Genomic DNA, 63,289 nt, shown 5'->3' with positions numbered 1-63,289 from the left:
AGGAACCCAGTGGCTTCAGGAGAGAGAGGGGAGCTCCTGAGGTGAACCCGTCACACAAAGTACACGTGTCTAGTAACCACACCCAGGGGCCCCTCCTAAAGGTGCCCTGGGGAAAGAGGTTCCCACAGAAATGCAGGGCCATGGGACAAGACCTGGCTGGGGACGGATACGCCGAGGTCTAGTGTGCCGTTCTGGCCCTCCGTGAAAGTGGGGGCGTGAGGGGCTGGGGGATAAACGAGTGCTGGCCCGTCCGGGTTTCTGTGGGTCCACCAGATGCTCGAGGCCCCACCCCGCACAGTGTGATCAGATGGGCTTACTTGGTAGTCATCGCAAGTCCTCCATGGACTCCTCGGCCTGCAGTGTAAGAGCTTTTACAGTGGGACCAGCAAAAAGGAACCTCTGACACTGCCTTCTGTGCCCTTCCAAAATAGGAAATAAAAAAACAATATAGCATCCTGGGGCAAGGGGTTGTGTGGAGGGTGGTGGCAGATACTGGAGCTACCTCCTAAAACCTAAAGGTTCCACGGGTAGTGGTCCTCACCACAGCTCCACTGAACTGATGGTTTAGCTCCTGTAAAGACAGGACAGACCCTGGAGGCCAACAGGGAGCCCCTGCAAACCCAGCCACGCAGCAGTCAGACCACAGCTGCTGTGCCCACGTGCTGCCCTTGCCAGTGTGAAGTGCTGTGACCTCAGTGCACAGTGTTTGCCCATTGACCTGGCAAACATATTACTTTGCATCTCTATCAAAAGGTGATCAAACACAGTTTGCAGCCCTGGCTGGTGCGGCTCAGTGGATTGAGTGCCAGCCTGCAAACCAAAGGGTCACTAGTTTGATTCCCAGTCAGGGCACATGCCTGTGTTGCGGGCCAGGTCCCCATATGGAAGTGCTCAAGAGGCCACCACACATTGGTGTTTCTCTCCCTTTCTTTCTCCTTCCATTCCCCTCTCTAAAAGTAAATAAATAAAATCTTAAACAAAATAAATAAAACAAATTGCAGCCTTGGCTGGGTAGCTCAGTTGGTTAGAGCATCGTTGTGATATGCCAAGGTTTTGGGTTCAGTCCCTAGTCAGGGTACATACAAGAACCAACCAATAAGCCCTGGCTGGTATAGCTAGTGGATTGAGTGCAGGCTGTGAAACAAAGTGTCGCAGGTTCGATTTCCAATCAGGGCACATGCCTGGGTTGCAGGCCATGACCCCCAGCAACTGCACATTGATGTTTCTCTCTCTCTCTCTCTCTCTATCTCCCTCCCTTCCCTCTCTAAAAATAAAAAGAATAAATAAAATCTTTAAACAAAAAAGAACCAACCAATAAATGCATAAATAAGTGGAACAACAAACCAGTGTTTCTCTCTCTCCCTTCCTCCATTTCCCTAAAAATAATCAATCAATAAAAAATTTTTAAAAAGTTTTAAAACCACTTTGCAGTCGGTTGGAATGGAATGCAGTTTGCATTCAGAATTAAATGTCAGTGTATACATTTATATAGCCCTGCCCCAGAAATATGTTACCTCTCCAGTGCTCTGTCCAAAGAAGACCTGGATTGGCTGGATATCCTGTGGAATGTCATACTGGTCATACATCAACATCCTCACACTCATCAGGAAGGAATGAGCAAGAAGTGGCCCGTACGCTGCTGGTGCTGGGTCTTCCAAGACCCACGCCCTGCAGAGGGTGGGAGGACAAGCCCCGAGGAGTTTCGGGAGCCTGTCATGTCAGGAAAACTTTTGGGGGCTGCAGGGGGTGGGGCAGGCCAGGACAACCAAAGTCAAGGGCAAACCATGCCATCCCACACCTCCCACCTCAAAGAAGGAAGCGCCGTGTCTGGCAGGCCCCTTTGGGTTCTAGAGACACAGTCCCTGTGGAGGAATTCTCCAGACCACATACCAGGTGACATGAAAAGCTTCCAGCCTGGAGTCGTCCAGCCCGGGAGGGAGAGGGCTCTGCAGCAGCTGCAGGCTGGGGTGCTGGAGGTGTGGACCTGGGCTGTGCGCCCCAGGGGACCCTATGGTGCTGGAGGTGCCAGTGTTGGGAAAAGACGCCTGCCAACTTTCTGGGAAGCTCCCAGAAGAGAATTACAGTGCAGACTTTTAAGGCTCCGTCACCAGGCCCTACCACGTGGAGAATTACACATCTTTTGAAAAGCAGACCCTGGCGCGCTGTGAGCCCCGGCATGGACAGTGTGCCTGGCCACGAGCACAGGACACCAAGGGGAAGTGCGGCCGTAACTGCCTGTCCTCATCCGTCCTGGCTGCTCTAACCAAATACCGTGAACTGAGTAGTTTATTAACCACAGATACTTACTGTGGACTTCCCACAGCTTCCGATAAGAGCGTGGCGCCAGCACAGGTGGGGAGGCTGCCTTCCTGACTCACAGCCTGCGCCTCCTTGCTACGCCCTCGCAGGAAGGAGGCAGCTAGCGGTCCCTCTGGGCCCCTTTTATAAGGCGCCCTGTCCCACTCATATGGGGCTCCCCCTTAATGACCTAAGCAGCTCTCAAAGGCCCACTTACTAACATCACTACCCTAGGGGGCAGCATGTCCACCTATAAACTGGTGGTGGGGGGATGCAAACGCAGATCAGGGCACCACGCATCTGAGCCTGGTCCTGTCAGTCAGACCTGCCGTGTCAGAGGGACCAGCGGGCCCAGAAGCACCTCCCACAGGACGGAATTGTCCATCCAGGACCCCGTGCGAGCAGCAGGACAGACCACAAACCAGATGTGAGAGCAGGTGACCCAGACCCCCTTGCTGCTCACCGCTGCTGCACCGAGTCCTCCCCCTGACTCCCGGGCCCCGCGGTGGGCGGTATGACAGGCCGATGAAAGGAGAAGAAGCCAGGGCTGGGGTCACAGGAGTGTTGCTTGGAACACGGGATCAAGTAAAACTGGTGGTGTCTGCGCTGCAGCCCACTCAGAGCGGCCTGGAGAGAGGTGACTCGGTTGGCTGGGCATTGTCCCGCAGAAGGGTGGCCAGTTCAGTCAGGGCGTGTGCCTGGGCTGCAGGTTCAGTCCCCGGTCGGGGCACGTGTGAGAGGCCACCGATCAACGTTTCTCTCTCACATCAGTGTTTCTCTCCCTCTCTTTTCCCTCCCTCTCCCTGTCTCTAAAAATAAATATAATCTCTTTTTAAAAAATTCTCCAAGGGGGTAGAGCTCTGGTAACATACCTGCTTGTCCACGTTGGTGGAAAGTGGTCGGGGTCAGAAGATAGGATGAGGCTGCAGGGCCGCCGTGCGGGTGGGTCGGAGCCGGGCGTGAAGCTCGCTGCCTCCCACCTTACCACCCACTGGGGACGCCCATCACGGAACACACACGGAACCACCAGGCCATCAGGATGGCGTGCTCAAGTGTCATCGACCAGCTTCTGTCACTAGTCTCTCTACCGCTGGTGCGAAGAGTATGGGAAAGGACGGACCAGTGTGGCCAGTGGGTCGGGTGTCATTCCGAAAAGTGAAAGGCCACGGGTCAGGGCACATGCCTGGGGTCCGGGTTCAGTTCCCAGATGAGGCAACCAATCAGTGTTTCTCTTTCACATCAGTGTTTCTCTCTCTCTCTCAGTGTCTCCCTCCCTCCTCTCTGTGAAAGCAAACACGTGAAGAGAAGAGCGCGGGGAAGGAGTAGCCGCAGAGGCAGGGACAGGAGCCGCGAAGAGGTCCCGTGGCGTGGCCGCTCACCCGCCGAGGCTAACCCGGCTGCTGCTGCTGCTGCTGCTGCTGCTGAGTGTCCCATCTGCTAGCAATGGAGCCCAGTGACACGTCCCAGACACGGTGCCATTCCTCGAGGACGCCAACCAGTTACCTAGCGGCACGTTGATTACCTTGCGTCCCTTATGTCCTGGAAGGAGCAGTGATTGATTTTGCCAGGAATAAACACATATTCTGAGTACAGGTTTACTTTTCCTGCCCAGCCTGCCCTAGATCACTATCCAAGGATTTAACAGAGTATCTGATGCTCCGCCTTCACGTAACATTGTATTAGATGAAGAGAGCCACTTTGCAGCAAAGGAGGTGGGGGGTGGCACATGACCCTAGATGCATTGTTCGTATCCAGGAATCTGCCCATCCGATAAATCAGTGGAAGAGCCTGATAGAAGCATGGCTAAAGTGCCAGCTCAGAGATGGCATTTTGCAAAGAGAGGGTACCATTCTCCGGAGCAAAATGTACACTTCAAATCAACGTAGACTGACACAGGTCTAGTCATGTGTGGCAGGCAACATAAGACCCCTTCTTCCCAAAATGTCCTGATTCCAAGAACCTGTGAGCACATTCCTTTGCAGTGCAAAGGGACTCTGCAAATGCTTTTAAGTTAAGGATCCTGACAAGGAGAGATTATGCCGGATAACCTGGGTGGGCCCAACCTAAGTGAAAGGGCAAGGCAGGGCGTCAGAGTGCTGCAGCTGAGAGACAGGCAGCCACTGCTGGCCTTGAGGGTGGGAGGAAACCAGGAGACACGGAATGTGGCCCCTTCCTAGGAGCGGAAAGGTGAGGAAAGGGCTTCTCCTCTAGGTCCTCTAGAAGGGACCCAGCCCTGCCTACACCCTGCTTTGAGGCCAGCGAGACCTATTTTAGACTTCTGGCCTCCTGAACTGTAAGATAATACATTTATATTGCACGACATTATCACCAAACTGGGGTCACCGGGTACAGCAGCAATAGGAAACCAAAACACTATGTCACAGGGAAAATGGGTCTGGGAACCAAGGGGTGGAAGAAAAAGCACCTGCTTCCCGCCTCTCCCAGCCACCCACTAGGGAATTTGCGCTTCCGTGGGCACTAGGGGTTTAGAGATTCCAACAAGGAGTGCTTCTGCCCAGGAACACGGCAAGACTTTCACGAACTACACGCTAGGATGCTGCCGGGGCACTTGCGGCTCATGGTGCCGAGGTACCAGCAAACAAGACAGCCACCATCTTGGCAGAGATAATGGACCCTGATCATCAGAGAGAAGTGACATTTTTCTTATAGAATGGGGGAGGGACAAATACATCTGATGCCTGGTTAATCTACTTGGTTGCTTCTTGGTGCCCCTTGCCCAACTCTTAAAATATGTTTATTGATTTGGTTTTAGAGAGAGAGGAAGGACAGAGAGAGAGAGAGAGAAACATCAATGTGAGAGAGAAACATCTATTGGTTGCCTCTCATATGCGAGATCAAACCCGAAACCTAGGCATGCGCCCCGACCAGGAATCGAACCGGCAACCTTCTGGTGTACAGGACGATGTGAGCCACCCGGGCAGGGCCCCCCTGCCCAATTCTGACAGTCATGGACAAGTGTAGTGGCTCTGCCCTGAGAAGGTCATGCCAGCCAGTGCCCCAGAACCCTCAAACATGAGGGTGTGGCTATCCCCCAGGTAAGCCCCTGAGGCCAGGACAGTTGTTAGCTGAGGGTGAGGGGAATTCAGAATAGACAACCAGGTGAGAGAAGATGAACATCGGTTGTAACTGCAGCAGTGGGGGCTGTGGTTACTCCCAGTAACCTTCCTCTTCCAGGGTCCCCCAGGGCACACCAGCATCCCGAGGGGCTGCTCTCTGGACGTGTGTGAAGAAGCGGGTCCTGGCCGTGCAGAGGACGGTGCACCGCCCAGGCCCCCTTCGGTAGTGAGAACGTACTCCTCCAGCTTCCAGAAGGGCTCTCTGCACAGAGCCTTCAGCCATTGTCCCTCCCCAGAGACCGCCTCAGGTGAAGAGCGACGTCTCGCCCAAGGTCACACCCCACATCCAGCAACACCCCCAGCCACCCGTATGGCCACGTAGAGGCCTGACGTGTGTGTCTGCAACGGGGGACCACTCTGCATCCCTTGGGTCAGTGGCACCCCTGTTGAGACTGCACGAGAGCTCGACTTCTCCCTCTGCCTGCTCCTCCCTTCCACACTGTTGATGCAGAAAAACACTCTGCAAAGAGAGCTCCTGCAATAGCCTGCACCTCAGTCAGCTTCCCAGGGAGCCCAGCCTGCCATGGGCTGGGCCTGTGAGGGGTGTGTCGAGTGTGGTAGGAACTAGGTGGGCCCGTCCGCATGCACCATGTGAGGTAGTGTTTTACTGTAGAGCAAGGGAAGCCTCGGCAAGGCTTTAGGCAAGTAGTTGCATCATCTTTTGAAAAGATGCCTCTGGCTGCTGTGGGGAAAACAGATTGTAAGGGCAGGGCCCACAGCAGTGAGACCAGGAGGCGGCAGCGGCGCCTGGGCCGGAGCGCGGTGGTGACAGGGAAGCGAGGCTGGGTCTGAGGGGCAATGGGGCAGATCTCGGGGATGGAGTGGAGATGGGAAAAGGAGAAGAGGGTCTGGAAGGAGGCGGTTGCTGGATGACTCCCAGGTTCCTGCCCGCACACCGGGGTGGCGGGGTGAGATGGGAATGCTGGGAGGGGGCCGGGTTTGGAGGGGGCACGTTCATGAGTCTGAGTCAGGACATGTTGAGTCTGAGGAACCTCTGAGACACCCGAGGGGAGGCATCAAGTGGGAGGCGGAAGGAAGGGCGAATCTGTGAGTCATTGGCGCTGCAGCAGATTAGGTTGGAGAAGGTGTGAGAAGAGGGGAGCAGGGAGCCTGGGCATGGTCAGGGAGAGCAGGGATGAGCCAGCCAGCGGACACAGCCGGGAGCATGGGCTGAGGAGGAAGGGAAAGAAAGGGTGCGAGCACTGCTATGGAGATGTCAGGTGCTACAGCCAGTGCAGGCGAGGTTATGCTGCAGAAACTGATATTCTTGGAATAGCAAGTCCTGGAAAGACGACAGTTAACTTCACCCTCCATGCACAGGTCCAGCGTGGGTCCCTGCTCACCGTGGTCCCCCGGCAGCCTGCTTGGTGGAGGCTGCATCTCAAAGCCGGCTTCTACGGCTGCCTAGGCTGGGTAGGGGCTGTAGGGACAGCACGCTGGCTTCTCGAGTTTCTGTCTCACCTTGTGCTGGCAAAGTAAGTTGCATGGCCGGGCCTAACTCCGAAGGAGGCAGAGAAGGCCGATGCTGCTGCGGAGCCCGCGGAGGAGCAGAGCTGGGAGCTCTCGGGCAGCACTGGCCTCCAGCACGTGGAGGACAGAGGCGAGCCGGCTGAGCCAGCTGCTGCTGAGTGGCCCCGTTAACCTGAGGACTGAGAAATGGCTCTGAATGAGGTGACGTGGGTCCGTGCTGACCCGAGAAGGAGGCGTTTGGGGACCTTAAGGGACTAATGGCGGAAAGTGACAAGTTGGTTAGGAAGGAACAGAGGCGGGTAGGAGATGAGAAGTGTGGACCGCTGTTCCCACTGTGTCCGCTGGGATGGGTGGGGGCGGCAGAGGAGGGGCTGTAAGGGCACGCCCTCAACAGCTGGAGTTCTGTCTGTGTTTTAAGGGGAGGTAACTCGAATGTGCATAAAGACCAAGGGAAAGGACCCATGGGGTGGGAGAGATTAACTACAAGAGGAAGCCAGGACAAGCCATAGAGGACTTACAGGCCTACCTGGACTGACACACCTCGGGCCCTGGAACTTCCTGTCCAAACAGCCCTAAGCTCATGACCAGGGCCTACACGGACCTCTGCCTCCGGCCCATCATCCAGAGGGTGGACAGCAGCCACCAGTGGATGTACCCCAAAGTCTGAGGGGTAGCCAAGGAGTGGCCACTTGTGGGGCGTGTGGATAGAGCCTGGCAGTGCAGGCACCCTGGCCAGTGGAGGATGGAACCAGGAAGGTGAGTGAAGGGGGCTCCTCCCCTGCACCAGGTCCAGCCACTCACTTCCAGGAACCTGCGAATTCCAGCTGACCCTGGCCTTGCAGATCATTATGAAGGCATATCTGCCAAGTTTAGAGGATAAAATGAGTTTTATCTAACAGTTGTTAGCTTAATTTATACCTTTTAAATATTTAGGCATATGGCCCTGGCTGGTGTGGCTCAGTGGATTGAGCGTGGACCTGCAAACCAAAGGGTTGCTGGTTTGATTCCCAGTCAGGGCATATGCCTGGGTTGCGGGCCAGGTCCCTGGTGGGGGGCGTGCAAGAGGTGACCACACATTGATGTTCTCTCTGTCTCTTTCTCCTTCACTTCCCCTCTGTAAAAAATAAATAAAATTTTTAAAAAACGAAAATAAAATAAATATTTAGGCATATGATATATAGGTCTCCATTTTTCCTCTTGTTCTGAGCCTTTCAAATGTTAGGGGTGGAGCAAGGTGTGTAACAAATAAAAAAATACACACAATTTGATATAACATCTACATATTGTGTAATTATAAGGCCACAGAATAAAATGTTTCACATAATCTCAACCTAACTTGTGTGGGAATGTATACACACAGACACGAGAATCGTTCGTATCAGCCTGCTTTTGCTATGTGACAAGCACACAATTTCAGTGGCTTAAACATTAGGCATTTATTTCTCCTTACATCTGGGTGGCTGGTGCAGCCCACCCCACATGTCTCCTTCTGAGGCTCAGACGGCTTTCTTCCTGCCAGAAGGGCAGGAGCCCACAACTGGAGCTCAGCCACCACCGGGCTGTCCTCCAGGACTGCTTGTGCCCCATCTACTCACTTCCCCTCTGTGAAGGCCAGAATCAGGGAGGGGACAAGTACATTCTGCCAAGCATGAAGCTGTGGCAGGGTATACTGCCCAAAGCTGCTATGGGGTAGGGAAAAATTGGAATTAATAATTTAATCTGTCACATACCAAACTGAGTGTCCCTAGGAGGAAGAAAGCGAGATTACCAGTGTGTGTATGGTGTGTGTGTGTGGTAGTGGTGGGGGGGGGCTAATTTGTAATTAATTCTAATTACTAAAAGAATAGATGTTTTAATTTTTACAACTTATGTGCATTTCCATACTTCTTCTGCAGTAAAGCAAAATAAGAAGACCTCAATTTTCTTCAATTCTAGTCAAAATCCTAATATAAAATTTTTACTGGCCGATTCACTGGAGGACTGGCCAGCCATCTTTAAAAAAAATCTTTTTTAAGATCCTGAACTCAAACCATAAGCAAAACTTAATTCTGAAAGGATAAGAAGCCTGCATGTAAAAATAGAACCATAAAAAACTGCAGGGAGACGTATTTTGAAATACACCAAGATGTCTTTTCTTTCTGTACTTCCTTGGGTGACCTTCCAGCTCTTTCAGCCAGAGGCTTGCATGCCTGGAGGCGGAGGGGATGGAGGGAGTCAGAGGAGGAGGGAGGGGGGAGGAGGAGACGGTGGAGGGAGAGGGAGGAGAGAGAGGAGGGGGCGAGGAGGGGAGAGGAGGAAGGGAGAATGAGAGAGGGTGGGAGGAGGGAGGGAAGAGGGGAAGGGTGGCCATCACCCCCCACCAACACCTGCCAGACAACGTCCTCTTCCCCCACAAAGCAGCGGGGGGCGGGAGGCGGGGGCGGCGGGAGGTGGGAGGTGAAGCCTCTCCCTCCCTCTGACACCACCTTGGTCAGAAACCAGTTTTCAGCAAATGCATGGAAGACCCAACTCCACCACGAGAGGCCCTTTGGGGAGCTTGGCCTCCGACACGCAGAAGAGCAGAGGGGCCAGGGCAGGCGTGGGAGGCCCAGTGTGGACCAAAGGGGTGACGAGGGAGGGTGCCACCAGGTCCAGTGATGCGAGAAGAGCAAGTGGCAAAAACAAAATGCAAGAAAGAGGATACATGAGCTGGATACCATTTCTGTAAAAGTTTAAAACAGCACAGATGTTATCATTGTTTATAAATACATTCATATGTTGCAAAGAGTATAAAAATGTGCTGAGCAATGTTGCAACTTCTGGGGTTTAAACTGATCTGTATCATTTCATGTGATTTTTAAAGAAGGATCTGAAGCAAATATTCAAAATGTTAATATTTGGTATATCCTGGGTGGTGGGTATAGGGTTGTCTTAGGTTATTTTCTATATTTTGAAATACACGGGAAGGGGAAGACAGCCTGTGGATTAGTGTGAACAGTGTATACTATGTGCACATGTGCATGTCTGCATGTCTGTGCTCAGGCACAGCTCAGGATACACAGCACGTGTATCTCTGTGCTGTGTGACTCTGTGCGTGCACTGCGGGCCTGCTGCTTGTGCAGAAGCGTGTGCATCTGTACAGAGTGCATGCATCTGTGCAAATCTGTGTGCGTCTGTGCGACTGTGTCTGAGAGTCTTCGAGTGTGTGTGTGTGTGTGTGTGTGTGCGCGCGCACCTGCATGACTCTGCAGCTGTGCATCCATGTGTGCCCGTGTGCCCGTGAGCAGGAAGAAGGCTGGCTGGACGAACACGCAATCATCGTCCCGTGTCCCTCTGCCAAGGGGAGACAGGAGTTCTGTTTCCTCTTTTTACATTTTGCCGTGGGTGTATCTTTGACAATGAGCATGTATCCCTTATTAGAAATTTAAAGTATTTTTTAAAACATAGTGAAGAATTTCACAGTTCAAAAAAAATGAAAAGAATTTACCAGCAAACCCTCGATGCCCTCCGGGGCCCCAACCTGCGATCCCACCCGCCACCCCCCCCAAGTGCCCCGAGGACAGAGGAGCCTGCAGACACTTCCTGGCCCAGCCCAGGGCACGCACCAGGGCAAGCATGCAATTTTTCTGAAGTCTTGTGTTTATCTTTAAATGTTAGGCAACATTTACATTCTCCCCTGTAATGTACAGGTACATGTTTATCTTGATTTTATGCCTTAAATCTTGGCGTCAAGGGGGCCCCTCTAGGGCTCCCCCTCTCCCTCACTTCCCCAGCTCCAGTTTGCCTTCTGTGGGCCGGTGCTGGGCCAGCAGGGCCTGCAACAGGGCTGAGCGTGCACCCCCAGCCCCACGGAGGCTCCTGGAAGCAGCGTGGACGCTGGACTGGGCCGAGTTCTCTGCATGGGCTATCACACTGGGTCCTCCCAGCAGCCCTATCAGCTTGATGCCACTGCTGTTCTCACCTCTCAGGGAGGGTGCTGAGACTTGGAGAGATTAAGCCCAAGGTCACCCAGTAGGACTGACTTCCAAGTTCATGATGTCCATGGACTGTCTCCCTACAGCACAGGCCCAAGGAGAAGGGACTGCCTGTGAGGAGGAGGGTTGGCAAACTGAGACTTGGCCCCAGGAAGCAACCCTGGGTGGGGTTTCTGACTGACCAAGGGCTGCGTTCCTCACTGTCTCAACTCCCTCCTCCCTCAGACTTGTGCAAATGCTTCTGCTAGGCTCCTTGTCCTGTGACCCCAGGGCCAATTTGACGGTCACTTCGAGGCAGAACGGCAGCCACACATAGTCACACATAGCCACACACTTGGGGGGGGGGGGGAACTTGGTAATGTTTCCCAGGGACGCAGTGAGGCTGACATCGACTGAGAGACCTGGAGGACCCCAGAGCAGGCTCACTGGCCCCAAGCGACAGCAACTGCTTCATCTTTCCAGAAATCTTTTCTATGTGTTGTGGTGCGATACTCCTGGGGTGGCTTTGTGCTTCTCCCTCAGGTGGGGCACCAGCACCCCAGGTGCTATTGGCAGGAAGCAGCCTCTCTCCCAAGCCCTGAGGGGCTTCTGGGAGGACTGCAGCTGGAGAGGAGAAGGAACCCTGAGAGGAACCCAGTTTCCCAAGGGGTGTCCAACCTGCAGCCGCCGGCCACATGCATCCCAGGATGGCTGTGAATGTGGCCCAGGACAAAATCATACATTTACATAAAACATGAGTTCTTTTATTGTGATTACATGTCGCAGTGTATTTGATGTGTGGCCCAAGACTACTCTTCTTCTTCCAATGTGGTGCAGAGATGCCAAAAGGCTGAACACTCCTGGTTTAGGGGGTCAGAGGGCCTGTGGGCAGTGGCCCAGCTTACTAGCCTGGAAGTAGCCATGCTCTGTCAGGCCACCCCCGTGTTTGGGTCTTGTGTCTCCTGGCACCCTGGGAGGACCTGGAGCAGCATCACAGACTGTCTCAAGCTTTTTCGGAGGTGCCCTTTGGGGTTTGGGGTCTCTCTTCACTGCTTAGCTTCTACCTTCCTTCCAGCTCGGGGTTCTGGTCAATAGCTCTTCATCTCTGGAGGACAATAGCCCCCAACACAAAGTCCACCCTTTCCTTCCCCCAGGAAGAGCCGACTGTGCCCAGGGTCCACCTTCTGCCCCAGGGATCAGGGCAGCAACTCCAGCTCCATGCAGACCAGGGGCTAAACCTGACTGGCCCAGGCTAATCCCCTTCCAGGGGTCGGCTTACAAGCTGGTCAATGGGATGTGACAGGGTGCCAGGGTGCTGGGGGGCAGGAAATCCTCTCCTTGTCCTCCACGCCTATCCAGGACAGTGTGGAGTTTGAGCTGCATTCACCTTGAGATCAGTGAGGGGCCAGCTGAGGCCAGGCCACTGTGAGGGGGACGGCATAGAAAAGTGGAGAAAGCCTTGAATACTCCCACTTGTCATTAAGTGAGAATCAACTTTCTTCATCGTGAAGCCATCTGAGGTAGTCTTTTTTTTTATTTGCACCCAAATTCACACAGACCCTTTGAGAACCTGGTCAAAATACTGACTTCTCTTGGGAAAAAGGCTCAAGTACAGAGTAGTGAGTATTGTAGGGGCTTCCTGGTCCCCCAGGGGCCACCCGCAGGTCACAGCACATTGGGATTCCTGGTCAGATCTCCTTGTCTCGTCTCTGTCACTGCAGGGCTGGCTCCTGGGGAGGGCAGGTTGGTTTGCTTATGAGCAGCATGCCCACCTGCAGGCAAAAGGCAGGAGAGGAGGGGTGGTCTGTAGCACCCAGAGACAGCCCCCGCTTTCTTTCCCACCAGAAACCATAGATGCCCACTAAGCATAGCACAGACTGAGCAGAGCTCAGTGAGAGCTGGCTGGTCTTCTTTATTTTCTTCAAGGACAGGCAGGGGTGATCCGCTCTCACCCCCATCCCTCAGGCAGGCTTGGGCCACTGCTGGGCAGAAAGCGGGTCTGCTGGCTGATGGACAAGAGGCCTGGTTCGGGGCATGTGGTGGGGCCACCTGGAAGCCCTAACAGTCCCACGTTTGTCTCTCCCTCTGCTCTCCAGGTTCTCTGGACTTCCTAACTGGGAAACAACACTGAGGGGATTCCTGAGGCGAAGGCAGATGCCAAGTGCATGTCCAACTGTGATGTCTGGGCCAGGCTGGCTCTATCTGAGCCTGGTCAGAAGCCACCTCTGAGCCTTGAGGTGGACACAGTCTTAGCAGGGTCTGGCTGTCACCCCAGGAGGCCTGGGGATGAGAGAGGAGATAGTCCTGTCTTAAAACCTCAGGCCCCAAACCCCACCGCCAGTGGCCCGTGGGTGCCAACTGTGTCTCAGCCGGTTCATCGGCTATCTGGTCACAGCCTTGCTGAGGAGGTTGAGTTTGGCAGACTCTGGGATCTCATTTTTAGTTTCCTTATTTAAGTCCTCATTTTTAAACACAGTCCACAAGCAGCAATAACAACAGTCACTGTGGAGACCACTTTGGAACATCTGGAGATGGACGGCTTGTCTGCGGCACCTGGATGCAGGGCCTGACCTGCATGTGCTTCACACGAGCACTTACAGAGGCACCTCAAAGCAAGGCAGGTGTGACCCTGCTTTGTAAACCATGGACAGTGATGGCTTAATTGCTAGTCACATCTACTGATAAAGCAAGTTACATTCTGACTAGACTCACATCAAATTTCATCTCTTGGATCAAGATGTATTTCACAAGATGTTTCCATGTTTTCAGTCCTAATGATACATCTTCAATTAAAAAAAAAAGTCTCGCCATTGCATCATAAACCACAGATCATTAAATGCCTATCACAGTCCATGTTCAAGGCTGAAGTGTAAAAGACGGTTGACATTTCGCTGGGAACTTTTAAAACACTGAGACTAAATTATGACCCAAACTTACTCTTCTTAATGACACATAAAAAGTTCAACTCGGAATATGAAAACAAAGTTCCCAGCAATATTAAGGAAATAGAGGTCCTTTAAAATGGTCAGTTCTTGTTTTGATTAAATTGTGCATTTTTAATATAGTTGGTATAAAGTGAAACTCTTAAAAAAACACCTAGGAATTTTAAAATAAAATGGAGCATCCTATTTTCAGGGTCACCAGTATCACAGCAAGATTTGTCTCTTAAACAATGACACTTAGTGTCTGTGTAGCTCCATGAATACTTTTGAAGTGTCATATTAAAACCAATCTTGTGGCCTTGAGGCAAAGAGAAGCAATTAGTCTTGGAGTTGTGAATAAATAAAAATCCATTTATACACCCGTCCTTGACATGTACCTTGCAAATCTTAGAAACTTCATCTAGTGGGAAAAGAAATGTTAAATCGTGAATACCAATACTAGTCACATTGCCATGTGGCTTCCCAAAATACTTTGGTTCATACCAATGTTTTAAGTATTAATTTATATGTATGTATTCATCCATATTGAACACAACACAGAGAAGCTTTAGCAGGCACATAGAAAGGAGGGAGAGACGAGGGAGGGACGCTGGGGCCACAAGGGCCACCGCTAGCAGGTTTTCAATGTGTGTGCCTCAAGCATAAGCATGGCGCCTCCGTCCGCATGCGCCTTCCTCCCCCGCAAGCACACACAGGCCTGGGAAGGGGCCAGGTTCTGTCCCTGAAGGAGTCTGGGACACCCACAGTGCCCTCCTCCTGCATTTGTGATCCCAACCACCACATAAGGGAGGATCAGGAGGTCAAGGAATGTGGATCCTTGCTTCACTTCTTATATGGATCCGTTTCTTTAGTGCCGGGTGGGGTGTGTATAAATGGGGGCTTTGCTGTCCCTTGGCCTTGTGTGGCTCTGAAGAGATCCGGGCTGTCAGCCACGGAGCAGAACCGAGCTGACCTCCGGGCCTGGCAGGGGTGCAGAGAGAAGGGTGCTGCGGTGCGGCAGGGGCTGGAGGCCCAAAGTCCGTGGCGCCAGGACAAGGGGAGCAGTGGGCACGCCGTCCGTGGGGCCGGCTGGAGCCGCTGGGCAGATCCCTGACCTACTTCCACGGCCCCTTTCGGTTCTAGGAGCAGCTAAAAATCCATAAATTAAGGATATTAACTGATGGGGCCTGCGGCATCCTTATAAGCTATTTAAATCTATAAATTTACAACATCTTCTGCATATATCAAGTAATTGAACTAACCTCAGGGATGTAACTTTAATGAGAAAATTTCCCCCTTCTCCTGTAGTTCAAGCTCTAAAATAAATAAATAAATAAATAAATAAATAAATAAATAAATAACATCTTCCCTTAGGAGAAAAGTTTCTGCTTGCTCCCGCGTGAAGAAGTTACAGAAGCGCGAACCTTTTTCCACGCGCGAGGTCCCCTAGTCAAGGGAAGCTGGACTCCCACTTAGCCCACCTCCTACCAGAGTCCCCCGCCCAAGGCCGACCACCAGTGCCCCCAGCGAGTGAGACCGCTAGAGGGCGCCGAGGTCTGGCTGGAGCTCCGGGTGGGGGCCCCGGCGCAACTCCCGGCCCGAGAGCACCCACCCTTCAGCCCTAGCCCAGATCTGGCCCCGGTGTCCCTGGAGCCGGACAGCGGACGCACTGCAGGCCCAGCGCACAGGCGTCTCCTAGCTTCGTTTCCTAGGAGCCGGGAAATGGTCCGGGGGTGTGGGCGGACGGACCGGGCTCCAGGGAAAGCGGAGGAAGGGGAGGAGGAGGAGGAAGGGGCAGCCAACGCGGGGACCTGGGAGGGTCGCCCGGGACACTGGCCTCGGCGCCGTCGGGAGTTTTTGCCGTAGACGTCTCCAACGCGCGCGGAGAGGAAATGGCGCGTCTGGCCCCGGGCGGCTTGCCGGGCGACCCCCTCCCCCGCGGTGGCCGACCGCGTGTCCGCAGACGTCACGGGCGGCGCTGCTCCACGGAGAGGGGCAGTCAGGGCAGAGACCGGGGGAGGGGGAGGGGCGGGCTTGGCCCCCGGCTCCGCTCCAGCCTTGGCAGACTCGCAGCCCAGTTTCTTCCCAAGTCCCGCCCCTGGCCCGGGGCGCCGCGGCGGCGGCTGCTCCCCTCTTTGTAACCGAGGAGTCAAGAAATGTGAGAAACGTGCCCTGTGTTACTTATTTGAGAGCCGAAAATTTATGCCCAGCTGAAAGTGCCCGGGGAAATATTACATCAGATGAAATGACAATGATTAAAATCAGCTTCTCCCCCGCCCCCTTCTGAGCCCGGAGGAGGCCCGGGCGCCGCGTGGCCGGCCGGCGGGGGGCTGGGCGGCAGAGGGCACCGGGCCTGGGCGCACCGCTCCCGGGAGCGTCCTGGCGGAGGCCCGGCGGGAAGGCACCGGCTCCGGGAGAGGCGGGTGGGAATCACCCAAGGAAAGGACCGAAAACAGTGCATTTCTGTCGCCGAGCGCGGCAGGCGCGGACGCGCAAAGCTAATTGCGACTCTAATCCTCTGCCCCGCGGCGCAGCCAAGCCCGGAGCCAGGAGTCGCCGCGCGCTCCCGCTCGCGCTCGCCGCGCTGGGTGATTTGGAGCCGAATCGTTGCCCTTTGCGTCCGGGTTCGGCCGCCACGGGGCGCGGGCCACGGGCTCCGGCGGGGGGCTGGTTTCCTCGCCAGCAATCCGGGAAGGCCGCTGGAGAGAGAGGAGGGAGGAGAGGAGGTGGGAGCGGCGGGAGGGCAGCCGGAGAGCGGCGCGAAGAGGAGGAGGTGGCAGCGGCGGCGGCGGCCGCGAGGAGGGGAGGAGGCGAAGGGAGGGCGGGGAAGGGAGGCCCCGGCGCGCCGCGCCGCGAGGGGCCGCGCGAAGCGGGGGCCGGGGCGGGAGGGGTGGGTGGGGGGGAGGGTTGGGGGCGAGAGAGAAAGTAACTCCAGGACGAGACCGGAGCGACCCGCGGAGCGAGCACAGCCGGCGAGGCTGCACCAGGCTCCGGAGACCGGCGGCTGCGGGGGGCGGGGGCTGTGCCCGAGCCCGATCCCCCCGCTCCTGCTCCGAGGTAAGCTCTGCGCAGGCGGCCACCGCTTAGCGCCGCGCGGCCCTGTCCCCGAAGTGGCTGCGATACCGAGAAAGTCTCCCGGCTGGGGTTCGGACCTGAGCGGGGGAGGCTGCTTTGTCCGGGTGCCGGGCGGCAGGGGCAACCAGCACAAAGGCCTGGCGCAGGAGGGGGAATTGCCCACGTGAGCTGGTCCTGGCTTGGGGTAGACCCTCCCCACGCGGGCGGGCTCGGTGCTTCCTGCTGCGCGGGGTGGGAGGGGGGGCGGGTTCAGGCCCCAGACTGGAGCCTAAGTGCAGGGCCGGCGAGTTTCTGGGGTCAGAACTGGGCTCACGCAGTTGGGGCTTCGGGGGCGATCGGGGTCCGGCATGGCGCTCAAATCAGAGAGAGAAAAAGTCTCTAACGGGACAGATGTACGTCCTCTGACGCCCACCCTGCTGCATGTGCCAAACGGGACAGGAGGGGTTGGCGCGCTCCTGGTCGTCCCAGGTGCGCCGAGGTTTGGGGCTCCCGATCCCGCAGCGCCGATGCGCGATCGCCGCCCCCGGGTCCCTGCTGCCCGCCGGTACTCACTGCTTGGACCGCGCGCACGGGACACACAGTCCCAAACATCTCTCCTGCCGTAGCCGAAGCGCCTTTAGGTCTTCCCTCGACCCCCCACCCCGACTGCAGAAAGATACGCCTCAAGTTTTCACTCCGTCTCTCCAATGTGCATGAAGGAATTTAACTGCATCGAATAACAGCATTAGTTTCCATTTTTTTTAATCCCGCCAACAATAAACTTTAAGGACAAAAGCGCTTTTACGTCCTTAATTAGGCAAGCTTCCCATCTGTGGTCTCTATCTGCTTCTTGATTTAACTTTGCCCTCCGCCCGAAGCGCACACCCCTCCCCACCCCCCCAGGCTCTTCGGGTTCCGCGGCCACCCCGGCCCCGCGGCGCCGCCCGCCTCGGCCCGGCCCGCTCCAGGCGCCCTGAAGTTCACAGCGGCCGGCAGGGCTGGCGCGCACCAGGTGGCCCGCGGACCTCGCTTCCGGCCTAACCCCGGGGCTATTCTGCAGGCCCCTGGCAGTTTCGCCCGGGGCTGGCACCCGGGGTGCAGAGCTGAAGAGAGCTCGAGAGGCGCCTTCTGTTTACCTTTTATGGTTAAAATAACAGCTTAGCAAAGAAGCGACTTCACGAAGAAGCGATTTAGTGAAATCGTCTCAAGCTGCCGCAGCTCAGCCAGTTTAATCACCCCCAGAGAGCTGAACAACTGCGAGCACAATGGGACACAAAATCATTTTGTGTGTAAATGAGCGTGGCATTCTGCTCGCTTCCCTCTGCTCCGGCGGGCGGGGCTTGGCAGTGGCGGGCGGGCGCGGGTCCCGGAGCTCCCGCCGCAGCTCTGAGAAGCGGGTCAATACCCAGCCGGTTAGGAAACCCGCGGGCCCTGCAACAGGCTGTTTGGCCGATCCTCGGGTGGACCGTGGTGCCAGGCTGGGTCGTGGGTTTGACGCTGGTGTTCGTGGAATGAACTTGTGTCTCTTACTGCACCCCCTTTTGTGGCCTCAGCAGTGGTCTCGGGGAAAGGGTCGTTGTCCAGCACGGATGCGTTGGTCGCAGAGAGCACTGGAGGTTCTGGTCAAGGCGTAAAGCCTGGGGCTTCCAACGGTGAGTTTCCGGTTTGCGGTGAGCATCAGGTTGTGCTTGCTAAGGAAAAGAGGCTGGAAGAGAGCGAGCTTGAGCAGCTTGCTGCTGGGTCCTTGGTGTTAAGGGTCACTTTAGAATAGTGCCCTGGTGGCGACAGGGGAAACACTGCAGTTTGGTTTGACAGAATTTCCATCAGAATGCCTTCCAGCAGTTGATCGTCAGTGTGGCGGTCCTTCTGACTCCTCACCCGGCAGAGCCTCCCACCACCACCTAACCACCTATTCTTGAGATCTGTTTTGATTTCTCAGAACTTCTTGAGATAAGTGACCTGCTTTTAAAAAAGCCAACTGGTACTCAGGAACGTCAAAAGCAGCAGACCCTGAGCAGCCCCCAGTGAGGGTTTAAATTAAACATCTGTCGCTAATAGCACCCCCACCCAGTTTCGTGTCAGGGGCCTTTCCCGGACACTGAGGACAGAACAAATCTTAGGGGAGTAACCTTACTTCAGCATGCATGATTTGATGCTTATTGAACCTTGGTCCGTGTTTCAAAATTGGATGTTAAATTTCAAGGCACAAAGTCAACCCTTAAGGAAAATCGCTCCCTCGAGGCTTAAACCTGTGAGAGACAAGACTTGGTTAGGCTTATGGAAGCCAGTGAGGAGGGTGGTACTCACTGGGCATGTCCCCTCGACTGCCTATGAGATTGGAAAGGGCTGCATAGTCCTGCTCTTACGTAGGGCCTATAGAGTGCCCTGGGGTGGCTTCTAAAGACCGAGGAGCCATCTATTTTCAGGTGGCTGTGGAGCAGAGGGAAGGTGCTGAGCGACTGGGGAGGAGCAGGAGATAGGGTTCATGTGCTAAGCCGCTGTGGGTTCCCTTCTGGCCAGCTCTCTGATGCCTCGGGGGTGTGATCCCAAGGGGGCTGGGATAGTGAGGCACAGACAAGACCATTCTGGGGGTCTAAGAGGTCCTGGGCTCCCCAGCCCATTTAGGATGGGGGATCCTCCATGCACCGTCGTCCCCACGGTTCTCTGTTGGTGCAAGAGGAGACACGCTTGGTAACATGGCTCTAAACCCAAAATACCAGGAAAATCAGATTTGTTCTGAAATATTTTCGGCAATTATGGTGAGCATATGTTTCAGTATTGTCATTAGCTAAATTAGCAGACATGGAGCTGCCCAGAAAACGTGTGTGTGTGTGTGTGTAAGTAATTTACTGTGGCCCGGATGCATGCTTTGGGGTATGGGGACAGGATGGTGGTGGGTGGAATCGAGAATGCTGTGTAGTAGTAGGCATGGGGTCTACGACAGCATGTGCAGAGAGGACGATGTTAAGTGTCTCACCCCAGGGGAGACACGGCGCCCGTGACTGCTGAGGAGTAAGCCCTCTGGTTTGTCGGTGCTTCCCGCAGATACTCTGGGCAGCGATGGAAGCCTAGATGCCTCACCGCAAGGAGCGGCCGAGCGGGTCCTCGCTTCACGCCCAAGGCAGCGCCGGCACTGAGGTGAGTGCCAGAGGACGGGCTGGTCAGCGCCAGTGGCCGCCTCTTTACCCTCTTTATGAATGCCTGCTCGCTGCTGTGCTGGCCGCCCTTCCTCGCAGCTGCGGCATTCAGGAGATGGCTGTTGACTTCCTGTACGATTATGTATTTTTTTGAAGCAAAAATGCTCTTAATTTGATGTGAAATTTACTACATGTATAAAACCCATCGCCTTAGGTGCTGAAGAAGTCACTAATTTAGAGGTGTCTCGTTACTGAGACAAACTTGCAAAAACCCCTGAATCCCAATTCACAAATTGGTGATTCGTTTGTCAGGGGATATTTCACATCTAACACATAAGCCTGCGACCTTTAATTAGAATTTTGCAGTTTGTTTTATTCCCCTGGAGGCTGACACCTTGAAATTTTTTTTTCTTGATTTCTTATTGCTAATAAGCATCTTTCTTTTTCCCTCTGGTACTTTGAAGAGAATGATGCAAATACACTTAATTATAGTGGTGGCCACAATTTGTCAGCTGAATATGTGATCAGGCACGGGCACAAGTGATCTGATTAGATCTGTGATCACATTGGCAATAAAGGGAGTACACAGCTCCGTGGTGAAGAAACTCTCGTTTCCACCTCGTTTCCATCTCCAGGAGGGAGGAAGCATGTCCCGGTTGTCTCTCACCCGGTCGCCTGTGTCTCCCCTGGCCGCCCAGGGGATCCCACTGCCAGCCCAGCTCACCAAGTCCAATGCGCCTGTGCACATCGATGTGGGTGGCCACATGTACACCAGCAGCTTGGCCACGCTCACCAAGTACCCCGACTCCAGGTAAGAGCCGAGCCCCTTGTAGTGATAGGCATGAGGTGGTGACTGGCAGCATCTGCAGCCTGCTGCCAGTGGGGCCCGTCCCCTGTGCCAACAAACATGCAGGGCTTTGCAGGCCCACCCGGGAACTAGGGTTTGGGAGGCCGAGTCTCCCTGTTGAAGGCTGCTCTGCACAGGGACTTGTGATCCTGGCTGCAATGGTAGTGCCAGGTGGAGCTTCTGACCCACCCGCAGAAGCCACTTATTCGGAGCCAGTCCCACCTGAAGCTAGCCAGCAGCTGGCTGGGGAATCTGACATGCCTTCAGGCTCCTCTCGAGTGGGACTCAGGCCTGGCCTTTCACGGGATCCTTTGTGAGCAATGCTGTGTGCTTCCTGGGGTCCTGTTCCAATTCTAACCCTTGAGAAATCACATGCAGGGAGGGAGGAGGGGAAGCTACAGTTTGCCATCTTTGTCGGTTTGGACAAAGCCTGGACCTTGAGGGCTAGCAGCAGTCTCCCTGGGGTGTATGTGGGGAATGCAGTGACTGCTCGCGAGAAGCATAAGCCTCCCACTTCATCAGCACGTAGTGTCTCGGAGTAGGGCCCTGCCAACCTGACATCTCACACTCTGCAGAGCTCCCTGGCCCCCTGCCTTGTGGGCCTATCTGTGGGAGATGCTAGGTGCTGCTGACTCCTGCTCTTGCCTCTGGGGCATTTGCCTCCCAGGGCAGACCCGGTTTCCCATTGGCATGGCAGCAGGGCTGACCCATGCTGGGGTGGGTCTCCATGAGCCTGTCTCAGAGATGACGTGGCATACTGCCTGCTGAGCCCACCACTTCTTGTGCCTGGTATGTGAGGCAGCCACTGCTGGGCGCTGAGCAGCCGGAGGGCTAATGCTGTGGGTATCACCCATTTTTATACATGTAAAATAGCAAGAGGAGTTCATGAATCCCCCTGACACTGAGGGATCCTCTCTGGAAAGCTTTCTTGTCAGGCTGCCTGGTCGTCAGCGTGGTTGCTCAGAGCACAAGGGGTCCCTAGTGTGCAGAGGTGGCTGTAGGTGCAGCAGGGGCTAAGGTGGAACCCGCCATGGAGCGGCGCTGCTCACTTGAGGAGGAAACATTGAGATGGACACAGTGTCCAGTCCGAATCTGGGGGTTCTGGGGAGCAGATGGCAACTGAAGCTTCATTTTCTTGGCCCCACAGAGGCTGGGCCTGGGGCACTTGTGAACTTGGGTCTTGGGGGTGGAGGGGAGGCCGCAGCACTGTTGGCCCGTGCACTGGCTTGCAGAGCCGCCTAGGATAGGAGATGTTCAGCTTATTTAATTTCAACTTTTCCCTCTGTGGCAATCCCAGGTTGTTTGAGATAGATCACCCCTTCATCGATTGACGATAATTATGAGTGAAATTTATAAAACCCTTGCCCACAGCTTCTCTGAAGAGAGTTTCCTGAAATCAGACACTTAACCTTCTGGAATAATCACAGCCCAGGCCCACAGGGAATGGCCTCCTCATTCCTGTGTCCAGGCTGCTACTCGGGAACAGTGAGGGTAGGGGCTGTCCTCCCCAAACCCACAGTGCAGCTTGTCCTGGCCCGTGGTCCTGCTCTGTGGCAGGCTGGGCACTCTGATGGGAGCTGAGGCCCCTGCGGTCCCTTGTCTGCAGGATGAGACCAGACTGGGTGGCAGTTAGCAATCTTTTCTGAGGCTGGGGCTCCAGAAGAATCTGCTGTTCTGCATGGATGGCTTTTGGCTCATAGGGGGCCTGCTGCTTTGGCCTGGAGCTGTGGCCTAGAGGCCAAGGGATGGCGTGACATGTAGGACAGCCAGGGCACAGGGTGTCAAGCCAGGCCTGAAAAGTGGGCTGGGCAGCTGTGCTGGCAAAGTCCCCTCCAATCTCTCTTGTTCCTCTTTGAGCAAATCATTAAAATGAAAAAGAACTATTTGTCACCAATTCTGGAAACCAAGATCAATCCTCTGCCCAGTCTCACTCTGTGAGTCACTTGGAAATAGAGTTAAAAGTGCTGAGGCCCTGGGGATTTCTGTGTAGAAGTGCTGAAGTCCCTGCTGGACACTGGTGAGAGACCAGGGGCTCATGCCCCCAGGCCCTTGGGCCTCTGTGCCCACAGAACTGTGCCTGGGCTTCTGGATTGTGGCTGGTGGGGGTGGCTCTGACACCAGGAACAGTTGCCACCACTGGCTGGCCCAGGAACAGCTGTCAGTCATTGCCCAACAGCTGCCTGGGGCTGAGGCTGGATAGCTGCTGCCACTGTGGCTTTACTCTTGCGTCCCTCTGGCTGTGGAGAGTGACACGTTGGGATGTCCAGGAGCTTCAGAACCAATAAAACCTTCCACTGAGACACTGAGGAAATTGGAACCAATGCTTTAAAAAAGAGAAAACACGAACAATCCTTGTCAGCCGTGGTCAGAACTGGCCAGCCTATACCTTGGAGGACTTCTAAATTTGGCACCCAAGCCCTGGGGCCTCCCTCAGAGGATGGCCTGGGGCAGGAGCTGACTCTTAAGGCCGCGTGCACATCTGGTGCTGCTTTGCAGAGACTGACCTACTCTTCCCTCAACCTGCTCACATTCTTAGTAGCCTCAGACCCCAAGGGCACGAAAAGCCTTCATCCTGTGAAGAGACACTGAAGCGTGGAAAGATCTAGAACCAACTAGTCCTGAAATAAAGCAGATTGAGCACCTTCTAGTCGTGGACCAATAAATAGCCTAGAACCCCATCAGCCCCAGGGTGGGCCCAGAGTCCTGTAGGTTCCCATCCTGACACCACAGGGATATGCAATGCAGCTGGGATGTTGCTGGCTGCTCAGCAAGGAAGGTTAGGGAAAGTTCCACACAGAGGGTTCGGCTGAGGACTGGCTGGTGTACCTGTGGATGCAGCTTTTCCTTCTGCCTGCTGATGCCATGTGGGACCCCCAGCTGTCCCATGGCGGCTGCCCATGGCACCTGGCAGCCATGCTCAGTCTCAGCTGTCTCCAAGGCTGCTGGGTGGCCCTCAGTCTGCTGAGGCCAGGTCTTGGGGGCTTTGACAGTTGGAACAGGCTGCAGGGCCCACAAGGCTTCCCAGTAGGGCTGTGTCGCCCAGTACTATTGTCACCAGGCCTGGCGGGGGCGCCAGTTGAGAGGGCTCCGTGGCGTCGGAGTCCTGAGATGAGTTGTGTCTGGGTGACCGCAGCACTGGTTCCACAGGCTCGGGCCTCTCCACACCTCACCGCAGGCTCTGACCTGTGTGTGCCTGTCCATGAGGCAATGTTACCCTTTTATTATACAGCCCCATTGGGACAGGAGCTGGGCCATGTCCCCAGACTGAGCATAGGTCACCACATGGCTACTCTGCACCTGGGCAGACCCTTGTGGCCAGTGCCTGAGTGTGCCAAGCCACTGGAGTGGAGGGCTGTGTAGATGGGAGGCCCTGAAAAAGGCTTTGGGGCTCTAACCTCTCAGCTTCAGCCTAGGCCGTGTGCCCCGGCACAACCGCAGGGCAGGGCAGGGCAGAGCCTGGCCTGGAATGGATGAGGACTGGGCTGCTGGGGCTCTGAGGCCCGCTTCCTCCTCCCTGGAGTGGGTGGGGCCAGACCCCAGGTGCCCCCTGAGACCTCCTGAGTGTCTGTCAGAACCACTGCCTACACTGTTTCTGTGTGCAGACACATGGGTGCTTACACTGGTGTGTGCACTGTAGTGTGCACGCACGTGTGCAGAACCTCCTGCCTGCCTCGGATCTCCCTTAGGGCTCCCTGAGTGAGTGGCTATTGGTGGCTTACCTATAAGTTTGTCACATGTATGTAGCTACATCCCTGGTTGGCTTATGGTGGCTGGTGTGTCCTTTGCCTGGATGTGTCTGGGCCTGTGATTTGCATGTTGTGCGGGCAGGCGCTGTGGGACCTTGTGCCTGTTGCTCAGGTGTGTCATGTCTGATGCTCACCCCTGTGAGTTGGTGAAGTGGGTATGTGGGACCCAAGACTGTCTTGGCTGGTTTACGTGTGTTCATTGGGTGTGTGGCTATGGACTGCAGTGTTTCATAGTTGGGGGTTTTCTGGGTGGGTCTCCCTAACCAGGTTTTGGGGGGCGGGGGTGGTGAGGAGGCTGTGTCCGAGTCCTGCTGTAGTTCTCGGGCCTGTGATGTGTGTCAGCAGGCAGGTATGTACAGCTGGGTGTGCTCTCTGGCTGTGGCTTGTGAGTGTAAGTGGAGTGTGTGGCATGTGGTGCTGGCTGCGTCCGTGGCCTGTCTGACTGTGGCCTGGCTGCCTCTGGTGTCCACAGACATCCATCAGTTTGAGTCACTCCAGCAGGGCGGGCCCTAAGGAGTGGGGCTGGGGCAGGTGGCCTGACCCTTCCGTCAGACATCCCACCCTCTGTCTCTCCCAGAATAAGCCGCCTCTTCAATGGCACCGAGCCCATCGTCCTGGACAGCCTGAAGCAACACTATTTCATTGACCGGGATGGAGAGATTTTCCGCTACGTCTTGAGCTTCCTGCGGACATCCAAACTGCTGCTCCCGGATGACTTCAAGGTAAGCCCGTGGCCGCCCTGTGCTGCCTGTGCAGTGCCATTGCACGGGGGACGCTGAGGCTTCATAAGTGGACCCACAGTTGTCATGGCAACCATATAAGTTAAGCGATGAAGCCAAGAGCTAAATTAGTTTTTCTAAGCTAATTTTTTCTCACACTTTTAGCCCATTGATCAGGGCGTGACAACAAAGTAAGCAGTGGCAGCTGCCCTTCCCCGGCTCCAGCCCCATGTCTGTCATGTTCGAGGACTGTTAGGTGCTACCGTTACAGGAGTTAGAGGTCCCTAGATCTATTCCCTGTTAGACATTTGCTGGGGGAACCTAGACCCAATCCAGACACCCTTTAAACAAAGCTGACCGCAGTTCTTGGGGTAAGACTGTCCAATTCCTGAGAGCCCTGTCTTGGTGCTGGGTCCCTTTGTGGCCTCAGGGACCCTGGAGGGCCAGGGCCGGGGTGCCCTGGCTCACAGCAGCAAGGGTCCTTCCCTCCTTTCTTCTGGCACCCAGAGGACCAGTGGCCCTGGGGCTATTTTGTCCTCCATTCGACTTGGTTATTGGGTCCTAACAAGCGAACTCAGGCTGAAAATGCAGTGAAATGAGGCAGATGAGAGGGTCCTGGTTTCACAGCACTTACAGTCTGGTGGGAAGACAGATGTTGAACAGAAAATACTTGACTTCCACAGGGGCACACACTTCAGAGAAGGGGCCAGGGAGGATGTTTCTCTGGGAGGGGAAGGAGCATGGAGGGCAGACCGGTGTAAGGGCCTTGGTGAGGAGGCAGTGTGGGTGAGGCTCAGTACCTTTCTGACCTGGACAGAGGGTGTTCACCTGGGGCTGTGTGGACTGGGAGGGTAGCAGGGAGGCTGCTGGTTGATGTCGGGACCTTGGTAGCTGGCTGAGCGTTTGACATTTGACCCTGAGTACGGTGGAATGGTCAAGAGTAGCGGTGACTAAGGGAACGACGAGCAGATTTGCAGATGGATTGCCCTGGCTATTGTGTGGCGAAGGATGTGGGGAGGGTGGGAGCTGAGGCGATCGGGAGGCCAGGAGAGGGTTTTTGAAGGCTTCAGACCAGGGTGTAGGCAGGAGGGGAAGAGGGAGCAAAGTGGCAGGTCAGATTTATATTTACGAAAAGGACACAAAAGGCCACGGTGGGTGTTGGTGGGTGTCAGGGGCCCTCGAGGTGCTTCCTGCCTATGGCTTCTGTCTGAGTGGATCCGTGGAAGGCCAGGGGTGGAACGGGCTGGGGGGTGGAATTGCTGGTGGGCCATTGGGTGCAGACACTCACACATTGGCTGTGAGGAATGCTGCAGGGTTGTTTGGTGTGAAGATATCCCTCAAGAACCCGATGGGAACAGAAGCTCAGGATGGAGCCCCGAGGACCCCCTGGGAAGGCACAGAATGGGTCCCCGACAGGCCTCCCCCAGGCTTCCAAAGGCTGGGGGCAAGAGACCGGAGAGTAGGCCCTGCTTTGGGTTGAGCTTCCTTGCCTCTCCCGCAGGGGTCCTCAGGTTCACCAGCTGACCTTGAGCTGAGCCCCACTGAGTGGCGTGAGTCATGAGTATGCAGGGCTGGGGCAGGTGTGGGTGAGCACTTGCTGAGGGACAGTTGGTGTGAGCCTGTCCATCCCAGGAGAGGGCTGCCTGCCCACTGAGAGGTGGGCTCCTCGCCCCAGGTCCCTCCTCGCACAGCCTGCTAGGGAGGGCAGGGGCCAGCTGGGCACCGGGCAGACCTTGTTGTCCTTTCAAATCCTTGCCCCCTTCTCTGAGCTGGGTGTCTACATCCATTTTATAGAAGAGAAAACAGGCTCAGAGAAGCTCAGTTACTGATGATCAGAGGCTTCAAAGCTGGCAGATGAAGATGCCGACAATCCAGCCTAGGCAGGTCTGTTTTGCCTTCCTGCTGGGCTGTGTGCTTTTTCAGGGTAGGTGAGCTTCTCCTCCCTGGGATCTGAGAAGGAAGCAGGTCCCCAGGCATAGAGAGTGCCTCAGGCCCCTAGCCTCCTGGTCTTTCCAGAGATTTCTGTATACTTCGGGGATGAAGCTTCCCCGAGTGCTTGGGGCCAGATGGAAGAGCCCAGGGCATCTGGCACAGATGCACACCAGCTGCTGCCCATAGGTCAAGGCTAGACTTCGTGTGCTTGCACATGCTCACTTGAGCCTCATTTTCTCCACCTGTATGATGGGCACAATCATCCCAGTTCACAGAGTGCCCTGGGGTGGGGTGGGGGGTCACGGTTCTATAGAATGGTAAGAGGAGATGCCCCTGGAGTTGGAAAGGGCAGCCCACCACATACCACCTCCCCGTCTGTGTGTTCCTGCAGGACTTCAGCCTGTTGTACGAGGAGGCGCGCTACTACCAGCTGCAGCCCATGGTTCGAGAGCTGGAGCGCTGGCAGCAGGAGCAGGAGCAGCGGCGCCGCAGCAGGGCCTGTGACTGCCTGGTGGTGCGGGTCACACCGGACCTGGGTGAGCGCATCGCGCTCAGCGGCGAGAAGGCCCTCATCGAGGAGGTCTTCCCGGAGACTGGGGATGTCATGTGCAACTCGGTCAATGCGGGCTGGAACCAGGACCCTACACATGTCATCCGCTTCCCGCTCAACGGCTACTGCCGGCTCAACTCGGTGCAGGTGAGGGCTGGTCCCCCCCACCCGCCTCACCCCTGCCTCCCAAAGCCCTCCGGCAGCAGAGAGAGGTGGAGGCGGGCCGGTCCCTGAAATGGCACAGCCCTCCGTGCCGTCTCGCAGAAAAGGCAACAATGTGTGGATGCATAATTTATGTCCTGCTCATAATTAAATGATGGCGCCTGGGGGATGGACTTAAAAAAATTGATCTGTACTCTTTGTTTTTTCCAAAAGGATGTTCTCTAAAAATTGTCCAGAGTACTTTCAACAAAGTGTGCCTCCTTTGACACCCAGAGCCTGAGTTGGGGTTCAGATCACATGCAGGCAACAGGAGCGGCAGGTCAGAGGCTGGGCGTGGAAGTTGCCCAGAGCCCTCCCTCGCCCTGCCGGCCCAGCCACGGCACCCAGGCAGCTACCCCGAGCGTTTCTGTGCTGGCTTTCCTGAGATGTGACTAAGAGTTGGGAAGCCCAAGATGGAGTGGGGCCTGTTTTCCACTAGCTCTTCTAGACACAAGAGTACACGCCTGCTTCAGGCTTGGGGCAGAGTGGACTTTGGGGGAAAGCCCCCCCACCCCATGCATACATCCCACAGGCTGGGCAGGACACAAGCGTCAGACACAGTGACTACACAAAACCCTCACAGAGGTACAAAGCCACATGGACTCAGAGGACGCCCCCTCCTCTCCACCCCAGTTCCCTTGAGCTGATGAGCCTTCAGGCCTCAAACCATCTGGGATTCGAAACTCAGGGAGGCAGGTGGCTGCCCAGAGGCCAGGGATAGGGTGTCTATTGTTAGGACAGGTCTCAGTGAGGAGAGGGCCCTGAGGCCTCGTCTGAAAAGATGGTTGCTTACCCTCTGGAGAAGAGACAAGGGATCCAAAGGCACGCTCTCTCTCCCTAAGTCAAGGCTATGGATCCCCAGGGGCAGCAGCATAGGGACCCCACTTAGGCTTGGTCACACGAGTGGCCCCAGAGCCCGGCTGCTTCCGTCCTGCCTGTGTTTGTCCAGCTGGTGGTTCTGCGGGGACTACTCTTTCTGAGACTTGAGATGTCAACAGGAGAAGGTAGCTTGCCCAGGCTGGGGCCCCCCTGCCTGCCAGGCCCAGCCTGGCAGACTTGCAGCTGGCATTGCTGACCCCTGTTTCTTCCCTGGCAGGTCCTGGAGAGGCTGTTCCAGAGGGGTTTCAGTGTGGCTGCATCCTGTGGGGGTGGCGTGGACTCCTCCCAGTTCAGCGAGTACGTGCTCTGCCGGGAGGAGCGGCGACTGCAGCCCACCCCCACCTCTGTCCGGATAAAGCAGGAGCCCCTGGACTAGGCCCAGCCTCAGTACCCACCTGAGGCCCCGTGACCCTGGGGGTGGCCCAGGGACGTGGAAATAGCGCTGGGGAGTTCTGCCTGCACCTGCTTAGCAGTCTTCGTGAGACTGAGGGTGGGGCTGCAGGGTCCGAGGCCGCCTGGGGAGCCCCAGGGCCCCAGGTGTCATGCAACAGAATGTGGGGTGCTGCGGGCATGCTTACCGAAGGACTGTTGATGTGACCCAAAGATGCATCGGTGGGAGTTCTGCCACCAGTGCCCTGGGACCCCTGGGCTCCCCAGCTTGGTGCAGCATCCTCCAAGGCCCTGGGGCTGGCCACAGTGGTGTCAGCGCAGGCCCCCCAGCCCACTGCAGAGGAGCACTTCATCCTTCTCCACATGTGGCGGGTGCCAATGGGTCTTCTTGCATCAGAGATGGCTTATTTTTCTACAGTATTTAAAACAGAAGTAACTGACTGCACAAGCCAGAGAGACCAACAAGGACCAACACTTCTTTATCTGGTGCTCCGTTCTCAGTCAGACATGCAGCATGCCCATCCACATGGTGGAAGAGCTGCCAGGCCCTCCGGCCCGCCTGCCCACGGAGTGGGGCTTGGAGACCTCTGGTCCCTGCTCTGGGGACATGAAGGGGGGGGGTGCTGTCCAGTGCTGTAGGAACTGAAGCAAGGCCCCCAGGGAACTGGGCTGCTGGCAGGAGGGTTGTTTGGGTGTGGGGGACAGATCGCTGTGGAACCACCGAACACCCTCACCTTTGCTGCTGCCTGGGGTGCAGGCCACACTTGGTGGGTCACCTGACTTACCAGTGCTCAGGGGCTTCTGGTCCGGTTTGTGTGTCCTCACACCTGGGCTTCTCCAGGAGTCTCTTCCCAACTGGACCAGCCACAGGGCCACATGGCATCCTTACCTCAGGAATGGGTCCCATGGTGAAGGAGCCCACCTGTCAGCAGTGTCTCCTGGGTCCCCACCTCAGGAAGCTGTCCCCAGCTCTGATTTTTCCACACTAATATGCACACTGAATTTTAATGAAATTTATACTGCTAGCCTGCCGGTAAGACCTGGACATAGGCATACCTGGATTCCAACGAGGACTGGCCCCGAGGGGTCCTCATAGACCAGCTTCCTCTTAGATGACAGGCACAAAGATGGACACCCCAGCTTTGTCACCCTTGACTGAGCTGGCTCTTCCCAGGTGGAGAAACCGCAGACAACTGCTTGGTGGATGAGGCGTACAGCCAGCACTGCACTGCGTACAATGCCTGTAGATTGTATATGACTCCTTTAATATTGTAAAGATGCTGATGTACAATTGTGGTGTTTGTGTAAACACATTACGTTCCTAGTTCATGCCATAAACTGCTATAAAGCAAAAGACCGAGGCTGTGTCCTGTGCAGAAGCGGCATTGGATTCCGAGTTGGATGTTGTGCCTAGGGCATTGTGGAAGGGAGTCCTGCCTCTGTCCCTTCAGATCAAGGATGAACTAGCAGTGCTAACTGGGGGAGGGGCAAGGTCCCAAGCTGGCTGTTACTGCATTTGGGTGTTTCTTCACTGCTGGGACCTGTGCCCCGTGGGCAGGACAGGTTCTGAAATCTCATTCACAGCTCCTAACATGCCAGTGGGGAGGCAGGCTGGTGTCCAGGGGCTTTTGAACCCAGTCTTAGGTGTTTGAGATTTTCCCTCTCTCTGGCTTTTGGTTGAGGTTGACACCCTCTTAGGGCCCCACAGAGCAGTAGAAAGTGACAGTCCACCGGCCAGACCAGCCAGGGGACGAGCAGGCCCTGGCGTGAGAAGGGTGGTTTACCTGAGCACAACACCAACCCACGGTGTGTTTGTTCCCAAGAGAAAGAGTCTGAAGTTACTGACAGAGGCCTCCAATTTAAATGAGCCCTTTTGTACTTTTCCCCAAAGCCTTTACGTTGTAACCCATGAGGACCCTTGTACGTGCCGGGTTCAGGCCACTGGCCTCAATCTGCCTGGAGGACGAGAGCACAGCCACTTCCTGTCTGGGGTTGCAAAGCGCACGCCAACCCACTGCACAATCTAATTTGCTGGACTAACTTGCTAGCCTTCTCCTTTGCTTAGCAACACACTTCCAGTTGGCACATCTGCATTTTGGCATCTGAGGTTCACATCTGAGAGGAGGAGAAAGTGTTTATTAGGAAGTCTTGTGAAAACAGCTCATTGCAGTGTTATGTTCATGGATTTCTTTGGTACGATAGCCAGCATGGTTAGCGACTGGTGGGGATGCCCTAACATTTGAAGCAAACTCGATTTTTGAGTAAACCATAGATAGTGCTTTAAAAAAAACTACCTTACTGAATTTATTTCTTTACTAAGTAAAATCAGGAAGTACCACTTCACATGCACTGGGGAATTTCTGAATTTGTAGAGAAATACTTTGCTCCCACAATAATGCTAAAATTCTAATATGCATAATACCCTAAACAATAAGTAAGTACCAAGGGTTAATTCCTTTAAAACGTTTATACTTTATATACTTCCTGGAATGAATATATTGTAAGCTTTAGATCAAATGCCAGCAGTATAAATGTTAAATTCTCTCTGTAAACCTCAAAATAATTATTTTTGATTATAAGCAACTGGACAGAGGGCTGTTCCAATGCGTCCCATTCCCGCCGGCCCTCCGTCAGTGCAGGAGAGGCCTGGGCAGGCCAGCAGTGGTGGCCTCTGCAACTCCAGATCACATGGGGCTCAAAGCCAGGTCACAGCACTAATAATATCTTTTAAAAAGTGTTTTTTTTAAACCTACCACTTGACTGTGTTCCTTAGGATAAATAAAGGCTATTTTATAAATTATATACTCAGATCTAGCGCTTTGTTCTGATCCCCGGAGGCAGCCACGGGAAGGTACTGTGGCGTGGACGATTCGGGAGCCACCTCTCCTCACACTTGGGGCTTGGCTTGGCCACTGAAGAGGACCCGGGGCAGCTCAGCCCTCAGTACTGAGCCTTCCCGATCTGAGGAGCTGCTGTGAAGGGTGGGACTCTAAGCAGCAGGGTCCTAGCATGTACCCTGCTGGGAGTGGGGACGCGGTGCAGGCACAGACTTCCAGGCCACCTTCCTCTCTCCTGAACCCCAACCTGGATTCCTGTGTTTGGGGTGTATTGGGCCTTTTGCTAAGGGCAGCTTCCTACCAGGAGCAAGGCGAGCAGTGGTGTGCTGTTAGAAGCATCAGAGATTTCCAAAGTGACCTCAATGGACCACAACCCCCATGAGGTCTGAGGGTCAGAAAGAAGAGCTGACCAGGGGCCCCTGCTTCAGTCCCTGCCCTCCTGTCTCTGCAAGTTCAGGGGCGTTTCTCCATGAGCTTCCAGCAGAAGGGAGAGCACACACAGCCTTTGGGCAGCCCCCACGCCTTGTCCCCAGCTGATCTTGTCTGGGACACTAGATGGCAGCTCTCATTTCCTGAGCCCCAGAGCTGGGCAGACAAGGTGCCTGCCTAACCTATGGTGAGCTCTCCAAACCTTAGAACCACAGGCTGAGTAGGGGCTCCCTTGGGGTCAGGGCCCCTCTGCAGGAGGGATACAATGCCTGTATCCAGGCATTGCTGCCTGTTGGTTGCTGTTTAACCACAGGGAAAGGCTCTGTTTCTAGTCCACCCTCCTACTCTCAGTGAAAGGAGGCCTTATACAGAATATGTGCGATTTTAGGGTCATAGGATTTTGACCCATGTGGCCATGGAAGCTTTGGACACCCATCACCAAAAGGATCCCTATTCATTGCAGAGAACCTTGTCTTCCCAACTGCCCAGTGAGTCCCGGGGATTGACAGCAACACGTGCCAGATGTGTGGGTGGCGAGAGCCCATGAGGCTCAGAGAAGACATTTGTTTATCCGCAAGGATCATTTACTTGAGGCTCTATAAAGTTACGGGGAGAGAAATGTCCACATCATATGTCTCAAGTTTGTCACAGTACCAAACACGATCACCCCCAAATTCCTTGACTTGCACACGGGCTGACAACCTCTGAGGCCTCACTGTTGGCATCTCTGCAGTGAACCAGGCTTCTCCGAAAATCTAATGAGAGACCCAAGGAAACAGGCAGGCACAAGCTGGGGGGGAAACACAGCTGTGAATAAGGACCAGAGTCAGCTGCATTTGGATTTTTGCCTTTATTTCCATCACACAGGACAGCCAGTTCTGGCAGCCACCTCTCAGCCTGTCACCAGTGCTGGACATCACTCTTCCTTGACCCAGGACCATGACCCAGGACAATGGTAACAGGTGGAGGACCTCCTCACACAGATGTCACAAACCAGGACAAAGTGTCCAAGGTCAGGGGCAGAGCAGGACTGGGGCCAGCCAAGCCCCTTGGGGATGCCCGCCTTGCCCCCAGGGGCACAGAGACCCCACATGCCTGACGGAATGGGAGCCACCATCCTGCAACTGGCTGGAGCTATTCCTGGCCAGGCCAGCTCCTCAAAACCCATGTCTAGCATGTCACCAGAGCTTCCTCCTCTGTGTCCTGGACCTGGTTCAGGACTCCCCAGGAAGCTGCGGTTTGGGGCGCAGAGTCTGCTGCAACAGGGTGGGGCAGCAGCGCCCACTACGGACGCGGGCCACGCCCTCTTGGACGCGAACACACCCCCACTTCCTGGGGCCCACAGAGTCACGCCTCGCCCTGCAGCCAAACAGCAGGAAAGCAGAATTGTACAAGTACGTACAAGGTCCTGGAATTTTCGCCCGGTTGCCACACAGAATTCAGAGCATAATTGGGAGAGGTTGTGCAACTGCCCTGCCGAGAAGCTGGGTGTGCTGCGAGAGCTCTCCAAGTTCTCAGCACTGGCGTCACAGAGCCTTGGGACAGAGCCAGGCACCAGCATTGCCACCTTTGGGTGGCACTGACAGCCTCGCCCTGATAGGGCAGCAGTGTGGCTCTGCTGAGAGCTGGGCAGCCCAGGTCCCTTTTGGGCCAAAGGCAGTAAGTGTCGGGCAGGGGCAGCAGCCCCACCTGGCAGTGCCCTGTGAGCACTAGGCCGCCCCCAAGGCCCACAGGCTGGGCGCCCACCAGCCCCTGAGGGGGGAGGATGTGGGGCAGCACTGGGGGTCGCCTCGCCCAACTAAGGCAGGAAACTGATAGTCCCTTCTCTACCCCATGGGGTGTGTGCTTGGGCAGCTGCGCTGTACACTCAGTCCCCCTGAGCCCCCATGGGTGGGTCCATCTTGGGGCCCCAGTGAGTCACTTCCCCAGGCCCTAAGGCCTTAGTGGAAGGTGACTCCCTCCCCAGCAAAGCTTCCTTTGTTCTACGGGTTCACTTCACAACACTTTCTTCCCCTTGGTGCTGCAGACTCAGGTCCTGAGGGGTACAGGGGCACCAGCTGTGAGTAGCGAAGAGGTGGGCCAGTGGATTCTGTCTGGAAAGTGGTCTGGCACTGCTGAAGGCTCAATCTTGCTTTCTTGCTTCCTGTGTCCCCTGCCCTCTCAGGGCTCAGGGCCTCCTACCTCCCCACACTTCTGGGGAAACCCCCACCTCCTTGCACAGGCAGGGGGTGTGCAGCCCCAGAAGCACTGATCCTGGACCAGGAGGAAGGGTGGTCTGGATGTGCACCCTGGCAGGCAGTGCCCACCAAGCTACTGACCAGCCCCTGACACTGACACTCCTCTTGCCTCAGGGAGCGGCTCCCTGAGCTCAGATGACTGCTTTACTGGCCCCTGCTCTGCTCCCTTCCCTCGACCTCCCCCAGTTTCCTTGCCCTGGAGGAGGAGCCCTGTGGAAGCCCAGCCTAAGAAGGTAATTCGTCAAAGCACCTTGATCACAGCCTCTAGTCTGCCTTCTGCCTCACACCACCCGCCAGCCCCAGCTGGCCACGTGGGGGGCTCATTGTACGGGAGTTGCCCAGCTGCAGGTGAGCTGAACCACCCTGGACTGGGATGTGTCTCCTGTGTGGTGAACATCAGCCTTGCAACCAACTGGGACTCTCGTTTTGAAGAAGTAGAGGCCTAATTTCCAAAAAAGTGTATTCATGAAGAGATTCTCAAATTTTACTGAAAACAGTAAATTCAGAAAATGATGGGGGGTGGTTCGGACCATAGTGTCCTAAAAACAGAGGAAAGATGAAGTGTGTTAGGGAACATCATCTGATGAAATATATCTATCCTTTCGCAGACATGTATTGTTAGAGTCTGCCATGCATTTGTAGAGCCCACGAGACAGTAGAGGGCTTCCTGGAGGCCAGGATCTGAGCCATGTGTGTTACAGACATCAGCTTGCCAAATCCGTAACCACACCTGTGATGAAGGAGCAATTTGTAGTCTTATTTACACAGAAAAGGAAAGGGGGAAGGTCCCTCACTTTCGAGGGCCAGGAGAGCAGCTCCAGCTGGCTCCAGAGCCTGTGCTCCTGCCGTTAAAACAAAGGCTAGTGTATTTGTTTCCTGTTGCTGCTATGGCACATCACCCTGATTTAATGGCTTAAAACCACGAATTTATCATCATACCATTCTAGAGCTGAGAAGTCTGAGGTGGGTTTTTGTTTTTTGGGTTTTTTTCCCCATTACCATTTACTACCCTTACACCCCTGCCCCACAGTCCATGTCCATGGGTCCTTTTCCCTTTTTGCGCAATCTCTCCACCCCCTGACTGCCCTCCCGCCAGCTGTCAGCCTGCTCTCCATCTGTGAGTCTCTCCCCGTTTTCCTTGTTTCAGTTTGTTGGTTAGATTCCACATATGACTGAAATCATACAGTATTTGTCTTTTTCTGGCTGGCTTTTTTCCCTTAGCATAATGTTCTCCAGGTCCATCCATACCGTCAGAAATGGCAAAATTTCCTTCTTTTTTATGACTGAGTAGTATTCCCTTGTGTAAATGTCCCATAGTTGTTTTATCTGCTCATCTACTGAGGGACACTTGGGCTTCTTTCATATCTTGGCAATTGTAAATAATGCTGCAATGAAAATGGGGATGCTTATGTTCTTTCAAATTAGTGTTTTGAATTTCTTTGGATATATTCCCAGAAGTGGGATAGCTAAGTTGAAAGGCAGATCCATTTTTAATTCCTTGAAGTATCTCTATACTGCTTTCCACAGTATATCTGCACCAATCTGCATTCCTACCAACAGTGCAAAAGGGTTCCCCTTTCTCCATATTGAAATGGGTTTCACCAGGCTCAACTCAAGGCGTCAGAAGAGTTGTATTTCTTTTCAGTGGCTCTAAGGAGGAATTTGCTTCCTTCCTTTTCCAGCTTCTAGAGGCTGCTCACACTCTTGAGCTTGTTGGCCTTCTTCCATTTTCAAAGTTAGCTATACAGCATCTTTAAATCTCTCTGACTGACTTTTCTAGACTAATGATTACATTTGGTCCACCCACATAATCCAGGATAATCTCCCTATTTTCATATCAACTAATTAACCTAATTGCATTTGCAACCTTACTTCCCCTTTACCAGGTCACTTAACATATTCACAGGTTCCTAGGTTTAGGATGTGGACTTATATGGAGGGCATTATTCTCTCTTCCACAGCTAGGTAGCAACATTATCCTAAAAACTATTACTGAACATTATCTATTCAAAAACTATTTATTGAACACACGTGTTAAATGCCAGGCACTAGTTTAGGTGCTTCTGGGGATACAGCAATGAATGAAGAAAACAAAAATCTCTGACTTTATGGAGTTTACACTCCAGTGGAGGGAAATGGACAATAAATAAGCAAAGTGTCACAGATTAGATGGTGCTAAGTGCTAAGGGGGGGAAATAAAGCAGTGAAGAGGATAGGCATTGCGTGTGCATTGCTATTTTGGTCAGTGTGCTGGACACCTACAATTTGCCCTCTCTCCTCACCCTGGGTCTGTTGGCTAACATTTGTGAACAGCCTCAAGGGGCTCCCTGGCCCTCCGGCTCCCGGTTGGATATGGCTGATAGGAAACACCTTCAGGATACTGGAGGACAGAATGCAAGTGAGGTCAGTATCTCTCATCCCTCCTCCAAAGGCCTCAGCTCCTTTTAGGAGACTTTTCCTACACAGTCCACCCAACTGCCAAAACACTTCCTTTCCCTCAGGCATAGGGATAGTAACTGTGGCTGCATTTACCAGCCCTGGGGGACTCACTGCCCCTTCTGGTTTCCCTATACCCTATTCACACTTCTATAAATAGTACTTTATTAGACTCTCCTCAGATTGTCCTGAATGGAGGGTGCCATCTGTTTTCCAAGGAAGGACTTGCTAAGCTGGTGACATTTAGATAAAGCCCCAAAGAAGATAAGATAGGAGACTTGGTAGAAGAGCATTTTGGGCAAGGTGGCTACGAGTGCAAAGCCTCTGTGGTACACATGCATAATACATCTGAGAAACAGAAAGAAGGAAGTTTATGTGGTTGGGGTGAGCAAGAGTAGAACATGGTGGGAGGTGAGGCCACAGGGCTGCCTGGGGTGGGATGGAAGCCGGGTTCCATAAGGCCTTTGAAGAAGGTGTGGCCAGTGCCTTGCCTATATCCTTTCAGCACTGCCCATATCCCTGTTGGGTGCACACAGGCCCTATCACTTCTTTCTGCCCCTGCAGCTCACTGTCTAAAAGCCTTTTTTAGCTACAGAAGTGCAGCCAATTCTCGTGCATAAGGCAAGCCAGCAAGTTAATACCCCTGGGAGTAGCCTCAACCAATGTGGAGTTAGTCAATAAACAGCCAGGTGTCTTGCCTCTTGCACTTGACAGTTGTGAGGCATGCCATAAGCACTCTCTCGTTGTGCACTCAAAGAACTAACACACCGTGGACTGGCTTCCTCCCCCGTCTCTACCTCACTTCCCTGTTTCTCTCCCCTGCTCCCAGGAATCAGCTCCCAGATGAGTGACTTGTACTCAAGCCCTTGTCTCAGAATCAGCTTCTGAAGCATCCCAGTCTGAAATACCCTGCTGGCCGTTATTAGGACTTGGGCATCTAGGAGAGTACGATGAGCAGCCACTGAAGGGTCGTGAGCAGAGGGGTGGCATGGATGGATGGGCACAAGGGGAAAAGCAGGGAGACCAGTGGATGCAACTGCAGTAGTTCAGAGGGGAGATGAAGGCAGCGTGGAGCAGGGTAGAAGCAGTGGTGGTGGTCAGAGGCAGCTGGACCCTCTGAAGGAAGGAGCAATGTGATGTGCTGCCTGTTCAGATGTGGGATATGTGAGACAGTAAGGTGTCTAGGGTGATTGCAAGGTTTTGTGCCTGAGCAAAGGAAAGATAGAGTTGCCCTTTATTGAGATGAGAAAGACTGTCAGCAGAAGAGCAAGATAGAAAAGGCTCAGTTTTGAACATGTTTAGTTGAGATGCCTGCTAGACATATGAATGAAAACGCTGAGCAGGTACACCGTGGGGAACTCAAGAAAGAGTCCAGGATGCAGGTAATCAGAGGGTCATCGGTGATAGATGGTATTTCAAGCCAAGACTGGACAAAGTCTCTAAGGGTGTGAGTGTAGAAATAAGTGGGAAGAGTCCCAGGTGGTCGGGACTGAATCCCGGGCACCCAAAGTGCATAGAAGTCAGGGGAGAGACATTCCAGAAGGAGTGGCCATCAAGGTGGGAAGAGGGCCAGGAGGCTGCCCTGTGGGAGGAAGGGGTTAACCTGCCAGATGCTGATGATGAGGCAAGTAGGGTGCAGCCTGCAGCTTGACTTCGGGAGGCCACAGCATGGAGCTCACCAGGGACTTTAACACTAGCCCTCTCAAGTGGAATTGAGGAGGCAGGAACCTACATGGAGAATATTCAAGAGAGAACAAGGGAAAATTGGAACAAAATATGGACAACTCTTGAGAGAAAATTGCTCAAATGTTTTTTTTAAGATTTTATTTATTTATTTATTTATTTTTAGAGAGGGGAAGGCAGGGAGAAAGAGAGGCAGACAAACATCAATGTGTGGTTACCTTTTGAGCACCCTCCAGTGGGGACCTGGCCCACAACCAAGGTATGTGCCCTGACGGAGAATTGAATCAGTGACACTTTGGTTTGCAGTCTGGTGCTCAATTCACTGAGCCACACCAGCCAGGTCAAATATTTTTAATTAATTTTGTTGCATTTGGAAACAATTCCAAATTTACATAAATGACACAAATACCATGCAAAGCTATTTTTTGATTAACTATTTTACAGTAACTTGTTGACATGATACTCTACCCCCTGCCAATACTTTAGCATGTGTTTTCTATTAACAAGGACATTCTCCTATGTAACCGTGACACAGTCACCAGCATCAGGGAAGGATGTTGATACATTACCAACACCTCCTCTTCTGGCCCATTCAGTTTTCACCCAGGCATCCAGTCCAGGACCACGTGCTACATGTGGCAGTCGTGTCTCTTTAGTTCTTCCACCTGGAACAGTTACTCAGTCTTTCCCTAATTTTCACAACCTTAACATTTTTGATGATTACAAACACGTTATTTTACAGAATGTCCTTCGACTCAAGTTTGTCTGATATTTTCTCATGATAAGATCAGGTTATGGGAACCAGCAATTGCACTCTTACACACCCAAAGGAACTGAAAACCGGTGGCCAAACAAATACTTGTACACAAATGTTCATAGCAGCACTATTCATGTTAGCCAACAGGTGGAAGAGCCCAGCTGTCCACCAGTGAATGGCTAGATAAACAAAGTGGTATAATCATACAATGAAATATTGTTCAGCCATAAAAAGGAATGATACATGCTACAACCTGGATGAACTTCAAAAGCATTATGTAAACTGAAAGAAGACAAACCCAAAAGGTCCCATATCGCTCCACATGAACTATCCAGAGTAGGTGGATCCATAGAGACAAAAAGCATATTCTCAATTGCCAGGGGCTGGGGAAAAGGGGGTCTGGGGAGGCAACTGCTTAATGAGCACAGGGTTTTATTTTGATGCATTGAAAATATTTTGGAACTGGGTAGAGGTGGTAGTTGCACAACATTGTAGATGTAATAAAAATGACGCTGAATTGTTTACTTTAAACTATTTATGTTTATGCTATGTGAATTTCAGCTCAATTTTTTAGTATATTTTTATTGATTATGCTATTACAGTTGTCCCAGTATTTTCTCCCATTTATTCCCCTCTGCCCTGCACCCCACCTCCCTACAGCATCCCCATCCCCTTATTTCATGTCCATGGGTCATACATATACAACCCTTAACCTCCCCCTGTCTGTTTTGTACCTACCATTTATGCTTCTTATTCCCTGTACTTTTCTTCATTCTTTCCCTCCCTGTCTCTACTGATAACCCTCCATGTGATCCCCATTTCTATGATTCTGTTCCTGTTCTAGTTGTTTGCTTAGTTTGTTTTTGTTTTTTTAAATTCAGTTGTTGATAGCTATGAGTTTGTTGTCATTTTACTTTTCATAGTTTTTATCATCTTCTCTTTCTTAGATAAGTCCCTTTAACATTTCATATAATAAGGGCTTGGTAATATCTGGGAAGCACTTTAACTGTCCTTCAATCCTAAATGATAGCTTTGCTGGATAGAGTAATCTTGGATGCAGGTCCTTGCCTTTCATGACTTCCAGCCCCTTCTCACCTGCAAGGTTTCTTTTGAGAAATCAGCTGATAGTCTTATAGGAACTCATTTGTAGGTAACTGTCTCCTTTTTTCTTGCTGCTTTTGAGATTCTCTCCCTATCTGTAATCTTGGTAATGTAATTATGATGTGCCTTGGTGTGTTCCTCCTTGGGTCCAACTTCTTTGGGACTCTCTGAGCTTCCTGTGCTTCCTCTACTTCCTGGGGAATTCTATTTGCCAGATTGGGGAAGTTTTCCTTCTTTTTGTTTTCAAATAATTTTTCAATTTCTTACTCTTCCTCTTCTCCTTCTGGTACCCCTACGATTTGGATGTTGGAATATTTAAAGTTGTCCTGGAGGTTCCTAAGCATCTCCTCATTTTTTTGAATTCTTGTTTCTTCATTCTGTTCTGGTTGAATATTTCTTTCTTCCTTCTGCTCCAAATCATTGATTTGAGTCCTGGTTCCCTGCCCTTCACTGTTGCCTCCATATATATATATTACACTTTGCACAGCCTCCACTTTTTTCTCTATCTTGCAACCATATTCAACCATTTCTGTGAGTATCCTGATTACCAGTGTTTTGAACTCTGCATCTGATAGATTGGCTTTTTCTTCATCATTTAGTTCTATTTTTGAAATTTTGATCTGTCCTTTTATTTGGGCCATATTCTTTGTCTTGGAGAGCCAGTTACATAGTAAGGGGCCAGGGTGGGACAACCCACTTGCTGTGTTGTGGAGCTGTATGTGGGGGAGGGGTCACAGAGAGAACAATGCCACTTGCTCAGCTCTCAGCCCACTTTCAGTCACTTCCCCCACTACCCACAAGCAAATTGTGCCTTTCTGGTGCTGATTCCCAGGTGGATGTGTTTGTGTACATTCTAGGACCCTGTGGGTCCCTCCAATGGACTGTCCTGAGAGACTGGCAGTTTCCTCTGCCACTGCAACCCCCACAGGTTTTTTACAGCCAGAGGTTTTGAGGCTTTATTTCCCTGTGCTGGAACTCTGGGTTGTGCAGTCTGTCTTGCTCTCCCCTTGTTCCATCTGGTTATACACACATGAATGTGGGACTGCCCAATCTGCCAACAGTCACCTTGCCATGCATCCTCTCTGCCAGCTTTCACTTTGCCACATGTCCTCTCCACCCTGGCTGCCCATCTCCACCCCTCCTACCATCTGGATGAATGTTTCTTCTTTAACTCCTTGGTTGTCAGACTTCCATACAGTTTGACTTTCTGGCAGTTCTGGTTGTTTTTTGTTTTTAAATTTGTTGGTTGTTGTATTTCTTTTGGTTGTTCAAGGAAGTGAAACATATTTACCTATACCTCCATTTTGGCTGGTTCAAAACTTCTTTCTCATCTCAATGTTTAAAAAATTTTTATAAAGATTTTATTTATTTATTTAGAGAGAGGGGAATGGATGGAGAAAGAGAGGGAGAGAAACATTAGTGTATGGTTGCCTCTCACGTGGCCCCCACTGGGGACCTGGCCTGCAACCCAGGCATGTGCCCTGACTGGGAATTGAACCAGCAATCCTTTGGTTCACAGTATCAGCTCAGTCCACTGAGCTATGCCAGCCAGAACTCTCACCTCAATTTTTTAAAAAGATTCTGGTTATGTGTCTGGGAGGAATATCTCAGAAGAATATTCTTATTCTTCTCACTGCATTCTATCAGGTGGCACGCGATTTCTATTTGTTCTGTTATAGATGATGTTCTTGATCAGCAGATTAGGTTAACTCTTTTCCTCTTTGTAATTAATAAGTACTTTGTGGGTAGCTACTTTGAAACTATGTAATAAGTTGTTCCTCATTAAATTTTTCATGTATTCATTTATCTATTTACATCAATGACTTCTTCCTCATTCATTTCTATTATATTCAGTGGGTTCTAATCTGTTACTTTTATTACTTATTTCAGTGCCCTAATTGTCCCAGATTTGGCCAGTGGGTGCCCCATTATGCTGGCTGTAATGTTCTTTTGACATGTCCCCATCATTTTTTGAGTAATGCCTTGCTTCCTGGCACAAAAAGGTATTTCAAGCTCATCTTGTACTTTCCCTGCTCCAGTTCTGAAGTCAGTCCTTCCTGCAAAGAATCCTGGTTTCTTTTCATGTATAACAGTATTTAGAAGCCAAGATTTGAGGGGTCACTTCTCCCAGACCTTCTTGGTGGATGATGTTAAGAAGCATATGTGTACTTGTATTCATGTTTTTATACATATTATTTCTATGTTTCTATATACAGAGAAAATCAGGAATTCTCAGCAATACTTCCAATTCAAAAATTTTCCTTTTTCATACTTTAGCTCTCTTTTGTTTTCTTTATTTTAAAGATTTTATTTATTTATTTTTAGAGAGGGAAGGGAGGGAGAAAGAGTGAGAGAGAGAGAGAAACATCAATGTGTGGTTGCTGGGGGCCGTGGCCTGCAACCCAGGTATGTGGCCTGACCGGGAATCGAACCTGCAACACTTTGGTTCGCAGCCCGAGCTCAATCCACTGACCTATGCCAGCCAGGGCTTAGCTCTCTTTTCTGACAGTGAAAAACATGACCTGGTGCTTTAAAATATCCAGTCACTGCTCTCTCCCAAACTCTCAGCCACCTTCCTCATTCCGTTTGGGTTCTGGGGTGTGTGCTTGTCATTGCCTCTCCCCCTTTGCACAGATGCTCCCCCCACCCACTGGGGGTTCAGACACTCCCACCCTGTATGCTCTCCTGGGCAGGTGTCCTCCTCATGTCTCAGGGTGCAAATTTCATGTCGGATCACCAAAGCTTCTTCCATGGTTCAGCCCCACCTAATACATTTTTGTCTGAATTGTTCAGGAAAGAAAGAGAGGAAAAACTGAGATGAATATCAAATGTGAAAAGCAGATATTTACAGTTTCAAATATTATGTGGTAAAGACTGTATAAATTACTAAAATTATAATTGATGTGGTTATGGGTTAAAATTATGAAGATGTTTTCCATATTTCCCAAATTATCTGTCATATGGTTATATTTCTTTTCAATTAAAATATTTCAAAAAAATGTAATTTAAATTGCAATTTCTAAATCATTTCAAGCTGCACATAGCATGCTCAAGACTCTTTCTGATGGTCCAAGAAAAGGCCCACAATTTTAATACAAAATCTGGAGAAGACCAGTTTGCATTTTGGATCAGAATACAAAGTTCTCTTAAAAATCAAACTTGTTCTAGAGAAAAAGGATACTTTTCCAGGCTTCTCTCTGTGTCATAAAGATCAATATCCCATGCTGCCTTGACACCTTGTAAAACCAAGAGGGAACCCTCCTTACTCTGCTCCCACAGATAAGGTCCCCCAACCAACAACCCTCCTTATCAAAGGGATCTGGCAGGCACAGTTCCTGGTTATCCCTGAGTATTGGGTTTCAGTGCCCTACCGGTCCATGGAGTTGTTCACACAAGCTAATCACACCCTCCTGCAGAATCAGGTGGCACCCCACCCTCTTGTTATTGATACTACCAGCCTACCTCCCACAGCCCCCATTTGTTCACTCTGTTCCCAAGTACAACCTTCACATGACCTTGTGTGGCATGTGGTCCTCATCTGGGCCATGAGTATATGTAACTGTTAAAATGCTTATTTGTCTAGTCATGGCAGTTGTGTACTCAACCATTCCAACAACCCTAGGGATGGCAAAAAGCGCTCCTTACCAATGGGCTGAAGATGAGGTGATTAAAGCAGTGCCCTCTAAATATAATGGGAATTAGCAGACAATGACTAAAAGATTCTTACAGCTGGAAAGAAGAAAGTGGATTAGCTTGGAACCTTAGGACTTGAGGAATAACAGTGCAGTAAGTTCCTCAAGTTTTCTTTTTTCTCTATCATGTACCTGGGACAATGTGCTGAAGATTCCTATCACCCAGAACTGCCAACAGGCATTTTTTAAGAAGACCAAGAAAACCTGCTTTCTCTCAACAAAGGACAAGAAGAACAAAATCCCAAAAGAGAGTCAGTGGGGAGCCCGAGTGCTCACTCCATGACAGAGGCACTGGCAGGCAGTCTAATTTACCTGTAGCAGATGTACCATCAGAGTGCTGTTGGTGGCTGGGTTCCCCTGCAGGTGCAACATCAGCTGAGCCCCGTGTTGACCTGCCCTCCACCTATGGTATCAAAAGACACAGGCCAAGAAGCTTCTGTCCCCCATCTCCAACCCTCCAGCTGCAGAGGATGGCCCAGCAACACCAGGCCCTGGCAATGATGCCAACAGGTGACACTAACAGACACTGAGCAGCAGCCCCAGCAGTGGTAGAAGAATGAAGCTAGAAGAATCACAGTGAAAAGGCTTTGATAACCACACCATCACTAAGTTTAATGCTTATGAATGTATGTCAGAACCTATACACTAAATCTAAACACAGACATCGACTACCAAAACACACAAATAGGTCAAGGGTGTCATCACATAATACCCAAAATGTCCAGGATACAACTGAAGATCACTTACTGTTCCAAAGAACCATAATTTGAATGAGAAAAGACAACTGACTCCATTATCTAGATAAATCAGATGTTGGAATTACCTGACAAGAATTTTAAAGTAGTGTCATAAAAATGCTTCAACAAACACAAATTCTCTTAAAACAAATGGATAAAAAATACTAGCAAAAAGTAGTAGTAATAAAAGTGAACCAAATGGAAATCAGAAAACTGAAGAATATAACTAAAAAATACTTGCTAGATAGACTCAGTAGTAGAACAGAAATGACAGAGGATAGAAACAATGAACTTGAAGACGGACTAACAGAATTTACTTGTTCTAAACAACAGAAAAGAGAATGAGAAAGATGACAGTCTCAGAGTTGTGTGGGGCAATAGCAAAAGGTGTAACCCTCATACATTCAGAATCCTGGAAGGAAAGGAAAGTAAGGAAATGAAAAAAACATTTTGAGAAATACTAAAAGTAATCCAAAACAAAATATACCATAATCAAATTTCCAAAAATTAAATACAAAGAAAAACTCTTAAAAACACCCAAGAAAAGCATTATCTGAGAAGAAACATCAATTTAAGTGACAATGCATTTCTCATCTTAACCCATGGAAGCCAGAAGGAGGTGGCATGACACTTTTCATACATGGAAAGAAAAGAATTGTCAACTGCAAATTCTCTCTCCAGTGAAACTGTCCTTCAGGAACAAAGAGAAAATAAAGTCATTCTCAGACAAAGGAAAACTAAGAAAATTTGTTGCTTGTATATCTGTCCTTAGAGGAACTCTCCAAACAGAAAGAAAATAACAGAATGAGGCTGGGACATTCAGAAAGAAAAACAAAACAAAACAATAGAATTGGTAAGAATAGAAATAAATACAATAGACTATTCTTTACCTCATGAGTTTCTTTAATCATATGTTACAGATGAAGCAGGTTTATAATACCATCTGATATGGCATTCAATATATAGACAGAAAAAACTTAAGACAATTATGTTTTTAAATTAATTTTTCAATTACAGTTGACGGGCAACACTATATTAGTTTCAGGTGTACAACATGGTGATTAAGCTTTTATACACTTTATAAACTGACTACCTCTATAAGTCTAGTACCACCTGACACCATCCATAGTTATTACAATATCATTGACTACATTCCCCATGCTGTACTTTGCATCCCCATGACTATTTTTATAACTGGAAATTTGTACTTCTTAATCCTTTTCACCTTTTTTACCCACCTCCCCAACCCACCTCCCATCTGGTGACCACCAGTTTCTTCTTTGCATCTATGAGTTTGTTTACATTTTGTTTGTTAGTTTATTTTGTGTTTTAGATTCCAAAAATAAGTGAAGTAATTTGGCATTAAGACAATTATGTTTAAAAAGTGGAGTTAGGAAAAAGATCTAAATGGAAGCTATGGGGACTGTAGTTTCACTTAAAGTGGTCAAATATTGACACCTGAAGACCCAGAACAACCACTTAAAAATTATACAAAGCAATATACTAAAAAAATTCATAAAGAAATCAAAAAGGAGCTCTAAAACTGCTCAAATAGCTCACAAAAAGTCAAGACAAAAGAAACAAGAATGAGAATCAGAGATTATAGAGAACAAATAATAAAATGAAAGACTTAAACACTGAATATTGATTTAAATATAAATGCTCTAGTTTCTGGTCAAGATTGCTTAGTAGGTAAATGTTGTGCTCAGCTCCTACCAAGACCACAACTCAACTTCAGAATAACCATCATTAAGACCCGCCTGAAGTCTAGATGAACAGAAGTCCTACAACTAAGGAGATACAGAAGAACCCACGTGGAGACTGTTAAAAGGGGTGGAGATGCTGACAGGGCAGCGCTCCACCCATGTGTGTTGGTTAAGAATGAGGAGAGATATCTCAGCTGCAGAGGAGGAGTGAGGGGTCCTAGCCCCACACAAGGCTCCACAGGCCAGGGTTCTGGTGCCATGAAGGAAGTCCCCATAGCTTCTGGCTGTGAAAAGCAGTGGGGATTGTGGCTGAGTGAGACAAAGGGCTCCTGGATTCCCAGGCATCCCTCTTAAAGGGCCCATGCATAAATTAACTCACTGATGCACTCACTTGCTCTGAGCTCCACTGCAGAGGCAACAACTCAAAAACACTAGGTACATATGGGGAGGAGCTTCAGAGCAAGGCTGGAGAGGCAGCTTTTTCCCAGAAAGAAGTACTGGAAGATGCCATTGTTCTTTTGTTGTGCCCTCCCCTCCACACAGCCTGTAAGCACCGGTGGGTGCCAAATCTATCACTCCATCAAACTAGCTGACACCACTCACCCTACCCTGGTGATTCCATGAGACCTCGCCCCACCCAACTTGTGAGCCCACCCAAGCTACTTCCAGAATCTTTTCCATACAAAAGATTCCTAAAATCTCTGAAAGGTTTACAACCTCAAACAAGCAGTGCATGGCCTCATCATGCCCTATAGCTCTTGCTTAGTGACCCCAATCCTGGTACGAGTGGCAGCCAGTCTTGATTTGCAGCTTAACCTCTCCTTGGCACCTCCAAAGCCAACACAAGCAGCAGACACCTGCAGATCACTACCAGCTCCTACCAGCTGGCCTCTGGTTGGGCACAGGCAGCTGTTAACCTTGGCCTGCACCAGAGCTCCTCCCAAGAGGCCCCAGAAGCAACATATCTCATGACCAGCTTCAGACCACACCAGAGCACTATGCAACCACCTCCAAATGACACACCTAGAACACTAAAGTGAACCCTGCTCTATGGGGTCAGCCTCTGCCACAGCTCCTCAGCTGTAGTCAAGGTCATTCCTCACAGCCAATCAGGCTGAGGGTCAAACCCTCCCATTGACGTAATCCAGACTCAATCCAGACTCAATCACAACAGGAGGGCACACATAGCTGACACAAGAGACTTGCCTGGAGCACTCAGCTCTGGTGACTGGGGCGACTGTACCACTGGGCCCTACAGGATATATACTACATAATGCCACTCTACCAAGACTGGGAGATGTAGCAGCTCTACCTGATACATAGAAACAAACACAGGGAGGTAGCCAACATGAAGTAACAAAGAAACATGTCCCAAATGAACGAACAGAACAAAACTCCAGAAAAAGAACTAAACAAAATGGAGACAAGCAATCTACCCAATGCAGAGTTCAAAACACTGGTTATAAGGATGTCCAGTGAACTTAGGGGAGGAGTAGATGAACTCAGTGAGAACTTCAACAAAGAGATAGGAAATATAAAAATGGAAATAGAAAACAAAAGAACCAGTCAGAAATGAAGAATGCACTAACTGAAATGAATGCATTAGAGGAAACCAATAGCATACTGACTGAAGCAGATAATCAAATCAGTGGTTGAGAAGGTAGCAGAAAACACCCAACTAGAACACCAAAAAATAAAAAATAAAAAGTAAAGAATCCAAAAATAATGAGGATAGTTTAAGAAGCCTTTGAGACAACATCAAGCACACCAACATTTGCATCATAGGGGTACTAGAAGGAGAAGAGAGGGTGCAAGGATTTGAAAACCTATTTAAAGAAATAATGATGAAAAACTTCCCTAACCTTGAAGGAAATAGAAGTACAAGTCCAGGAATCACAGAGAATTCCAAAAAAGATGAACCCACAGAAGCTCACACTAAAACACATCATAATTAAAATGCCAAATGTTAAAGGCAAAGAGAGAAACTTAAAAGCAAAAAGAGAAAAACAGTTAGTTACTGCCTGTGGCTGGGTAGCTCAGTTGGTTAGAGTGTCATCCCAATATGCCGAAGTTGAGAGTTTGATCTCTGGTCAGGGCACATACAAGAAGCAATCAATGAATGCATAAATTAGTGGAACAATCTCTCTCTGTCTCTCTCTGTTTCCCTCTGTCTCTCCTCCTTCCCTCTCTCCCTCACTCTCTCTCTCTCTAAAATCAATTTTGAAAATTAAAAAAATAAAATCAATCAGTTACCTATAAGATAGCTCCCATAAGACCGTCAGCTGATTTCTCAGCAGAAACTTTTCAGGTCAGAGAGATTGGCACAAAATATTCCAAGTGATGAAAAGCAAGGGCTGAGGACCAAGATTGCTCTACCTAGCAAGGCTATTATTTAGAATCAAAGGGCAGATAAAGTGCTTCTCAGAGAAGAAATTGTTAGAGGAGCTCATTATGCCCAAACCAGTATCACAAGAAATGTTAAAGGACCTTCTTTAGGAAGAAGAAAAAAAGATAAAAGCCATGAATAATAAAATGGCAATGATTACATTCCAATCAATAATTACTTAAAATGTACTAGGAAGCAGTAGGTAGTCTTGTTTTTTTTCTATTTTCCTCCTTGCTAAGTAAGGAGAATGAGTGGCTGGATAAGCCCCCTAGCTCTCTCTGGGCTTCAACTCCACATTTGTGAAATGGGTAAACTGGGAAAGATAGTGTAAGTAATTATAGTAGATAGTAAAGTGTCTTCATTTGATGCCAATATTAACTTTAGCAGCAACAATCATCAGAAATGGGGAAAATTACTTAAAATGTAAGTGGATTAAATGCCTCAATGAAAAGACATAGGGTAGCTGAATAGATAAGAAAACAAGGCTCACTCATATGCTGCCTACACGAGACACAGTTCAGATCAAAAGACACACAGAGACTGAAAGTAAAGGGATAGGAAAAGATATTTTATGTAAATGGAAGTTTTTTTAAAAAAACTGGGGTAGCAATACTTATATCAGACAAAATAAACTTTAAAACAAAGGCTATAACAAGAGACAAAGAAGAACCCAGCAATTCTACTTCTGGATATTTTTCCAAAGAAACCCAAAAGACTAGTTTAAAAGACATATACATCCCTATTTATATTGTGGCATTATTTACAATAGTCAAGATATGGAAACAACCTAAGTGTCCACTGATAGATGAGTGGATACAGAAGAAGTGGTGTATATATATATACAATGGAATATTTAGTAAAACAAGAGTGAAATGTTGCCATTTGTAACAACATGGATGGACCTAGTAGGTATTATGCTAAGTGAAACAAGTCAGGCAGACTTTGCTTATATGTGTAATCTAAAAAACAAAATAAACAAACGAAACAGAAATAAGCTCATAGACACAGAGAACAAATTGATGATTGCAAAAGGGGAGGGGGCTTGGGGGAATGGTTGAAAAGGTGAAGGGATTAAGATGTGTAGATTGCCAGCTATAAAAACAGCCACAGGGATGCAGAAGTACAGCTTAGGGAACAGAAACCATACTATTGTGTCAGCTGGGTACTAGACTTAATGGGGTGATCACTTATAAGTTGTGTAAATGTCTGATCATGATGCTGCGCACCTGAAACTTATATAATATTGTATGTCAACTGTAATAAAAAATAAATAATTAATTTTTTAAAATGCTCTGAATCCACAAATTAAAAAACAGATTGATGGAATATGTAACAAAACACAAAGGTAAAATGTCTGCAAGAAACTTACTTAAACATAATGGCATAGAAAGTTCAAAAATAAAAGGATGGAAAAGATATACACAAACATATTTTTTTAAGTTGGCAGATTTTTTGGATTTGATACCAAAAACAAAGGCAATGAAAGTAAAAATAAAGGAGAATATATGTATATATATATATATAAGCTTTTGCATAGCAAAGGAATCCATTGACAATATAAAAAAGCAACATATGAATGAGAGAAAATATTTTTCAGTTATATATCTGATAAGGGGTTAATACCCAAAATACAGAAAAGATTCAAAAAAGTCAATAGCAAAAATTAATTTGATTAAAAAAGTGGGCAGAGAATCTGAATACACATGAAGAGACATTTAAAAAAAGACAAACAGATGGCCAGTTGGTATGTGAAAAAGTGCTCAGCATCACCAATCATCAGGGAAATTCAAATCAAACCCACCTTGTGTCTGTTAGAAAGGTTATTGCCAAATAGACAAGAAATAAATGTTGGCAAGGATGTGGAGAAAATAAAAGACTTTTACATTGTTGGTGTGAATTCAAACAGGTGCAGCCACTGTGGAAAACAGTATGGCAGTTCCTCAAAAAAATTAAAAATAGAACTACCATATGATCCAGCAATTCTATTCCTGGTTATTTATCCTAAGGAATTAAAAACGCTAATATGAAAAGTCAGGCAACCCCATGGTTATTGCAGCATTATCTACACTAGCTAAGACATGAAAGCAATTGAAGGATTCATCAAAATTAATAGGAAAAAATATAGAACATATATATAAAATATTTTCAGCCCTGAAAAAAAAAAGAAAATCTTGCCATTTTGACAATATAGATGGACCTTGAGGATATTACACTAAGTGAAATAAGTCAGACAGAAAAAGACAAATACCATATGAAAGAAATGGGAAGCCTATCTGAGAAAATAATGCAAGAAAACTTCCCTAATTTGGTGAAGGAAATAGACATGCAAGTCCAGGAAGCACAGAGAGTCCCAAACAAGATGGATGCAAAGAGGCCCACTCCAAGACATATCATAATTAAAATGCCAAAGGTTAAAGACAAAGGGGGAATCTTATAAGCAGCAAGAGAAAACCAGTTAGTTACCTACAGGGGAGTTCCCATAAGACTGTCATCTGATTTCTCAAAAGAAACTTTGCAGGGTAGAAGGGACTGGCAAGAAATATTCAAAGTCATGAAAAGCAGGGACCTACAGCCAAGATTGCTCCACCCAGCAAAGCACTTAGAATTGAAGGGCAGATAAAGAACTTCCCAGACAAGAAAAAACTAAAAGAGTTCATCATCACCAAACCATTGTTATATAATGTTAAAGGAATTTATTTAAGAAAAAGAACAAGATCAAAACTAAGAGCAATAAAATGGCAAAAAATACATATCTGTCAACAATTGAATCTTAAAAACAAACTAAGCAAACAAGAACAGAGACAGAATCATGGATACAGAGATTTTGATGGTTACCAAATGGCAGCAGCGAGGGGGAGAATGAATGAAGAGGTGGGGGGATTAAGAAGTACAAATATGTAGTTACAGAATAGCCATGGGGATGTAAAGTACAGTATAGGAAATGGAGAAGCCAAAGGACATATACATACAATCCATGGACATGAACAATGGTGGGGGATTGCCTGATGGAGCAGGTGAAGGGAGGAAAAGGGGAAAAAATCAGGACAACTCTAAAAGCATAATCAATAAAATATAATTTAAAAAATAAAAACATAAAAAAGAAAAGGTCTCAAATCAATCATTTAATCTCCCATATCAAGAACCTAAAAAAAATTCAAAATAAATCCTAAGCAAGCAGATGGGAGGAAATAACATAAGAGCAGAAATCAATGAAATTGAAAACAGGAAAACAATAGAAAAATAAATACAATCTGGTTCTTCAGAATTTAAAAAATTAATAACTGCCTAGTAAGATTGACAGATTGAAAGGGAGAAGACACACATCACTGATACCAGAATGACGTGGGATTTTACAGCGGACCCTGCAGCCATTAAATAGATAGTAATGCAAGACTGTGGTAACTCTACCCTCGTAATTTCAACAACTTAGAAAAATGGTCCAATTACTTGAAAACTATAAAACTTTGCCAAAATTAAATAGATACCCTGAATATCCTATAACTATTAAAGAAATTAAATTTGTAATGTTAAAGCACCTGATGTGGAAATATCCAGGCTCTGGTGGTACTATTAGAGAATTTTACCAAACAGTCAGAAAAGAATGTTTCAAAACATTCATAAATACCAATTCTACATATTCTGTGAAAACAAAAGAGGATGGAACCCTCTCAACTCATTGTATTCAGCCCAGTATTACTTTGATACCAAGTCCTGAAAAAAAACACACACAAAAAGAAAACTACAGACCAATATCTCTCATGAACTTACATACAATAATTCTCAATGAAATTCTAGCAAACTGAGTTCAGCAATGTATAAAAAGAATAATATACAATGACTAAGTGGGATTTATTCTAAGTATACAAGGGTGGTTCACTATTTAAAAAATTAATGTAATTCATCTCACCTGGCTAAAAAAGAAAAACCATATGGTATCAATTGACCCAAATCAAGCATTTGACAAATTTCAACAGCCATTTATGATGACCACTCTTGGTACAGTAGGAATATAGGGGAACTTCTTCAATCTTGTGAAGAGCATCTACAAAAAGCCTATGCTTACATCATACTTAATACTGAAAGGCCAAATGCTTTCCCTCCAAGGTCAGAAACAAGATAAGGATTTCCATTCTTACCAACCCTAATTCAACATAATACTGGAAGTTCTAGCTACCACAATAAGACAGGGAACAGAAATAAAAAGCAAAGAAACTGGAATGGAAGAATTAAATGGCCTCTATTTGCAGATGACATATTGTATATGAGTAAAACCTCAAGATATTAAAAAAGACTCCTAGGATAAGTGAGTTCACTAAGGTTGTAAGATACACGATCAACATGCAAAAATCAGTTGCACTTATATGTACTGACAATAAACAAGTGGAATCCAAAATGAAAAACTGACATGCCATTTAAAATTGTTCCAAAAAGTTACTTAGGTATAAATCTAACAAAGCATGTACAAGATATATAGGATGAAAATTACAAAATGCTGATGAAAGAAATTGAAGACCTAAGAACTTGGAGAGATATACCATGTTCACTGATTGGAAGACTCAACATGGTAAAGATGCCAAGTCTCCCCCAAATCACCTAGGTTTTAGGTGAAACCAATTACATGTAGGTTTAATGTAATTCCTACAAAATTCTCAGTAAGGGTTTTGTAGACATAGACAAGATTGTTCTAAAATTTACATAGAAAGACACTAGCCCTAGCTTGGTCAAAACAATTTTGAAAAAAAAAAAAGAATGCAGCTGGAGGTTCATTACATAGTGATAGTAATTAAGACAATGTGGGCACCTGCAGAGGGATAGACAATGGACAGAACAGATTAGAGGACACAAAAATAGATCCACACAAATATGCCCAATTGAAACAATTCAATGAAGGAGGGACAGCTTTTTAATAAATGGTACTGAAGAAACTGGACATGCATTAGCAAAAAATTGATCCTTGATCTTAGCTTCATATCTTATACAAATATTAATTCAAAATGGATCATGGACTTAAATGTAAAATTATAAAAATGTCTAGAAAAAAACATGGAAAGAAATGTTCAGAATCTAGGACTAAGCAAAGAGTTCTGAGACTGACAGTGTAAGCACGATCCATAAAAGGAAAATTTGATAAGCTAGACCTAACTAAAATGAAAATACAAATGTTTAACCATAAGACTCAAGATGAAAGGGCAAAATACGGGTTGGATGAAAATCACAGATCTGGCAGAGGACTTGTATCTGGAATATATAATAGATCCTCAAAACTCAACAGTAAAAAAACCCTTCAAACAATCCAGTAAGAAAATGGGCAAAAAAATCTATACAGATATTTCTTTGAAGAGGATATATAGATGGCAAATAAACACATGAATAGATGTTGCACATAATTAGTTATTAGAGAAATGCAAATCAAAGCTACATTGAGATATTATTATATACCTAAATGTTTACATGACAAAAATAGAAATGCTGGTGAGGATGTGGAGACATTGGACCACCAATACTTTGCTGGTGGGAAACTGTAAAATGGTCAGCCACTCTGGGAAAGAGTTTGGCAGTTCCTCTTAAAACTGGACGTAGACTGACTTACCATACAGCTGAGCAATTGCACTTTTGGGCATTTATATCAGAGAAATTAAAACTTATTTCCATGTAGAAACTTGTACATAAATGTTCATAAAAAGTTTATTCATAATAGATGCAACCTGGAAACTTCCCAAATGTTCTTCAATGGGTAAATCATTAAATGAACTTTGTACACCCATCTCATGGGATACTACTCAGCAACAAAAAGGCATGATGTATCATTAATATACACAAAAGCTTGGGGGAAACTGTAGGAAATTGTTTTCTTAAGCCAATTTTTGAAGGATAATATTGCATGATTCCATTTATATAACATTTTCTAAGTCCTCACCTGAGGACATGCTTACTGATTTTAGAGAGAGGAAGAGAGGGAGAGAGAGCAGAGAAACATCGATGTGAGAGAGAAACTTCAGTTGGTTACCTCTTGTCACACCCCTCAACTGAGAGCCAAATCCAAAACCTAGATATGAGCCCTGACAGGGGATCAAACCCATGACACTTTGGTTTATGGGATGACATTCCAACCAACTGAGCCACACAGGCCAGAGCTATATAACATTTTTGAAATAATGTAAGTATAGAGATTGAGAATAGATTAGTGGTTGCCAGAGGGGATGAGAGAGGAATGGGAAGAAAAAGGTAGGAGTGTCCATAAAGGAGTAGTTGGAGAGAGCCTGGTGATGATGGCACAGTTAAGTATCTTGACAGGACAATGGTTACATAAAGCTATGTGTGTGATAAACTTGCACAGAACGCCCCAGATATGCGCACGTATATCTGACAAAATCCAGATAACCTCTGTGTTGTACCAATGTCAGTTTCCTAGGGTTGATACAGTAGTAGTTATGTAAGATGTCACCCTTGGAGGAAACTGGGGGAAACACAGTTTCCTCTATGTTTCTTTGCAACTTCCTGAATCTATAATTATTTCAAAATAAACATTTTTTTAGAAAAAGAAAGAAAACCTATGACTTTGAGCCCAGGGTGGACAGTGTGGGGCTTCTCCTAAGACTCTGGGAGGCCTGTCTCTGTGCTTTGTTTCTTGCTCTGGAGAGGGCCCTCCATTGTATACTATAGCCACCCCCTCCCCACACAGTGCCCGACACCTGTGAGGGGCTCGATAAATATCTGCTGGCCAAGGAAAAGAAGGAATAGGACATGGGGGCTCCTGGGAGCAGGGATGAGGGGACACCAGGAAGCCCAGCTCCCACCCCACACAGGGGGCTGCTTTGGCCTCAGTACTTTTCCATTTCTCTGCATGAATAAGGGGTGGTAGAGACCTTGCAGGACTCCTGTGGTGCAAGCATGGAAACAACACCAAACAGGAGTCTGTTTTGGCCTTTGGCTTTTTGGGTAAAGGCAGGCAGGTGACAAGAGCACAGAGCTGAGGTGCTGGGGACACAGAGGGTCCAATACCTGTTTTCCTAGAAGGCATGTGGAGGAAACGCTGTCATTGGAGGCCAAAGATACAGAAATGTCCTAGTGGGAAAAGAGTATCTGCGGAGGAGGCAGGAAAGTTCAGTGGGTCTGTGGCCACATGGCTGTGAGGGAAGCCAGAGCTCTGACATAAACATATCTCAAGGTTTTGGCTGTGGATGCCATCTCCTGGGAAGGCAGCCTCTGGCTTCCAGTCCCCATCCCCTAAACCTAAGGGCACATGCTCAGTCTGTGGGCTGTCAGGAGCAGCCTTTTCTTTTCTTTTTTTTGCATTCTCTCCATCCTCTCTTTTCCTCATCATGGCACACACTTCCTTCTTTCTCTTCTCCCATTTACAAAACAAAAGCTAGCATATGTAGCAACAGAGGCAAGCTTCAGCAGATGGGAGCAGAGTGTCTAAGTGGACATTTCATGTGGGTTCCCCACACAGTATCTCCTCAACTGTAAACAGAGCTGCTCTGGGCGGACCCTCTGCCCTCATCTCAGTTCTTGGCACCTGTCTCTGTGGGCCTGTCTCTGGTCAGGGGCATGACTGGGAGCATGTCACCCTCCTCCACCCACAGTGACTATTTCAGAGATGGAGATGCTGTCCAGTGGATTCAGAAGGGACTCCCATAGGAGCTCCTGCTTCTGCTGGAGATGCTGGCTACTTCTTGCCTCTGGACAGCCTGAGAAGGAAACAGACTGCCAGGAGAGAGACCTGATGGGGACAGAAATGTTCTTGGAGATTAAAAAGCTGATCACTGAATTTTAAATGCAAGTAAGGCAGTGCACAGCAGATTAGATAATGAAAAAAGAAAATGGAATTAGTGAATTAGAACATAGGCTCAAGAAATCCCCCAGGGGAATTCCAAGACAGACAAAAGACAATACAATACATATAAATTTAGACTCAAGACAACAGTAGGTTAGAGAAAGTAGAAAGGCTGGAAGAGGAGCCATCATCAAAGAAATAATCAAGTCTTCAGTCCTGGCCACATGGTGGCTGAGTTAAAAGAACCCCCTGCCCACTAGACACATAAGAAACACTGGACAAAATATAACACTGGTAACAATTAATAGTAATTAAGAAAGCACTTGAAATATATGGTGGAACACGAAAGACTAAAAGAAGAAATCCCTGAGTACAAGAAATGGAGCAACAGCTAAAGGCCAAGAAGAGAGGAAAAGTAGAAGCTACAGCAGCCTTGAAACCATCAGATTAAATGCAGAGCTGGCAGCCAGGACTGGGGGCAAACCTGGGATAAAGGACATGGCCTTGGGCAGCCCAAGGTAGGGAGCTGGAACCAACACCCCTGTACAAAGCTGGGATCCTGAAAAGGCTGTTCCTGAAAGTGAAGGGGAACTAGAAAAATTCCACTGGCTCAGGGAAACAATAAGAGCTTGTCTATTAGCTTGTGTGTATCTTTGCCTGGACCTCTTGAAAGCAAAACAAATAAACAAACAACAAAACAACTTTCCATGAGAAAATAAAAACTAAGGATACATACACACACAAATATGGAAGATCCAAAGTTACATGACTCACATGATAGAAGCCCTAAGGTGAGGAAATAAAAAAACTGGTCCAGATCACTTAGACCTTGGGGCTTTTGGCATTAAAAAATATAATCCTGCCATGACAATTCTGTAGCTCATAGTACACAGAACTCACTTCCACGGAAAAGAACAATCTCCACTGAAGATGAGCTCGCAACTTTAAAAAGTGTCTATATGAAGAAATAATTCATTGTGAAGGGGAGTCAGCAGACAGAATGTACAGGAGGAATATCAACCCAAGAATTCAAGGTAAAAGAACAAATTGAAAAGGACTATAAAATAAAAGTGTAAAAAAGCAACTTCAAAGGATATAAAGGATGTAATATGGTAAAATATAAAACAAAACTGGAAATTATAATAAATTAATTAAAATTTATGAGAACAGAGCAGGCAAGTTTGAAGAAAACATAATTATAAGCCAGTTTCACTCATGAAAATACACATAAAAATCCTGAATAAAATGTTACATACCAAATAAAGCAATGTAAACCTCATCATGACCAAGTAGGGTTTAACCCAATAACATATGGATGGCTTAATATTAGAAAAATATATTAATGAAATTAACTGAAATAGACTAAAGAAAAAAAACACATGATCCTCTCAATAGCTGCAGAAGAGCATTTAATGAAATACCCTATGCACTCATTATAAAAATTAGGATAAAAGAATTACGGCAAAAACCTATAGCAAACATTATTTCTAGTAATAAAAGCCTCCAATTTTTTCTTTTAACTTCAGAAACAAGAAGCTGGATGCTTACTATTATTGCTCCTATTTAACCTTATATTGGTACTACTTGCCAGCTCAATAAGGAGAAAAGAAAAGAAGTAAAAGGATTAGAGGTATTATAATAATTACACAGGGAAAAAAGCTGGAAACAAGTAGTTAGAAAGGAGAGAGCTTGGCAAATTCACTGTACACCTAAACAGTATACAAAACTGATATACCTTAATTCTGGCAACAAACTATTAGAAAAAAATAATTTTAAAAATTAGGCAAAAAAAAACACCCACCCTTCATAGACACAGACAACAGCATGACAATTATCAGAGGAGAGGTGGACGGGAGGAGGTAGAAGAGGGCAAAAGGGGATATGTGGTAATGGAAGGAGACTTGACTTGGGGTGGTGAACACAGTACAATATACAGATGATATATTATAGGATTGTACAATGAAACCTATGTAATTTTGTTAACCAAAGACACCCCAATAAATTCAATTAACAAATATATTGCATGTGCCCATTTTCCGAGAGAGAGAGAGACAGAGAGAGAGAGAGAGAACTATGTATTCTAGGTTCCAAAGGCCTGGAGGAAGTTTTATAGGCTCTTCTTTCTGATCCGTGTTCCTTGTAGGATGCTTTACATACAAGCATTATGATCTGCAGTATTTAAAAAAAATGTCAAAAGGAGATACTTGACATTCAAGCAGAGTGCTTCCTGAAGACCTCAGAAAGCCCACAGTCTTAAAGTTTGCCATCACCCAGCAAAAAGCTTTGGAAAAAAAAAAAAGATAAAAATTTTAAAAATCCCATTCACAAACATAGCAAAAACTTCAAAGGGATAAATTTAACCAAACATATGCAAGATATTATGGAGAAAATCTTTACAGAAGGACATACTAAAACAAATAAATGGAAGAATATACAATGTTCATTGATGGAAAAATGAAATCATGCAGACCTTGACTTTTCCCACATAAACATATAAATACAGTGCATTTCCAGTTAAGATCCAAAATAATTTTGTGTGTGGAATTTGAAACATTGGTTTTACACACGACATGGAAAAGTAAAAGGTTATAAATAGACAATAAAATTACAAAGAAAAATAAAGAAGTAGGAACTTGCTCTACCAGAAATCAAGGCTTATTATAAAGCCATGGTAATGAAACCAGTGAGGAACTAATGCTGTATAGATAAGAACCAAACGAACATAATAGTATGGAATGCAAACATAGAAACTTGACATAACAGATGACTTACAATGAGTGGGTAAGAGATACACTATTCACTAAGTGTTGAAACTAATGGGTACATATTAAAAAATCACCTTCCCCCATCATTTTTCACTATACATAAAAATAAATTCCAGAAGGAATGAAGTCCTAAATGTAAAAACTTTAAAAAGATAATATAGGTGAATTTCTGCTTCTGGACAATATTAGAAAACTGAACAAAATATATGAATGAATTATTTTTTGTCATTGAAAAACAGGTAGTACAGGACTGTGATGTTTGAGAGAATGGAAACAAATGAAAAGACTCTTACCAATACTTAGGCTTTATTCTTGGAGATATCTTTTAGACTGTGTCAGGGAAAATAATTCAAACAGAGCATGACTGAAATTAGCAGGACATGATACAAGAGAATAAGGACTTATGCCATGAAAGATCTCCAAAAATATGCATAAGTATCCCCTTGAGTCTTTAGTTGTACCTAAGCTGGGCATATATAGGATGAGACTCCAAGAGACTGGGTAGAAGACAACTACCAGGAAAATAACAACTATCAAGAAGCAGTAAGTGGAACAATTCCCAGAGCTCACAGAGAGCTGAGGGATATTAGAATTCTAATAAGCAGAGTGGAAAAAATTCACTGAAGACTGAGGCCATTCAGCAGATACGCCAGAAAGAACATAGATTAGTGTTAAAACTAAACCAGCTATAGCACAAAGACTACTCTAGCCCCACCTTAACAAATCTCAAAAAACATGCTTCAAGTGACCCACAGGTAAATTAGCTGGCAGCCAAAACAAAACTTAACTCTCTTTACAGGAAGACAGCAAAATCCTGTCATTAGACAATGTCTAGTATTCAATAAAAAATTACTAGACATGTAAAAATATGACCTATACCATGAGAAAAACTAGTCAATACATGTACTAGAATTAACACAGACGATATAATTATAAGACAAAGAAACTTTAAACATATAGTGTATTTTTTAAATTCAAGGATTCAAAGGGAATGTAATGAGACCAATGGAAGAGAAGAGCCTAATACAACTTACATAGATGAAAAATACACCTTTGAAATAAAAATTTTACTAAATGAGATTGATTTTAGAATAGAAGCTGAAGAAGTTAATTACCAGCAAACATGAAGACATAGGATTTGAAGACATAGAATAGAAGCAAATTGAAACAGAAAGAAAAAAAAAGACTTCAAAAGATGAACAGTCTCAGTGTCCTGTGGGATAATATCAAGCAGTCCAACATACCCATAAAAGGAAACAAGTAAATAGAGGAGGAAATTTTTCTTAGGAAATAAAGATTCAAAACATCCCAGATTTTACTTCAGAAGAGTTCTGGTCAAGATGGAGGCATGGGTAGAAACCTTTTGCTTCCTTGCACAACCAAAAGGAGGATAACAACCAATCTAAAATCAATAAACAACCAAAAGCACCAGAAAATCAAACTGCATGGAATTCCAACAACCAAGGAATTAAAGAAAAAATCAATCAGAACAACCAAACTGGAAAGGCGGTGGACCAAAACGGGCTGACTCAGAAAAACCAGCAAGGTGGCAGACCATGGGTGTGGGGCTGGCTGCTGAGCTCGGAGGGGGCGGGGGGGGGGGGGGCTGCATGGGAAGGGCTGACTTAAGGGGAAAACTGAGACTCAGAGGTGGCTGTGGACTACAGCGGTTGTGGTGGTGAGAGAAGTGCCCAGTCTCACAGGAGAATCCCTAGGAAAGTGTGCTAGAGACAAGCAGGGGAGCTGCACTGTTCCCTCTCTAGCCCCATTCTCCACAGGCCGCGTTGCACCGAAGCAAAGAAGATAGCCCTGTCAGAGTGAATACCTAAGGCCCCGCCCTCTTACAACTTAACAGGTGTGCAGAGACAAATAAATAGGGCCCAAATGAAAGAACAGAGCAAAGCCTTAGAACTAAGTAATGAGGAGAAAGTGATGAGCAGATTGTCAACCTATCTGATGGAGAATGTAAAGCCCTGAATGTAAAACACTCACAGAACTGATTGAGCTTGGTCAAAAAATGAAAAAACAAATGAAGGACATCCAAAGTGAAATAAAGGAAAATATTCAGGAAACCAACAGTGGCAGGAAGGAAACCAGGAGTCAAAGCAATGATTTGGAACAAAAGGAACAAAAATAAATATCCAACCAAAACAAAATGAAGAAACAATAATTCTCTTACAAACCTCTGGGACAAACTGAAACTTGCCAATATCCAAATTATAGGGGTGCCAGAAGGAGAAGAGGAAGACCAAGAAATTGAAAACTTATTTGAACAAATAGTGAAGGAAAACTCCCCCAATGTGGTGGAGGAAATAGATGTCCAGGAAGTCCAGGAAGCCCAGAGAGTCCCAAAGAAATTGTACCCAAGGAGGAACACACCAAGGCACATCATTAAATATTAAGATTAAATATAAAGAGAGAATCCTAAAAGAAGCAAGAGGAAAGGAAAGAGTTACCTACAAAGGACTTCCCATAAGGCTATCAGCTGATTTCTCAAAAGAAACCTTGCAGGAAAAAAGGGGCTGGAAAAAGAAATATTCGATGTCTTGAAGGGCAAGGACCTACATCCAAGATTACTCTCTCCAGCAAAGCTTTCATTTAGAATGGAAGGGAAGATAAAGTGCTTCCCAGATAAGGTCAAGTTAAAGGAGTTCATCATCACCGAGCCCTTATTATATGAAATGTTAAATCTAAGAAAAAGAAGATAAAAACTATGAACAGTAAAATGACAACAAACTCACAACTATCCACAAATGAACTTAAAAGGAAAGAAAAACAATGAAAACAAAAACTAAGCACACAACCAGAACAGGAACAGAATCAGAGAAATGGACATCACACAGAGGGTTTTCAGTGGGAAGGGGGGAAGGTGGGAATAGAGGGGAAAAGGTACAGGGAAGAAGAAGCATAATTAGTAAGCATAAAATAGACAGGGAGAGTTAAAAAATGGTATAGGAAACAGAGGACTCAAAGAACTTATATGTACAACCCATGGACATGAACTAAGGGTGGGGGATGGTGGAGGTTTGGGGGGCAGGGCAGAGAGGGAATAAGGGGGGAAATTTTTGGAAAACTGTAATAGCATAATTAATATAAATACTTTTAAAAAATTAAAAATTAAAAAATTCCACATTTTATGGAAAAAATGTCCATCCCTAGATAGAAGTATCTCAGAACCCTAGACAAGATAATCACAAAGAAATCATTCTTAAATGGCTTAAAACAGGTAAGCTATTTAAAAGCACATTATATATAGGACTACAAAGATAATAGTTAATGTTGACTGACTTCTTGTCAGAAGCAATGCAACCAGAAAGAAAACTGAACAACATCTTTAAGTGCTAAAAGAAAAAAAAGAGAGTCAATTCACAATTCTACCTCCAGTAAAGGTAATCTTCAAAAATGTTTGTCTGAAAATGTTTTTATTTTACTTTAATGTTGAAGGTTACCTTTGCTGGATACAGAATTATAGGCTGGCCTTTTTTTTTTTTTTCAACATTTCAGAGAATATGTACGGAGCAGACTTTTATCTA

At 48.3% G+C, this 63,289-nt stretch overlaps 1 protein-coding gene across 3 annotated transcripts; it reads left to right on the top strand.

Annotated features, from left to right (window-relative positions):
- Nucleotides 1-16,657: 16,657 nt before the first annotated feature.
- KCTD15 (potassium channel tetramerization domain containing 15) lies at nucleotides 16,658-31,955 on the top strand. Of its 3 annotated transcripts, none has more exons than XM_028530274.2 (7): nucleotides 16,658-16,815; nucleotides 18,366-18,464; nucleotides 19,858-19,950; nucleotides 20,585-20,760; nucleotides 25,120-25,264; nucleotides 27,585-27,890; nucleotides 29,041-31,955. In XM_028530274.2, exons 3-7 carry the CDS (start codon nucleotides 19,885-19,887, stop codon nucleotides 29,197-29,199), a joined length of 852 nt encoding a protein of 283 aa, XP_028386075.1. In that variant the 5' UTR covers nucleotides 16,658-16,815; nucleotides 18,366-18,464; nucleotides 19,858-19,884; the 3' UTR covers nucleotides 29,200-31,955. The 3 variants fall into 3 exon arrangements, with proteins under 3 accessions (XP_028386075.1, XP_035869092.1, XP_035869094.1); XM_036013199.1 differs by having other exon boundaries at nucleotides 16,661-16,815; nucleotides 18,369-18,464; XM_036013201.1 differs by lacking the exon at nucleotides 18,366-18,464 and having other exon boundaries at nucleotides 16,661-16,815.
- The last annotated feature ends 31,334 nt before the right edge of the window (nucleotides 31,956-63,289 follow it).

Source organism: Phyllostomus discolor, chromosome 12, assembly GCF_004126475.2.
Source record: "Phyllostomus discolor isolate MPI-MPIP mPhyDis1 chromosome 12, mPhyDis1.pri.v3, whole genome shotgun sequence".
Lineage (NCBI taxonomy): Eukaryota > Metazoa > Chordata > Mammalia > Chiroptera > Phyllostomidae > Phyllostomus > Phyllostomus discolor.
The sequence above is the reverse complement of the archived record's forward strand: the minus strand, read 5'-3'. Positions and strand labels throughout refer to the sequence as shown.

Coding starts and splice junctions, on each gene's coding strand:
- KCTD15 (XM_028530274.2), top strand. CDS start 19,885: ATGCCTCACCGCAAGGAGCGGCCGAGCGGGTCCTCGCTTCACGCCCAA. Junction 19,951..20,584: donor AAGGCAGCGCCGGCACTGAG/GTGAGTGCCAGA, acceptor TTCCATCTCCAG/GAGGGAGGAAGCATGTCCCG. Junction 25,265..27,584: donor TGCTCCCGGATGACTTCAAG/GTAAGCCCGTGG, acceptor GTGTTCCTGCAG/GACTTCAGCCTGTTGTACGA.